The sequence below is a fragment of the Gorilla gorilla genome, chromosome 16 (genome assembly GCF_029281585.2).
Source record: "Gorilla gorilla gorilla isolate KB3781 chromosome 16, NHGRI_mGorGor1-v2.1_pri, whole genome shotgun sequence".
NCBI lineage: Eukaryota > Metazoa > Chordata > Mammalia > Primates > Hominidae > Gorilla > Gorilla gorilla.
Window position 1 is genome coordinate 45,749,772 of NC_073240.2, and position 72,089 is coordinate 45,821,860.

Here is a 72,089-nt window from a genome sequence, read left to right on the forward strand (position 1 = left end):
TTTTGAATCTTCTGAATTTTGCTTAAAGTCTGAAATTTCTAGGCCAGTGTTAGTCTATTTGCAACAAAATCACATAACACACTTGTTAAAATGCAGATTCCTATTGAATCAGATCATTGAGGAGGAGCTCTGGAATTTGCATTTCTAACAAACTCTCCAGATGATTCTAAAACACTTTGCTAATCATTGTTGTAGACTTTTCCTGCTAGAATATATCTATATCTATATTTGTATCTCTATATACATTAGATGTGTGTGTGTGTATATATATATATATCATTGAGGTATGTTCATCCACTCTTCTTTTATATCTATATTTGTATCTACATATACATTAGATATACATCAATATCTACATCTGTATCATTAGATATACATCAGATGTATATGTATACACATATGTAGATATACATCTACATATATAGATATATATCTCTATATATAATAATGCATATGTATCCATATAATGCATTAGATATATATTAGATGTATATCTAATGTCTATATAGCTATAGATATTGATACAGATACAGATATATAGATATAGATATAAAAAAGGGGTGGATGAACAATATGTCTAGTAAACATGGTATTACAGGAATTCTACAATGGTCAGTATGTCAAACAACAATGTCGTCATCCAAACTCAATGATCTCAAAAGTTTTCACAGTAGCCAAAAGGACAAAAAAGGTAGTATTACTCTAGACTTTTGCTGTCCAGTATGGCAGCCACTAGCTACATGTAGGTACTGAGCACTGGAAATATGTGGTTAGTCCAAATTGAGAGGTGCTGTAAGTATAAAATAAATACAGGATTTTGAAGACTTAGTATCAAAAAAAGTAGGGTATCTCAGTTTTTATAGATTATATATTGACATGACAATATTTTATATATATTAGGTTAAATAAAATATATTCCTAAAATTAATTCTACTCACTTAATTATTCAATTAATTTTTTTAGAGAAGGGGGTCTCAGCATGTTGCCCAGGCTGGAATGCAGTGGCTATTCACAGGGGAGACCATGGTGCACTGCAGCCTCAAATTCCTGGGCTCAAGGAATTTTAAAATTCGCATTTTAAAAATGTGAATAAATGGATTTATTATCATAACCAATCTTTAAATATCAGAAGAAAAAATTAGAAAAATAATGAAGGGATTCAAAACTAGCAAAGAATACATTTATTAAACACTTACCACATCAGATACCTTAATACATTATCTTATTTTAAAAAATAATTTGAAATTATTAAAATAAATAGAGACAGGGTCTCACCGTGTTACCCTGTTGCCCAGGCTAGTCTTGAATTCCTGGGCTCAAGTGATCCGCTCACCTCAGTTTCCCAAAGTGCTGGGATTACAGGCACGCCCTACCGCACCCGGCCTATTATCTCATTTTATCCTCAAAACAACTTCAGAAAGTAACTTGCTACAAGATCACAAAACTAGTAAGCATCAGATCATAGCCTGTGAAGTTAAGATCTGCGTCTGTCTTATTCTCGACTGAATCCCCAGCACCTACCCAGGTTGAAACCTGGCACACAGGAAGAGCTCAATGAATGTATGAATAAACAATACATAAACAAAGTCAGGATATACACCCAAGGCAATCTGATCCAAAGTCCATGCTTTTTCCACTTATGTTAAATAGATACAAAATTCAAAAATATGTGACTGAGAGTAAAATAAGTACAGTTGAATTTGGCTGTTTAACAGAGATTAGCCAGATTTGGCTGTCTGATAGGGATTGGCTGAATGATCTTTGCTAACCTTTTTGCAGGCACGCAGGAGGAAGAATGAAATGACCCAAAGCCACCGAGTTTTTTATTTCGGCATTAGCTACTGCAGAGAGATAGTAGGCATGAAAAACTGTAGCATTATCTTCTATGTAATCAAGGCTCTGATATATTCTAGGAGAAAGAAAGGAAATATTTTAGGTTATGAAAGAAACAAGAATGTATTCAATCTTTCAAAAGAATAAATAAATAACTGCAAGTAGGGAGACAATTACATTGAAGCATACATGTATGCTGTCCTTTTCTGGCAAGGAAGGAAAAACATATGGCATAAGATACTACTTTCTGGGGGCCTATATCTGGCACATTTCAGCTTTACAGGGTTGGTTAATGACCATATGAATTAGGAAACTTGATCTAAAACGGTCGTGTTCACTGGGCATCAACAGTGGATTGAGCTAACAGCCTATGGGGCTTATCCATGGTCATTGCGATAAAGAGGGATCAATTAATCCTGAGGTGAAGAGTGCGCATGCAATCAGAGAAACCTTCACATATAGAAAGCAACATATTTTCTATAGATGGAGATAAGAAAAGCATTACAAGAAAAAGGCATGCATGAAGGCACAATAATGGCAGTTCGGGTTGACTGGGCTACAGAAGGCATGAGAAAAACTGGGAAATAAACAAGGCAGGCACAGCCACGATCTAAATCTGTAGGAAATCGCGGGAGCAGGAGAAAGTGGGGAAAGGAGGGTGGTAGGGCCCTGATCTGATGTCTGGTTTGTAAACGAAATCTGACAGCCATGCGAAGGGGGATCTCAGGAAACAGATTCAAGGCACAGTAACGGCTTAGGAAGTTACTTTGATAGCCCCGGCCAAAAGGGAATTAATGTGCTACTAAGTTAGTGTCAGTGAGGATGAAGAACAATTACAGGGATCTAATTCATGGTATTCGGCCACTGACTGATTCATGGCGTAGGGTTGTTATTCAAAGTTTTGGAGAACACAGGCCCTGGCGCAGGTATGGCAGGGACTACAGGAACCCGCCACCACGCCCAGCTAATTTTTTGTATTTTTAGTAGAGACGGGGTTTCACCGTGTTAGCCAGGATGGTCTTGATCTCCTGACTTCGTGATCCGCCCGCCTCGGCCTCCCAAAGTGCTGGGGTTACAGGTGTGAGCCACCACGCCCGGCCGTGAAATGTTTTTAAATCTCCAAGTACATATGATTTTCTAGTTATCTAGTTGTTATTGATTTCTGGAGTTCGAGACCAGCCTGGCCAACATGGTGAAACCCTGTCTCTACTAAAAATATAAAAATTAGATGCGTGTGGTGGCACGCGCCTGTGGTCCCAGCTTCTTGGGAGGCTGAGGCAGGAGAATCACTTGATCCAGGAGGTGGAGGTTTCAGTGAGCCGAGATCGTGCCACTGCACTACTACAGCATAGGCAACAGAGCAAGACTCCATCTCAAAAAACAAAAAAGAAGGTGTTTTATGTGATCTTTTCTCTTGAAGACCAGGAAGCGTTCATCTTTAAATGTCCCATTTTACTTCATGTGCCCTTCACAATTGTAAATTATTCTTTACCTTTTATCCGAATACATGCATAGTTACATTGATATGTTTGTTTTTAGCCATAACAAGTTTTGATGTGCATTCTTGACAATATTGTTTGCTTCAAAATCTACAAAGGCTAATGATTTTTCTAGCTTATGACTTAAAGTCTACTGTTTCAGGAGAATTTTCCCAAATACTCAGTTGACTCAAGTTTATTTCAGCATAAATGTCTTGCAACATACTTTTAAATATTATCTCTTATTAGTTTATTCCATTGTTTTATTACTTTTTTGCCGGGACTCCAACTTCGTGAATAGTGTCTTTGCTTAACTTTGATTTCTACCACTTTTCTGTGACCTCTTTTTTCCTTATGTCATTTTCATTATCCAGGTGTTTTTCTACCTTTCTTCAATGCTAGTCATTATATTTTCATTTGAGTCTATTCTCTTTTGTGACCTTGTGGTTCCCTTTTTCTTTAGGAGATAACTTTGTCTTTCTTTCTTTCATTTATCTTCCGGCTTTAATTAACTATATTTTCATTTCCTTATGTTTTTGCCCATTTTTGTTTGTAGTTTTTAGATATCTGACTCCAGGGGCTTTTCATATCCACAAATGCTTATTTGAATAAATTTTATTCTATTTGAAGTGTCGGCTTAGAATTTTATTCTGAGTCATTGTTATTTTATTTGGGGAGATTTGAATTATTCAAAGTATATTGGATCTGAGTTTTTATTTATTTATTAATGATTTACATAAGCTACATGAACTTGAAAATTTCTTAGGCTGATTTAAATAATTTATGAACACTCTTAGACTGATTTAAATAATTTATGAATACTCCTGACCTCAGGTGATCTACCCGCCTTGGCCTCCCAAAGTGCTGGGATTACAGGCATGGGCCACCACGCCTGGCCTATCAGACCTTTCAAAAACAACATACAAAGCAAAACAATCATAAGGTGGGTAGCAAATTCAAAATACTCTATAATATACAGAGGGCTTTATATCCAGCCAACTAACCTTGTGTAGTACCAGGACTACATAAGAAAGTGTTAAAGATATAAGAACATATAAAATCATTTACCTACAAGCCTTTCTTGAAGAAACTACAGGATGAGCTTCATCCAAACAAATATTACTGGGAAGTTCTCATTAAAATGATGGGTGTGAGTATTTACACATATTGTAGCTCTAAGGCTAAAATGAAAATAGGACAAGGGTGAGTTACTAATATGGAAATCTTATATATTGTGTAAGTTAAAAATAATGAAACTAAAAATGGGAGGAGAAGAGAGAGGGAAAGAAGAAAGTAGAATAAGTTAAATTTTTTAAAATACAGAAGCAATTAATACAGGACTTGTAGAAAAGGAAACACAGCAATTATAATAAAAATAGTTATAAAATACTGTGATACAGTTGAGGCCATATCTATCAAAAGTCATAGTTATCAATACAAATGGCTTAACTACCAAAAAAAACCATCACTTTGAATTACAAAACACTGCCCACATATTTGCAGAATATAAGAGACACACCAAAACCAAAGTGATTAAGAAAGGATAAAAATTTACACACAAGGCCGGGCGCAGTGGCTCATGCCTGTAATCCTAGCACTTTGGGAGGGTGAGGTGGGCAAATCACCTGAGGTCAGCAGTTCAAGACCAGCCTGGCCAACATGGTGAAACCCCGTTTCTACTAAAAATAAAAAAATTAGCTAGGCGTGGTGGTGGGTGCCTGTAATTCCAGCTACTCAGGAGGCTGAGGCAGGAGAATCGCTTGAACAAGGCAGAGGTTTCAGTGACCTGAGATCGTGCCATTGCACTCCAGCCTGGGTGACAAGTGCAAGACTCTGTCTCAAAAAAAAAAAAATTATGCACAAAGGCATACTAGGCAAATGAAAACATTAAAAAAACAAGGTATAGCAATCCTTATGTAAGTAGTATTCAGGCCACAAAACATTAAGCATGACAAAGAAAGCAAGCTTTTAATGCTAAAACCCAATTCACGATGAAGATACAATACTTATGAATGTCAGAGCACAAAAATCACATTCTGCATAAATAGAAACCAGAGAGGCAGTAATGAGTAGTTAGGAAGGCTCTCATCATTGAGAACTTTAAAACACTACTCTCAATACAACACACATCAAGTGGACAAAATAACTGTGGATATAGAAGATCTAAACATCATACAATCAATAAGGAAAATCTTAAGAACAAATACAAACATTACACCCTTGGAGAATATACTTTTTTTGGAGACACAGTTTCACTGTGTTGCCCAGGCTGGAGTGCAGTGGAACGATCTCAGCTTACTGCAACCTCCAACCCCCTGGTTCAAGCAGCTCTCCTGCCTCAGCCTCCAAAGTAGCTGGGACAACAGTCGTGTGCCACTGCGCCCGGCTAATTTTTGTATTTTTAGTAGAGATGGGGTTTCACCACGTTGGCCAGGCTGGTCATGAACTCCTGACCTCGTGATCTGCCCACATTGGCCTCCCCAAGTACTGAGATTACAGGCATGAGCCACCACGCCCAGCCTAGAGTATATACTTCGTCAAGAACACATAGAATAGTCACAAGAAATTATCATATAATAGATCACAAAGACATATCTGCAAGTTCCGTAAGTACAAATATTATAAACAACACTTGCTAGTTACAATGCAATGATGCTAGAAATTATTAGCAAAGTCATAAACACAAAGACTTTCCCATGGAAATTTTTAAAAATTGTTAACTATGGAGTAAAAGGGGAGATAGAAAAATTCTAAAACAATGATAATTAAATTATTACAGATTAGCATCTATGGGTCCATTTAATGTAGAAATCAGAGGAAAATTCTTAGCATCGAGCACTGTATTAGAACATTTTCACATTGCTGATAAAGACATACCCGAGACTGGGAAGAAAAAGAGGTTTAGGTGGACTTATATTTCCACGTGGCTGGGGAGGTCTCAGAATCACGGCAGGAGGTGAAAGACACTTCTTACACCGTGAGGGCAAGAGAAAATGAGGAGGAAGCAAAAGCGGAAACCCCTGATAAACCCGTCAGATCTCGTGAGACTTACTCAATATCAGGAGACGAGCACAGGAAAGATCGGCCGCTCTGATTCAATTACCTCCCCTTAGGCGGCTCCAACAACACCTGGGAATTCTGGTAGATACAATTCAAGTTGAGATTTGAATGGGGACACGGCCAAACCATGTCAAGCACATTTACTAGAAATGAAAGAATTCAATATATGATTTAATTTCACAGATGGAAAATTTAGAAAATAATACAATAAAAAATTAATACAAAACAAACAAAAAAATACAAGAAAAATATAATAAATATAAAAGGTGAAGTAAATGAGATAGGGAATAGAAAAACAAGAGTGAAATGCAGGCCTCAATAGAACCATATTAATAGTGCATTAAATGTAAATAGGTATATCACCACAACCAAAAAGCACAGAAGACCAGACAGAATATAAAAGCAAGAAACAACTGAATTCTTGTCTATTAGGTACAACATTCAGATATGATGACACAGATAGATGAAATTGACCAAATGGGAAATGAAATACCATGCACATTATAAGCAAAAAATTCTATGTAAATATCAAACATCAAGACAAAAGGGACAAAGGACAGTTAATAATGTTAAAAGTGTCAATTTATCAGTAATACATAAAAATTATCGTTATACATGTGCCCAAAAACAGAAGTAGAATATAAAATATTTAACAACTAACGGGTGAAAAGAAACTCCAAAATCGTAGTTGGAGATTTTAACACTAATCTTGCAGCAATTAATAGAAGAGGTGACCAAAAAAAACCATTTCAAAATAAATGATCTGATGAAAGCCATCAACTACTTTAATCAAAGTAAAATGTATTTATAAAAATCCTAAAAGTTGAGAATAAATATCCTTTCAGGTCCAAATGCAATATGTTTACCAAGATTTTGCACATACTGGGCCATAAAACAAGGCTCAATAAGCTTTAAAACTTAAAATTTTAAAGAATATGTTATCTGACCAAAATTATACTAAATTACAAATTAACAGAAATAAAACATCTAGATATTCCCCAATATCTGGAAGCTAAACAACTCACTTTTAAACAACAGATTGCTCAAAGAACACATCACAACTAAAAACAGAAAATATTTCGAAATGGATGAAAATTAAAACACAACGTATCGATTTTTTTCTGAGAGGTATGGAAAACAGTGCAGATGTATAGATTTATGTATATGTTAGGAAATAAAGCAAAAGCTCTATATCAATGCTACATTTAAGTCTCAGGAAGCTAAGCAAAGCAAAAAGAGCAAATTTAGATAACAATAAGTAGGTAGAAAAAAACATAGGTGACAGAAGGAATTGATGAAAATGAAAGCTAATGAGCAATAGAGAGAAACAATGAAAACAAAAGGGTTTTTTTGGTAACGAGCTATAAAATCGGTAACACTTTAGTAAGTTACTAATATCTAGAATGAAAGGGAAGCTACTATTACAATTCCAACAAAGGAGTGGACAATTCCCAACGTATTTTAAGTGACCAGCATAACTCCAGAAACAAACAATATCCCTACGAACATACATGCTACATTTCTTAACAGATTTTTTTTTTTTTTGAGACGGAGTCTCACTCTGACGCCCGGGCTGGAGTGCAGTGGCACGATCTCAGCTCACTGCAAGCTCCGTTTCCCGGGTTCATGCCATTCTTCTGCCTCAGCCTCCTGAGTAGCTGGGACTGCAGGCGCCCGCCACCAAGCCCAGCTAATTTTTTGTATTTTTGGTAGAGACGGGGTTTCACCATGTTAGCCACTATGGTCTCCCCTTCCTGACCTCGTGATCAGCCCGCCTCGGCCTCCCAAAGTCCTGGGATTACAGGCGTGAGCCACGGCGCCCAGCCTGCAGCAATATTTTTTAAAGGTAATCCTAGTGACCAGGGTATCTGCTAATATTAGAACATTGATTGAGAAGAAATTGAACCCTGAAGATTGAAATGGGGAAACACAGGCAAGCCCCCAGTGAAAGAGTGGACCTCAAACTAAATTTACCGAGTTCTCTCCTCTCCACCCCCTAGTCAAAGCAGCCCTTCAGCACCCAGCTGAGGAGGGTACCTCCCTTTGCCTGAAGAACATATAATGCCCCCCTGTGAGGTAGTCAACTTGAAAGACACTGCTGAGTCTCACCAGAACCTATTTTAATAACATTATCCCGGCCGGGCGCGGTGGCTCACGCCTATAATCCCAGCACTTTGGGAGGCCGAGGAGGGTGGATCACGAGGTCAGGAGATCGAGACCATCCTGGCTAACATGGTGAAACCCCCGTCTCTACTAAAAAATACAAAAAATTAGCCGAGCCTGGTGGCGGGCACCTGTAGTTCCAGCTACTTGGGAGGCTGAGGCAGGAGAGTGGCATGAACCCGCGAGGCAGAGCTTGCAGTGAGCCGAGATCGCGCCACTGCACTCCAGCCTGGGCGACAAAGCAAGACTCCATCTCAAAAAAAACACACACAAAAAACAAAAAAAACCCATTATCCTAATTCATGTAGACATTAAGTGGGATCAAGGCAGAAGCAATATAAAGTTGGATCAGGCTAAATGTATTGACATGGGTCAACTAAGCAGAGATCCTGGATGCAGCATTCCTAGCTCCAGGAGTTAGGAAGGGCTTTGTTTGGTTGGTTGGCTAAAATGTGAGCCCAAAGGTAGGCTATACTAAGTGAAGTTGAAATGCCAGACTGTCTTGGTGTACTATGGAGAAAGATTGTTAAAGACTTAGAGGTATGGGAAGACAGAGTGGATTTATCATGTAAGGCCTGCTCACCCATGATCAGGGAATCCAGAGGACACACGCTTCACCACAGCTGTTAGAAATGGATTTATGAGGGGAACCCTAGCATCCTTAAGATCTCTGTGGTCATTCTTCTCTGTAGGTCAGAAATGACAGTGGGAACTGCAACCACCAAACTTAAGATCCCTAAATGCAATGAGGCGCCAAGTGGCAACACTTGATTGTCAAAGACAAGGTGGGTGTGGTCACCACAATGGACAGTGGAACGAAAGAAGTGATCAGAGTAGACTGACTCAGAGAGAGTCAACCTGGAGTTGACTGGTTATCAGGATGGTTCTAGGAAAGATATAGATGGCCTGAGTTTTAGTACCTTTTTTGTGTAGTTATGATAGAATACCTGAGACTGGATCATTTGTAAAGAAAAGAAGTTTATTTAGCTAGTTGTTCTGCAGGTTGGGAAGTGGGACAGGGCACTGGCATCTGCTCGACTTCTGGTGGGGGCCACATGCTATGTCAGAACATGGAAGAGAAGGTCAAAAGGGAAGAGAGAAAAACCAAGGGGCATCCTGGTTTCGTAACAACCTACACTTGAAGGAACTAATGCATTCCTGAAAGAATTAATCCCACCTCACCAGAGCAAGGACTCACACACTGCTGTGAGAACAGCATCAAACCATCTATGACCCAACACCTGCCACTAGGCCCCACCTCCCAACACCTCACCTTGAAGATCAAATTTCAACATGTATTTTGGTGGTGGCAAACAAACCATATCCAAACCACAGCAGCCAGTCTACTAAATTCTCATTAGCCTGTGCAGTCAGAAAGATCTAGGTCCAGTGAACAGAAGTCTGACTTAAATCATCAAAAGAGAGTTATGGCTCCACAATCAATTCACAAACTAGAATCAGTTTATAGAATTCTTTCCTTTGAATTAAGAGGAAAGGTTCCCTTGAGGAAGGAACACAATACAATGTCAGAAACTTGTAATGCTGATTTTCCTCCCAGCCATCCCCAAAGGCACCCACAGCCCTTTGTCACAATGAGTGCCTTGAGGAAAGGGAAGTAATAAGACTTTTAAGGGATTGCTGGCTCTAAACTGACCCTAATTCCTGAAGATGAATACTACCTGTGGCCCATCAGTCAGAATAGGTCTTTATGCAGGTCAGGTGATTGATGGACTTTTAGCTCAGACCTGTCTCATAGTTGACCGACTGTCTCCCTGAACCCAACCTGCACTCGTTTCCTTAATTCTGGAATTCATAATTGGAAGAGACAGTCTCAGCAACTGGCAGAATCCCCAAATCCACAGGTTTCCAACCCGTGGAGTAAGGGCTATTATGGTAGGCAAGGTCAAGGAGAAGCCCCTAGAAGTGCTGCTCTTTCTACAAAACTAATTAGCCACAAGCAATACTGCATTCTGGAAGGATTGCAGAAATCAGTGCTACGATCAGGATACAGGGGTGATGATTGCACCACATTCCTGTTCAATGCACCAATTTGGTCCATGGAGAAGACAGACCGATATTGGAGAATGATAGTGGATTATCATAAATTATTCAGATGGTGACCCCACTTCAGCTGCTCTTTTCCAGATGTGGTTTTGTTGCTTTAGCCAATCAACCATCCCCTGGTACTTGATTTGCAGCTACTGATCTGAAGAATGCCTTTTTTATTTTCTTTATACCTATTAGTGAAGACCACTAGAGGCACTTTGATTTCAGCTGGCTAAGCTAGAAATACATTTTTGCTATCCAACCACAGGTGTTTATCAACACTCCAGCCTATACTTGATCACCTTTCCTTTCCACAGCACCTCACAATGGTTTATTACTTTTTTTTTTTTTGCAACAGAGTCTCGCTCTGTCGCCCAGGCTGGAGTGCAGTGGTGAGATCTCTACTCACTGCAAGCTCCGCCTCCCGGGTTCGTGCCATTTCCTGCCTCAGCCTCCCGAGTTGTTGGGACTACAGGGCCGGCCACTACGTCCAGCTTATTTTTTTGTATTTTTGTTTTTTTTAGTAGAGACGGGGTTTCACCGTGTTAGCCAGGATGGTCTCAATCTCCTGACCTCGTGATCCGCCTGTCTCACTCCGTCCTCACGTGGCCTTGTCTCTCAGCACTGCATCCCTGGTGCCTCTCTCTTCTCATAAAGACACCTGTCCTATTGGATGAGGGCCCCACCTACATGAGCTCATTTACCTTTAGGAGCCCCCTAAAGTCCCCGTTTCCAACTACAGTCACATTGGGGGTTAGGACTTTAACATATGAATTTTAGGGGGACACATTCAGCCTGTAGCAGACATTTCAATTGTTTCTCGTGTCTTAATCTAATTCAAATTTAGCAGTGAGAGCTTCAGTAATCTCAGCCTCTGCCATCTCTCATAGCTGGGTAACTAGCCTTTCACAGGGTCTCACCTTGCTTGCTGAGGGTAAGCGTTAAATCACCCTTGTGAATGGCAGCTTTAAGCAAATGCCTCATGAGGTAATAACCTACATTGGTCACATTGATTTTTTATTTCCTTTTTCATTTTTAAATTGAGGCAGAGTCTCACTCTGCCACCCAGGCTGGAGTGCAGTGGTGCGATCTCGGCTCACTGCAACCTCCACTTTCCAAGTTCAAGGGATTCTCCCACCTCTGCCTCCTGAGTAGCTGAGATTACAGGTGCCTGCCACCATGCCCAGCTAATTTTTTTTTTTTTTGTATTATTAGTAGAGACAGGGTTTCCTCATGTTGGCCAGGCTGGTCTCGAACTCCTGACCTCAAGTGATCCACCCGCCTTGGCCTCCCAAACTTCTGGGATTACAGGCATGAGCCACCATGCTGACCTTATTTCTTTATTGAAAAATAAATAGATAACAATAAAAATTTTAAGATGTAAAATGATATTAAATGAAAAGCATCTTGTCTTCCCTTCCTATCCCACTATCTATCACATATCTCTTAATTTTCATAATTTCCATTATTTTCATAACTAAGGGCTGTTTCTTTTATGAATTACTGAAAACAATTCAAACTGGCTTGTAAAAAAGTGAAGATGAATGACCCCTGAAAAATGAACATTTTCAGATCTGTCTGGATTGGGTTTCAATTTTTTTTCTTTTCTCTTTTCTTTTTTTTTCTGAGACAAGGTCTTGCTCTGTCACCCAGGCTGGAGTACAGTGACACAATCTTGACTCACTGCAGCCTCAATCTCCTGGGCTCAAGCAATCCCCCCACCTTAGCCTCCCAAATAGCTGGAACTACAGGCATGCACCACCACGCCTGGCTAATTTTCATTATTTTTGTAGAGATGAGATTTTCCATGTTGCCCAGGCTCGTCTCAAACTGAGCTCAAGCGATCCACCCACCTCAGCCTCCCAAAGTGCTGGGGTTACAGGTGTAAGCCAGTGTGCCCAGCACTTTACTGTCTTTTACCATTTATCTCTTATATGGGATGAAGCACAGTGATTTACCAGGCCTGAGTTATGTGACTAATTTTATGGTGTGGACTGGGATGGATAATGTGTTTTCTGAAGAAAAAAAGAAAAGAAAAGAAAAGAAAGAAAGAAAAAAAGAGAAAGAAAGAAGGAAGGAAAGAAAGAAAAAAAGAGAAAGAAAGAAGGAAAGAAAGAAAGAAAAAATGCAAGATACTGTTAACAGAAAAGGAAACAGGTGACAGGTAAGTCAGTATTACAGATAGTCACATTTAATGACAATTTAAAATATAATGCATATATTTCTTTTTTTTCTTTTTTTTTTAACTGGCGCCCGGCTCATTTTTGTGTTTTTAGTAGAGATGGGGTTTCACCATATTGCCCAGGCTGGTCTCAAACTCCTGGCCCCAAGTGGTCCGCCCACCTTGGCTTCCTAAAGTGCTGGGATTACAGGCGTGAGCCACTGTGCCCAGCCTATACTTGTTTTTTTATTGTGGTAAAATGTTTGTAACATAAAACATACCATTTAATCACTTTTTAAGTGTACAGTTCAGTGCCACTAAAGTGCATTCACAATGCTGTACAACCATCACCATTATCCATTTCCAGAACTTTTCCATCATCCCAGACAAACTCTGTACCCACTAAACAGTGACTCCCCAGCCCCTAGTAACCATTATTCTGCTTTTTGTCTCTGTGAATTTGCTTATTCTAGGTACCTCGTGAAAGCGGTATCATACGGTTTTGTCTTTCTGTGTCTGCCTTATTCCACTTAGCATGTTTTCAAGGTTCATCCATGTTGTCGGCTGTATCAGAATTTTATTCCTCTTAAGGCAGAATCATGTCCCATTGTGTGTATTGTACAGATGCTCTCGATTTATGATGGAGTTACATCTCAATAAACCCACCATAGATGGAAAACATCGTGTTGCAAATGCATTTAATACACCCAACCTACTGAACATCATAGCTTAGCCTAACCTACCTTAAACATGCTCAGAACACTTAGATTAGCCTACAGCTGGGCAAAATCATCCAACACAAAGCTTCTTTTATAATCAAGTGTTGAATATTTCACGTAACTTACAGAATACTGAAAGTAGAAATCAGTATGGTTGTACGGGTACTTGAAGTACAGTTCCTATTGAATGGTTATCACTTTTGCACCATTGTGAAGTCAAAAAATATTAAGTCAAACCATCGTAAGCTGGGGACTATCTGTGTTTGTTTTTGAATAGATAGTACACGCACAGAGTACAACATTTAAAGATGCAAAGGACCTAGAGTGAAGAGTAAATCTCTCTCTTATCCCTTCCTCCTCCCAGCCCCAGGTCCCCTCCCAAGAGAAAACCAGTGTGACTGCATTCTTGTGTATCTTTTCTGAGAGTGTCTGCACACTCAGCATCTAGGTTTAAATAGTATTTAAAAATATATTTTCACACAAGTATTAGTACACCAGGCATATTGTTCGTGCATCTTGCTGGTATCTTCTTTCTTCACCGCCCCCTTCTTTTTTTTTTTTTTTTTTTTTTTTTTTTTTTTTTTTGAGACAGAGGCTTAGCTCAGTGTGCTAATCCAGAGGTTTTTTTGAGACGGTTTAGGGGAGGGGAAAAGGTTGATATAATAATGCAGGGTTGCTCCTCGGGGTATCGATCTAGAAACAATTTTACGGAACTTCAGTTGTAAACTAAATAACATTACTTGTATAATGGTGATGGCCATGTTGTTGTTTTAATCAGTTGCCTCGTTTTAAAAGAAATTTTTATGGAAAACACATTCAACTATCATTAAAAAAATGAAGTTAAGCTGTTGAGACCATTTCTTGTTAAATCTTTAAGATTTAACAAAAGTTCAGCCTTTTAGGTAGGTATTCAGCACATGTTGAGTTTTCTACACCAGGAATTTTCAATATGTATATTTCAATATGTATGTTGATGAAAACAAGCTCAATTCAAACTGGACAGTTTTAAGATAGTGTTAAAATCAGCACTTTTAGAGACAACGAAGGCCAAGAATCAGTACAGTAGTATTCCAAAATGATTTTCTCTAGAAATTTGAAAGTGGATCGAATAGAATGTTTTCAACCACCTACCAGTACAATCGTTTGTGGAAGATAGTTTGAAATCACTTTCTACTTTGATAGTAAAGTTCTCTCTCTTTCCAGAGCTGCAAGTTTTAAAGTGTTACTTATACAGACCAACAAAGAATAGTGCTGAATTAAGTGGCATTTAGTATCTAGAAGCCATTTTGATCCAAGAAGCTACTTAAGTGTCAAAGTCAGCATGCAGCACATGTAGCTTTTCTGTAAACAAGGGTGTGATATGAAAGCTGCTTTTTTAAGAAGAGTAAAAGCACATTCCATGTACGTAAGTGAATTTTAAAAATAAATTGAGGCAAACAGTTAAGAAGTTTTATTTTTAGAGCAACAAGTTAACTGTAAATATTTTAATGTTAGTTTGATCATCTACGATCTGAGATCATGCCGAAGTGAGAAAAATGTCCCCAAAATACAATTTAATGCATTGGGAAAAAAAATTTTAACAGTAATTTCAACCACAATCTTTAGATCACCCTTGTAATGTGTTACGGGTCCATTTTTCCTGGAATAGTTTAATCTGAAGCAGTTTCCCCTGTTTTGGAGATTTTGTAGTTAATTTTAATTTTGGCTATTGTTTGGAAAAGATGAGCTGTCTGTGTAGATATGAAGTATAGTTTTTCCATAAAACAGATGTTTATTTTGTATTAAAAATACCACTGTACTTGTTTTACACCGTTTGTATACATGTGGTGATATTAATGCTAAACTGTAAAATTCAGGAATTAAAATGTAACCCTGTAATTCCATACTTGATGTTTGTGTTTGGTTTGTTGTAAATATAAATTAACTCCATTTTGAGATATGTCAATTTTACAGTATCTTTTAAAAGCCAATAAAATTATCCATAAATATTTATTATAAACTGCTAGGTCATGCCCCAATTTTAATGAAATAATTCTGAACAAATGTGGGTCAACAGCACTTTATCACTGACTGCTTATAGAAGGTAAGCCTTGGGGAAATCACAGCATCACAGTATGGAGCTTTTCTCACCTCTTCAATTAAAGGTGTACATATAATAAGAAAGAAAGACCTTCCACCTCATAAGGCAGGTGACTCAGGATATTTTAAACCAAGATCAGTAAAGTTCCCATCCACTTTCTTTGAATCAGCAAGTTTTATTGAGACCCATCTCTCAGCTTTTAGTAAATTTCTTCTTATAATAAGCCCACATGTAAAACACTTTCCTAGTTACTTTTTGTTTGTTTGTTTGAGTCTCGCTCTGTTGCCCAGGCTGGAGTGCAGTTGCATGATTTCGGCTTATTGCAACCTCCACCACCTAGGTTCAAGCAATTCTCTGCCTCAGCCTCCTGAGTAGCTGGGATTACAGGTGCCCGTCACCATGCCAGGCTAATTTTTGTATTTTCAGTAGAGACGGGGTTTCACCATCTTGGCCAGGCTGGTCTTGAACTCCTGACCTCACGATCCACCCGCCTCAGCCTCCCTATCTTTGTATCTTATGAAGACCCTTTTTCTTTCTGAAGAGCTGCCATAAGTCTTAAACATTTAAATCATCAGAACCTTTTCTTGTAGCAGAAATGTGAATGTGAAGTACAGGTTACAGTTTTCATGGTACAAGTGCTTACCTATGACGATAAGAGAACAAGGCTTAAAATATCCCTTAAAAGAACAATTGTGAGAATTCCACGTTAGCGGCTGTCTTTAAATGACTACCCTCAGACAGATATGGGTTTTATATCTTTATCTTCATTCAGTGAAGCAAGCCAAGAGCCCATATTTGTATGCCTTAGGTCCTCTTAAAATGGTATCTGTAAACATGTGTCCAATATAAAAACTGCATGCTGACTTTGACACTTAAGTAGCTTCTTGGATCAAAATGGCTTCTAGATACTAAATGCCACTTAATTCAGCACTATTCTTTGTTGGTCTGTATAAGTAACACTTTAAAACTTGCAGCTCTGGAAAGAGAGAGAACTTTACTATCAAAGTAGAAAGTGATTTCAAACTATCTTCCACAAACGATTGTACTGGTAGGTGGTTGAAAACATTCTATTCGATCCACTTTCAAATTTCTAGAGAAAATCATTTTGGAATACTACTGTACTGATTCTTGGCCTTCGTTGTCTCTAAAAGTGCTGATTTTAACATTATCTTAAAACTGTCCAGTTTGAATTGAGCTTGTTTTCATCAATATACATATTGAAATATACATATTGAAAATTCCTGGTGTAGAAAACTCAACATGTGCTGAATACCTACCTAAAAGGCTGAACTTTTGTTAAATCTTAAAGATTTAACAAGAAATGGTCTCAACAGCTTAACTTCATTTTTTAATGATAGTTGAATGTGTTTTCCATAAAAATTTCTTTTAAAACGAGGCAACTGATTAAAACAACAACATGGCCATCACCATTATACAAGTAATGTTATTTAGTTTACAACTGAAGTTCCGTAAAATTGTTTCTAGATCGATACCCCGAGGAGCAACCCTGCATTATTATATCAACCTTTTCCCCTCCCCTAAACCGTCTCAAAAAAACCTCTGGATTAGCACACTGAGCTAAGCCTCTGTCTCAAAAAAAAAAAAAAAAAAAAAAAAAAAAAAAAAAAAGAAGGGGGCGGTGAAGAAAGAAGATACCAGCAAGATGCACGAACAATATGCCTGGTGTACTAATACTTGTGTGAAAATATATTTTTAAATACTATTTAAACCTAGATGCTGAGTGTGCAGACACTCTCAGAAAAGATACACAAGAATGCAGTCACACTGGTTTTCTCTTGGGAGGGGACCTGGGGCTGGGAGGAGGAAGGGATAAGAGAGAGATTTACTCTTCACTCTAGGTCCTTTGCATCTTTAAATGTTGTACTCTGTGCGTGTACTATCTATTCAAAAACAAACACAGATAGTCCCCAGCTTACGATGGTTTGACTTAATATTTTTTGACTTCACAATGGTGCAAAAGTGATAACCATTCAATAGGAACTGTACTTCAAGTACCCGTACAACCATACTGATTTCTACTTTCAGTATTCTGTAAGTTACGTGAAATATTCAACACTTGATTATAAAAGAAGCTTTGTGTTGGATGATTTTGCCCAGCTGTAGGCTAATCTAAGTGTTCTGAGCATGTTTAAGGTAGGTTAGGCTAAGCTATGATGTTCAGTAGGTTGGGTGTATTAAATGCATTTGCAACACGATGTTTTCCATCTATGGTGGGTTTATTGAGATGTAACTCCATCATAAATCGAGAGCATCTGTACAATACACACAATGGGACATGATTCTGCCTTAAGAGGAATAAAATTCTGATACAGCCGACAACATGGATGAACCTTGAAAACATGCTAAGTGGAATAAGGCAGACACAGAAAGACAAAACCGTATGATACCGCTTTCACGAGGTACCTAGAATAAGCAAATTCACAGAGACAAAAAGCAGAATAATGGTTACTAGGGGCTGGGGAGTCACTGTTTAGTGGGTACAGAGTTTGTCTGGGATGATGGAAAAGTTCTGGAAATGGATAATGGTGATGGTTGTACAGCATTGTGAATGCACTTTAGTGGCACTGAACTGTACACTTAAAAAGTGATTAAATGGTATGTTTTATGTTACAAACATTTTACCACAATAAAAAAACAAGTATAGGCTGGGCACAGTGGCTCACGCCTGTAATCCCAGCACTTTAGGAAGCCAAGGTGGGCGGACCACTTGGGGCCAGGAGTTTGAGACCAGCCTGGGCAATATGGTGAAACCCCATCTCTACTAAAAACACAAAAATGAGCCGGGCGCCAGTTAAAAAAAAAAGAAAAAAAAGAAATATATGCATTATATTTTAAATTGTCATTAAATGTGACTATCTGTAATACTGACTTACCTGTCACCTGTTTCCTTTTCTGTTAACAGTATCTTGCATTTTTTCTTTCTTTCTTTCCTTCTTTCTTTCTCTTTTTTTCTTTCTTTCCTTCCTTCTTTCTTTCTCTTTTTTTCTTTCTTTCTTTTCTTTTCTTTTCTTTTTTTCTTCAGAAAACACATTATCCATCCCAGTCCACACCATAAAATTAGTCACATAACTCAGGCCTGGTAAATCACTGTGCTTCATCCCATATAAGAGATAAATGGTAAAAGACAGTAAAGTGCTGGGCACACTGGCTTACACCTGTAACCCCAGCACTTTGGGAGGCTGAGGTGGGTGGATCGCTTGAGCTCAGTTTGAGACGAGCCTGGGCAACATGGAAAATCTCATCTCTACAAAAATAATGAAAATTAGCCAGGCGTGGTGGTGCATGCCTGTAGTTCCAGCTATTTGGGAGGCTAAGGTGGGGGGATTGCTTGAGCCCAGGAGATTGAGGCTGCAGTGAGTCAAGATTGTGTCACTGTACTCCAGCCTGGGTGACAGAGCAAGACCTTGTCTCAGAAAAAAAAAGAAAAGAGAAAAGAAAAAAAATTGAAACCCAATCCAGACAGATCTGAAAATGTTCATTTTTCAGGGGTCATTCATCTTCACTTTTTTACAAGCCAGTTTGAATTGTTTTCAGTAATTCATAAAAGAAACAGCCCTTAGTTATGAAAATAATGGAAATTATGAAAATTAAGAGATATGTGATAGATAGTGGGATAGGAAGGGAAGACAAGATGCTTTTCATTTAATATCATTTTACATCTTAAAATTTTTATTGTTATCTATTTATTTTTCAATAAAGAAATAAGGTCAGCATGGTGGCTCATGCCTGTAATCCCAGAAGTTTGGGAGGCCAAGGCGGGTGGATCACTTGAGGTCAGGAGTTCGAGACCAGCCTGGCCAACATGAGGAAACCCTGTCTCTACTAATAATACAAAAAAAAAAAAATTAGCTGGGCATGGTGGCAGGCACCTGTAATCTCAGCTACTCAGGAGGCAGAGGTGGGAGAATCCCTTGAACTTGGAAAGTGGAGGTTGCAGTGAGCCGAGATCGCACCACTGCACTCCAGCCTGGGTGGCAGAGTGAGACTCTGCCTCAATTTAAAAATGAAAAAGGAAATAAAAAATCAATGTGACCAATGTAGGTTATTACCTCATGAGGCATTTGCTTAAAGCTGCCATTCACAAGGGTGATTTAACGCTTACCCTCAGCAAGCAAGGTGAGACCCTGTGAAAGGCTAGTTACCCAGCTATGAGAGATGGCAGAGGCTGAGATTACTGAAGCTCTCACTGCTAAATTTGAATTAGATTAAGACACGAGAAACAATTGAAATGTCTGCTACAGGCTGAATGTGTCCCCCTAAAATTCATATGTTAAAGTCCTAACCCCCAATGTGACTGTAGTTGGAAACGGGGACTTTAGGGGGCTCCTAAAGGTAAATGAGCTCATGTAGGTGGGGCCCTCATCCAATAGGACAGGTGTCTTTATGAGAAGAGAGAGGCACCAGGGATGCAGTGCTGAGAGACAAGGCCACGTGAGGACGGAGTGAGACAGGCGGATCACGAGGTCAGGAGATTGAGACCATCCTGGCTAACACGGTGAAACCCCGTCTCTACTAAAAAAAACAAAAATACAAAAAAATAAGCTGGGCGTAGTGGCCGGCCCTGTAGTCCCAACAACTCGGGAGGCTGAGGCAGGAAATGGCACGAACCCGGGAGGCGGAGCTTGCAGTGAGTAGAGATCTCACCACTGCACTCCAGCCTGGGCGACAGAGCGAGACTCTGTTGCAAAAAAAAAAAAAAGTAATAAACCATTGTGAGGTGCTGTGGAAAGGAAAGGTGATCAAGTATAGGCTGGAGTGTTGATAAACACCTGTGGTTGGATAGCAAAAATGTATTTCTAGCTTAGCCAGCTGAAATCAAAGTGCCTCTAGTGGTCTTCACTAATAGGTATAAAGAAAATAAAAAAGGCATTCTTCAGATCAGTAGCTGCAAATCAAGTACCAGGGGATGGTTGATTGGCTAAAGCAACAAAACCACATCTGGAAAAGAGCAGCTGAAGTGGGGTCACCATCTGAATAATTTATGATAATCCACTATCATTCTCCAATATCGGTCTGTCTTCTCCATGGACCAAATTGGTGCATTGAACAGGAATGTGGTGCAATCATCACCCCTGTATCCTGATCGTAGCACTGATTTCTGCAATCCTTCCAGAATGCAGTATTGCTTGTGGCTAATTAGTTTTGTAGAAAGAGCAGCACTTCTAGGGGCTTCTCCTTGACCTTGCCTACCATAATAGCCCTTACTCCACGGGTTGGAAACCTGTGGATTTGGGGATTCTGCCAGTTGCTGAGACTGTCTCTTCCAATTATGAATTCCAGAATTAAGGAAACGAGTGCAGGTTGGGTTCAGGGAGACAGTCGGTCAACTATGAGACAGGTCTGAGCTAAAAGTCCATCAATCACCTGACCTGCATAAAGACCTATTCTGACTGATGGGCCACAGGTAGTATTCATCTTCAGGAATTAGGGTCAGTTTAGAGCCAGCAATCCCTTAAAAGTCTTATTACTTCCCTTTCCTCAAGGCACTCATTGTGACAAAGGGCTGTGGGTGCCTTTGGGGATGGCTGGGAGGAAAATCAGCATTACAAGTTTCTGACATTGTATTGTGTTCCTTCCTCAAGGGAACCTTTCCTCTTAATTCAAAGGAAAGAATTCTATAAACTGATTCTAGTTTGTGAATTGATTGTGGAGCCATAACTCTCTTTTGATGATTTAAGTCAGACTTCTGTTCACTGGACCTAGATCTTTCTGACTGCACAGGCTAATGAGAATTTAGTAGACTGGCTGCTGTGGTTTGGATATGGTTTGTTTGCCACCACCAAAATACATGTTGAAATTTGATCTTCAAGGTGAGGTGTTGGGAGGTGGGCCTAGTGGGAGGTGTTGGGTCATAGATGGTTTGATGCTGTTCTCACAGCAGCGATCTAACTTTATATGTAACTTATATCACAGCCTGATCTAACTTTATATTGCTTCTGCCTTGATCCCACTTAATGTCTACATAAATTGGGATAATGTTATTAAAATAGGTTCTTGTGAGACTCAGCAGTGTCTTTCAAGTTAACTACCTCACAGGGGGGCATTACACGTTCTTCAGGCAAAGGGAGGTACCCTCCTTAGCTGAGTGCTGAAGGGCTGCTTTGACTAGGGGGTGGAGAGGGGAGAACTTGGTAAATTTAGTTTGAGGGCCACTTTTTCACTGGGGCCTTGCCTGTGTTTCCCCATTTCAATCTTCAGGGTTCAATTTCTTCTCAATCAATGTTCTAATATTAGCAGATACCCTGGTCACTAGGATTACCTTTAAAAAATATTGCCGCAGGCCGGGTGCAGTGGCTCACGCCTGTAATCCCAGCACTTTGGGAGACCAAGGCGGGCTGATCACAAGGTCAGGAGATGGAGACCATCGTGGCTAACATGGTGTAACCCCGTCTCTACTAAAAATAAAAAAAAAATTAGCTGGGTGTGGTGGTGGGCTCCTGTACTCCCAGCTACTGGGGAGGCTGAGGCAAGAGAATGGCATGAACCCGGGAAACCGAGCTTGCAGTGAGCTGAGATCATGCCACTGTACTCCAGCCTGGGCATCAGAGCGAGACTCCGTCTCAAAAAAAACCAAAAAATTGCTGCATTTGATTTGCCAATATTTTGTTAAGAAATTTAGCATCTATGTTCGTGGGGATATTGTTTTTTTCTGGGGTTATGCTGGTCACTTAAAATACATTGGGAATTGTCCACTCCTTTGTTGGAATTGTAATAGTAGCTTCCCTTTCATTCTAGATATTAGTAACTTACTAAAGTGTTACCAATTTTATGGATCGTTACCAAAAAAAAAACGCTTTTGTTTTCATTGTTTCTCTCTATTGCTCATTAGCTTTCATTTTCATCAATTCCTTCTGTCACCTATGTTTTTTTCTACCTACTTATTGTCATCTAAATTTGCTCTTTTTGCTTTGCTTAGCTTCCTGAGATTTAAATGTAGCATTGATATAGAGCTTTTGCTTTATTTCCTAACATATACATAAATCTATACATCTGCACTGTTTTCCATACCTCTCAGAAATATCGATACGTTGTGTTTTAATTTTCATCCATTTCGAAATATTTTCTGTTTTTAGTTGTGATGTGTTCTTTGAGCAATCTGTTGTTTAAAAGTGAGTTGTTTAGCTTCCAGATATTGAGGAATATCTAGATGTTTTATTTCTGTTAATTTGTAATTTAGTATAATTTTGGTCAGAGAACATATTCTATAAAATTTTAAATTTTAAAGCTTATTGAGCCTTGTTTAAGACCCAGTATGTGCAAAATCTTGGTAAATATATTGCATTTGGACCTGAAAGGATATTTATTCTCAACTTTTAGGATTTTTATAAATACAATTTACTTTGATTAAAGTAGTTGATGGCATTCATCAGATCATTTATTTTGAAATGGTTTTTTGTGTGTGTGTCACCTCTTCTATTAATTGCTGCAAGATTAGTGTTAAAATCTCCAACTATGATTTTGGAGTTTCTTTTCTCCCTTTAGTTGTTAAATATTTTATATCTTACTCCTGTTTCTAGGCACATGTATGGCGATAATTTTTATGTATTATTGATATATTGACACTATTAACATTATTAACTGTCCTTGTTTGTCCCTTTTGTCTTGATGTTTGATATTTACATAGAATTTTTTGCTTATAATGTGCATGGTATTTCATTTCCCATTTGGTCAATTTCATCTATCTGTGTCATCATATCTAAATATTGTACCTAATAGACAAGAATTCAGTTGTTTCTTGCTTTCATATTCTGTCTGGTCTTCTGTGCTTTTTGGTTGTGGTGATATACCTATTTATGTTTAATGCATTATTAATATGGTTCTATTGAGGCCTGCATTTCACTCGTTTTTCTATTCCCTATCTCATTTACTTCTCCTTTCATCTTTATTATATTTTTCTTGTGTTTTTTGTCTTTTTTGTATTACTTTGTTATTGTATTACTTTTCTATATTTTCCATCTGTGAAATTAAATCATATATTGAATTCTTTCATTTCTAATAAATGTGCTTGACATGGTTTGGCTGTGTCCCCATTCAAATCTCAACTTGAATTATATTTACCAGAATTCCCACGTGTTGTTGGAGCCGCCTAAGGGGAGGTAACTGAATCATAGGGGCCGATCTTTCCTGTGCTCCTCTCCTGATAGTGAGTAAGTCTCACGAGATCTGACGGGTTTATCAGGGGTTTCCGCTTTTGCTTCCTCCTCATTTTCTCTTGCCCTCACTATGTAAGAAATGCCTTTCACCTCCCCATGATTCTGAGGCCTCCCCAGCCACATGGAAATATAAGTCCACCTAAACCTCTTTTTCTTCCCAGTCTCGGGTATGTCTTTATCAGCAATGTGAAAATGTTCTAATACAGTGCTCAGTGCTAAGAATTTTCCTCTGATTTCTACATTAAATGGACCCGTAGATGCTGATCTGTAATATTTTAATTATCATTGTTTTTAGAATTTTTCCATCTCCCCTTTTACTCCATAGTTAACAATTTTTAAAATTTTTCCATGGGAAAGAGTCTTTGTGTTAATGACTTTGCTAATAATTTCTAGCATCATTGCATTGTAACTAGCAAGTGTTGTTTATAATATTTGTACTTACGGAACTTGCAGATATGTCTTTGTGATCTATTATATGATAATTTCTTGTGACTATTCTATGTGTTCTTGACGAAGTATATACTCTAGGCCGGGCATGGTGGCTCACGCCTGTAATCCCAGTACTTTGGGAGGCCAAGGTGGGTGGATCATAAGGTCAGGAGTTCATGACCAGCCTGGCCAACATGGTGATACCCCATCTCTACTAAAAATACAAAAATTAGCCAGGGTGGTGGCACACGTGTGTTGTCCCAGCTACTTGGGAGGCTGAAGCAGGAGAACTGCTTGAACCAGGGGGTTGGAGGTTGCAGTGAGCTGAGATCGTTCCACTGCACTCCAGCCTGGGCAACACAGTGAGACTGTGTCTCCAAAAGAAAGTGTATTTTCTAAGGGTGTAATGTTTGTATTTATTCTTAAGATTTTTCTTATTGATTTTATGATGTTTAGGTCTTCTATATCCTTAGTTATTTTGTCCACTTGATGTGTGTTGTATTGAGAGTAGTGTTTTAAAGTTCTCAATGATGAGAGCCTTCCTAACTACTCATTAGTGCCTCTCTGGTTTCTATTTATGGAGAATGTGATTTTTGTGTGCAGACATTCATAAGTATTGTATCTTTATCGTGAATTGGGTTCTAGCATTAAAAGCTTGCTTTCTTTGTCATGCTTAATGTTTTGTGGCCTCAATACTACTTACGTAAGGATGGCTATACCTTGTTTTTTTTAATGTTTTCATTTGCCTAGTATGCCTTTGTGCATATTTTTTTTTTTTTGAGACAGAGTCTTGCACTTGTCACCCAGGCTGGAGTGCAATGGCACGACCTCAGGTCACTGAAACCTCTGCCTTGTTCAAGCGATTCTCCTGCCTCAGCCTCCTGAGTAGCTGGAATTACAGGTGCCTGCCACCACACCTAGCTAATTTTTTTATTTTTAGTAGAAACGGGGTTTCACCATGTTGGCCAGGCTGGTCTTGAACTGCTGACCTCAGGTGATTTGCCCACCTCACCCTCCCAAAGTGCTAGGATTACAGGCATGAGCCACTGCGCCCGGCCTTGTGTGTAAATTTTTATCCTTTCTTAATCACTTTGGTTTTGGTGTGTCTCTTATATTCTGCAAATATTTGGGTTGTGTTTTGTGATTCAAAGTGATGTCTTGTTTTGGTAGTTAAGCCATTCGTATTGATAACTATGACTTTTGATAGATTTGGCCTCGTGTCACAATATTTTATAACTATTTTTATTATAATTGCTGTGTTTCCTTTTCTACAAGTCCTGTATTAATTGCTTCCGTATTTTAAAAAATTTAACTTATTCTACTTTCTTCTTTCCCTCTCTCTTCTCCTCCCATTTTTAGTTTCATTATTTTTAACTTACACAATATATAAGATTTCCATATTAGTAACTCACCCTTGTCCTATTTTCATTTTAGCCTTAGAGCTACAATATGTGTAAATACTCACACCCATCATTTTAATGAGAACTTCCCAGTAATATTTGTTTGGATGAAACTCATCCTGTAGTTTCTTCAAGAAAGGCTTGTAGGTAAATGATTTTATATGTTCTCATATCTTTAATACTTTCTTGTGTAGTCCTGGTACTACACAAGGTTAGTTGGCTGGATATAAAGCCCTCTGTATATTATAGAGTATTTTGAATTTGCTACCCACCTTATGATTGTTTTGCTTTGTATGTTGTTTTTGAAAGGTCTGATAGGCCAGGCGTGGTGGCCCATGCCTGTAATCCCAGCACTTTGGGAGGCCAAGGCGGGTAGATCACCTGAGGTCAGGAGTATTCATAAATTATTTAAATCAGTCTAAGAGTGTTCATAAATTATTTAAATCAGCCTAAGAAATTTTCAAGTTCATGTAACTTACGTAAATCATTAATAAACAAATAAAAACTCAGATCTAATATACTCTGACTAATTCAAATCTCCCCAAATAAAATAACTATGACTCAGAATAAAATTCTAAGCCGACACTTCAAATAGAATAAAATTTATTCAAATAAGCATTTGTGGATATGAAAAGCCCCTGGAGTCAGATATCTAAAAACTACAAACAAAAATGGGCAAAAACATAAGGAAATGAAAATATAGTTAATTAAAGCCGGAAGATAAATGAAAGAAAGACAAAGTTATCTCCTAAGGAAAAAGGGAACCACAACGTCACAAAAGAGAATAGACTCAAATGAAAATATAATGACTAGCATTGAAGAAAGGTAGAAAAACACCTGGATAATGAAAATGACATAAGGAAAAAAGAGGTCACAGAAAAGTGGTAGAAATCAAAGTTAAGCAAAGGCACTATTCACGAAGTTGGAGTCCCGGCAAAAAAGTAATAAAACAATGGAATAAACTAATAAGAGATAATATTTAAAAGTATGTTGCAAGACATTTATGCTGAAATAAACTTGAGTCAACTGAGTATTTGGGAAAATTCTTCTGAAACAGTAGACTTTAAGTCATAAGCTAGAAAAATCATTAGCCTTTGTAGATTTTGAAGCAAACAATATTGTCAAGAATGCACATCAAAACTTGTTATGGCTAAAAACAAACATATCAATGTAACTATGCATGTATTCGGATAAAAGGTAAAGAATAATTTACAATTGTGAAGGGCACATGAAGTAAAATGGGACATTTAAAGATGAACGCTTCCTGGTCTTCAAGAGAAAAGATCACATAAAACACCTTCTTTTTTGTTTTTTGAGATGGAGTCTTGCTCTGTTGCCTATGCTGTAGTAGTGCAGTGGCACGATCTCGGCTCACTGAAACCTCCACCTCCTGGATCAAGTGATTCTCCTGCCTCAGCCTCCCAAGAAGCTGGGACCACAGGCGCATGCCACCACACGCATCTAATTTTTATATTTTTAGTAGAGACAGGGTTTCACCATGTTGGCCAGGCTGGTCTCGAACTCCAGAAATCAATAACAACTAGATAACTAGAAAATCATATGTACTTGGAGATTTAAAAACATTTCACATAATCCACGAATCACAATACTCATATGGGAAATCTGAAAATACTTTGAATTGAATAATAGTAAAAAATGACCTCTTAAAAACATGTGACACACATTTCAAAGGAAATTTATAGCTTTATATGCACATATTAGAAAAATAAAGGATCAAAAACAATTATCTAGTTCAAGAAATTAGAAAAAGAACAGACTTTTTTTTTTTTTTTTTTTTTTTTTTTTTTTGAGATGGAGTGTTGCCCTGTCACCCAGGCTGGAGTGCAGTGGCGTGATCTCAACTCACTGCAACATCTGCCTCCCGGGCTCAAGCGATTCTCCTGTCTCAGCTTCCCTAGTAGCTGAGATTACAGGCATGCGCCACCACACCCGGATATTTTTTGTATTTTTAGTAGAGATGGGGTTTCACCATGCTGGCCAGGCTGGTCTCGAACTCCTGACCTCAAGTGATCCCCCCACCTAGGCCTCCGAAAGTGCTGGGATTACAGGCATGAGCCACTGCGCCCAGCCTAAGAACAGCAATTTTAAAGAAAGAAAAGTGGAAGGAAATTATAAAGAGCTAAAATTAATGATATAGAAAAGAAATACATGAAGAGAATATCAATAAAACCAGAAGTATATTCTTTGAAAAGGCCAAAAATTGGCGAAGTTCTAATCAGACTAGGAAATAAAAAAAGGGAAGGAACAAATCACCAGTATCAGGAATGAAAAAAAGATTGTCAGAGAGGTGACTAAAGTAGGAGGAAAAATTTAAAAACAAGGACAAAAAAATGAAAACAAGAACCATGACTAGAGATCCCACAGATATTAAAAAAGTAAAAGACTTTATGGACAACTTTATATAAAAAATGTTTTAATGTTTAAAGGAACACAACACCAGAAAAATATAACTACTTATCACAACTGATGTAAGAGGTGGGAAACTGTAAAAGGAAAACAATTTTGAGTAAAACAGAAATTTGAACACTGGTGCTATTTGACTACATTAAAGAACTATCTTTTAAGTGCGAGAATGGTGTCGCGGTTGTGTGTATGTTTTTTAAGTCCTCACTTTTCAGGGATTCAAAGTGAAACATTTATAGATGAAATGAAATGAATTTTGCTTCAAAAATAATACTTGATGCTGATGCCTGTAAACATAAAGCATGGTAACTTTATTAATATTTAGGGTTTAAAACTCCCCACCTCAAAATTTAAAACAAAATCAACCAACCAAACAAAAAACCCTCACCAACTCGAGTCGCCGCCCTCCTCTTATCAGGGGAAGGCTGAGAGGCCCCTAAGTGATCCCGAGAACCAGTCAGCTCAGTCTGGTAGTGACTGTCCCTCATCTGAGGGCCTCAGGCCTTTCCCGGCCATTCCTCTTGAGAACCAATCATCGAGCTTGGCTTTGGACCTGGAACCAATCAGGGATCTCAGCTCTGCGGCCTCCTCTCTCACATCTCCGCAGGCTTGGCGACGCCATGTTTCAAGGGCAGCGCGGTTGGTTTTGCGGCAGCGTTAGCCAGGATCTGAGGCAATTCTGGGGTAGGAAGCTGAGTGGAAGCAGCGGGTTAGGTGGTGAGGGGAGCATCCTCCTCTCTCTGATGCTTTGGGTCCAGGGTGCTTGATAGGTTCACCCTGTGCTCTTACCTCCACAGTGGCTGAAGGGGGAACGATCAGTGACCCGCGAGCCGCCGACTTCTTGTTCAGCTGTGATGCCTCGCACCCAGACACGCTGAGGTACTGAGGGCGACCTGGCAGTGCCTCTTATGTTAGGATGAGCCGGGAGTTAGGGATGGAAGTTGCAGTCCACTAATAAATATTGATGAGGCTGGGCGCGATGGCGGACACCTATAATCCCAGCTACTGGGAAGACTGAAGCAGGAGAATCGCTTGAACTCGGGAGGCGGAGGTTGCAGTGAGCCAAGATCGCACCACTGCACTCCAGCCTGGGTGACAGAGCAAGATTCCATCTCAAAAAAATAAATAAATAAATAAAATAATAAAATACAATAAAATAAAAAATAAATAAATAATATTGACGATAGGGTGAGACTGGAAACGGGCAAGTTTTCAGTCCTAGATCTGAGGGAAAGAAATAGACAACCTCCTTTCCTTTCTGCTGCAGTGTCACAGGCTTCTCCCTGGTCCTCGGGCCTCTTCCTGAATTCCAAGTGTGTGTTTCCAGCTGCCTCTTCTACACCCGCATGTAGCGCCTTGAAGGCCCCTCATACTCAATGTCTAAATCAAATCTTGTCATTTCCCCTCACACCTGCGCCAGGGCCTGTGTTCTCCAAGACTTTGAATAACAACCCTACGCCATGAATCAGTCAGTGGCCGAATACCATGAATTAGATCCCTGTAACTGTTCTTCATCCTCACTGACACTAACTTAGTAGCGCCTTAACTCCGTTTTTGCCGGGACTATCAGAGTAACTTCCTAAGCCATTACTGTGTCTCGAATCTGTTCCCTGAGATCCCCCTTCGCATGGCTGTCAGATTTCGTTTACAAACCAGACATCAGATCAGGGCCCTACCACCCTCCTTTCCCCCACTCCCGCACCCCCCCCCCCCCCCACTGATTTCCTACAGATTTAGATCGTGGCTGTGCCTGCCTTGTTTATTTCCCAGTTTTTCTCATGCCTTCTGTAGCCCAGTCAACCCGAACTGCCATTATTGTTCATGCATGCCTTTTTCTTGTAATGCTCTTCTTATCTCCACCTATAGAAAAGATGTTGCTTTCTATATGTGAAGCTTTCTCTGATTGCATGCACACTCCTCACCTCAGGATTAATTGATCCCTCTTTATAGCAACGACCATGCATAAGCCCCATAGGCTGTTAGCTCAATCTACTGTTGGTGCCCAGTGAACACGACCGTTTTAGATCAAGTTTCCTAATTCATATGATGATTAACCAACCCTGTAAAGCTGAAATGTGCCAGATATAGGCCCCCAGAAAGTAGTATCTTATGCCATATGTTTTTCCTTCCTTGCCAGTAAAGGACAGCATACATGTATGCTTCAATGTAATCGTCTCCCTACTTCCAGTTATTTATTTATTCTTTTGAAAGGTTAAATACATTCTTGTTTCTTTCATAACCTAAAATATTTCCTTTCTTTCTCTTAGAATATATCAGAGCCTTGATTACATAGAAGATAATGCTACAGTTTTTCATGCCTACTATCTCTCTGCAGTAGCTAATGCCGAAATAAAAAACTCGGTGGCTTTGGGTCATTTCATTCTTCCTCCTGCGTGCCTGCAAAAAGGTTAGCAAAGATCATTCAGCCAATCCCTGTCAGACAGCCAAATCTGGCTAATCTCTGTTAAACAGCCAAATTCAACTGTACTTATTTTACTCTCAGTCACATATTTTTGAATTTTGTATCTATTTAACATAAGTGGAAAAAGCATGGACTTTGGATCAGATTGCCTTGGGTGTATATCCTGACTTTGTTTATGTATTGTTTATTCATACATTCATTGAGCTCTTCCTGTGTGCCAGGTTTCAACCTGGGTAGGTGCTGGGGATTCAGTGGAGAATAAAACAGATGCAGATCTTGCCTTCACAGGCTATGATCTAATGCTTACTAGTTTTGTGATCATTTAGCAAGTTACTTTCTGAAGTTGTTTTGAGGATAAAATGAGATAATAGGCCGGGTGCGGTAGGGCGTGCCTGTAATCCCAGCACTTTGGGAAACTGAGGCGGGCGGATCACTTGAGCCCAGGAGTTCAAGACTAGACTGGGCAACAGGGTAACATGGTGAGACCCTGTCTCTATTTATTTTAATAATTTCAAATTATTTCTAAAAATAAGATAATGTATTAAGGTGTCTGATGTGAGCATTTAATAAATGTGTTCTTTGCTACTTTTGAATCTCTTCATTATTTTTCTAATTTTTTCTTCTGATATTTAAAGATTGGTTTTGATAATAAACCCATGTATCTGTATTTTTTAAAATACATTTGAAAGCACTTTCACATCAACTTTTTCAGCAGCCCTAGGAAATAGGATGGGGAAGTAAATAAACTGCTTCTGAGATTGGTTCTTTTAGTTTTCCCTGCTTGGAACACCCTTTCTTATACCGTTCTTCTACCCAAATCCTGCCTATTTTTTCTGGGCTAACTTTATTATTATTATTATTATTTTGAGATGGAGTCTTACTCTGTCGTCCAGGCTGGAGTGCAATGGTGTGATCTCAGCTCACTGCAACCTCCACCTCCTGGGTTCAAGCGATTCTCCTGCCTCAGCCTCCTAAGTAGCTGGGACTACAGGCGCCCACCACCACACCCGGCTAATTTTTATATTTTTAATAGACATGGGGTTTCACCAAGTTGGCCAGGCTGGTCTTGAATTCCTGACCTCAAGTGATCCACCCGCCTCAGCCCCCCAAAGTGCTGGGAATACAGGCGTGAGCCACTGCGCCTGGCCTGGGCTAACTTTAACTACCCCATGGGTAGGTTTCTTATTATTACTCAATTCTTGATATGTAGGTGGCAAGCATATCAATTCTTGATATGTAGCTTGCCTACATATCAAGATACGTGTTATCATACATATTGTAGATACGTGTTCATCTCCAGAAAGACAGATTGAAGCTGAGTACATATTCCCAGTGAGGAGAGTATTAAAAAGAAAAGAAAACAAACAACTTAAAAATTATTTCTACAAAAGAGCCATTAGAAACCCCAGAGATTTGGTTCCTTCCTTAGTCAATGTCCTGGTCAAACCTACTTATAAGTAATAACACTAAATTGTTCTAAGTAGTTACATAAATCAATTAATGACTGGATGGGGGAATTGATTTTAAAAACTACTTGTGCCAATCAGTGAATACCCACCTTCAAGGAACTTATATTGTAGAATGGCTGTGATTTAATTTATCACTCCTATTTACTTATATGATTTTAAATTATCACTCCTATTCTGTCTTTGAGTTTAGCATCTTATGTTAACATGTATTTAAATTTTCAAAAATCTGTTTTAAGTGAAAACATGCTTCTTTTAAAAAATTAAAAGTATACCTTTTTAATCTGCCTATTGTCTAGTAGAAGTGTGAGGTGCAAATGTGAGCCACATATGAATTTTACATTTTCTAGTAGCCACATTACTAAGAATAAAAATAACTGGGTGAGGTGGCATGCACCTGTAATCCCAGCTACTCTAGAGGCTGAGATGGGAGGATCCCTTGAACCCAGGAATTTCAGGCTGCAGTGCACCATGATCACCCCTGTAAATAGCCACTGCATTCCAGCCTGGGCAACATAGTGAGACCCCCTTCTCTAAAAAAATTAATTACATAATTAAGTGAGTAGAATTAATTTTAGAAATATATTTTATTTAACCTAATATATTTAAAATATTATTTCAATATATAATCTATAAAAATTGAGATACCCTACATTCTGTTTTTGATACTAAGTCTTCAAAATCCTGTATTTATTTTGTACTTACAGCACCTCTCAATTTGGATTAACCACATATTTCCAGTGCTCAGTACCTACAGGTAGCTAGTGGCTGCCATACTGGACAGCAAAAGTCTAGAGTAATATTACCTTTTTTGTCTTTTGACTACTGTGAAAACTTTTGAGATCATTGAGTTTGGATGATGACATTGTCCTTTGACATACTGACCATTGTAGAATTCCTGTACTACCATGTTTACTAGACATATTGTTAATCCATCCTTCATTTATATCTATATCTATATATGTGTATCTGTATCAATATCTATAGCTATATAGACATTAGATATGCATCTAATATATATCTAATGCATTATATAGATACATATGCATTATTATATAGAGAGATATATATCTATAAATGCAGAGGTATGTCTGTACATACATATATACATATACATCTAATGTATATCTAATGATACAGATATAGATATTGATGTATATTTAATATATATGTAGATACAAATATAGATATAAAAGAAGAGTGGATGAACGTACCTCAATGATATATATATATATACACACACACACATCTAATGTATATAGAGATACAAATATAGATATAGATATATTCTAGCAGGAAAAGTCTACAACAATGATTAGCAAAGTGTTTTAGAATCATCTGGAGAGTTTGTTAGAAATGCAAATTCCAGAGCTCCTCCTCAATGATCTGATTCAATAGGAATCTGCATTTTAACAAGTGTGTTATGTGATTTTGTTGCAAATAGACTAACACTGGCCTAGAAATTTCAGACTTTAAGCAAAATTCAGAAGATTCTTAAAAAAAAAAACCAAAACAGTATTGGATTTGTTTTTCTCACCACAGAAATAAGAAGAAAAATTGGTAGTTTTATTTGGGAACAAGACCAACATTTTCTGACAGAAAAGGTAAGAGTAAATTAAGGTACTTGATTAGCATCTAGAGCTTCAACATTTTCTGAAAGCAAGGTTATCTTTAAAATGTTTACTTGTGACATGTTAGCACCAATGAGTCAGATTAAGAGATTTATTTATTTATTTTGAGACGGAATCTCACTCTGTCTCCCAGGCTGGAGTGTAGCAACGCGATCTCGGCTCACTGCAACCTTTGCCTTCTGGGTTCAAACGATTCTCCTGCCTCAGCCTCCCAAGTAGCTGGGATTATGGGCGTGTGCCACCACGCCCGGCTAATTTTTGTATTTTTAGTAGAGATGGGGTTTCACCATGTTGGCCAGGCTGTTCTCGAACTCTGGGCCTCAAGTGATCCCCCCACCTTGACCTCCCAAAGTGCTGGGATTACAGGCGTGAGCCACTGTGCCCAGCACAGATTAAGAAATTTAAAGGGCATGCTGTTATTGAATATTACGTGGTTCGACATTGTTTTACAGTAGTACATTAGTAAAATTGAGGTTATTTTGTATAAATAAAATTATTCCCATAAGAAACTTGAAAATTTGCTTCTGTTACTAATAAGAAGAGAATAATAGGTGCATAGTATTTACCAGTTCTTTTTTTTTTTTTGGAGACAGAGTCTCCCTCTGTCGCCTAGACTGGAGTGCAGTGGTGCGATCTCGGCTCACTGCAAGCTCCGCCTCCCGGGTTCACGCCATTCTCCTGCCTCAGCCTCCAGAGTAGCCGGGACCACAGGCGCCAGCCACCACGCCTGGCTAATTTTTTTTTTTTTTTGTATTTTTAGTAGAGACAGGGTTTCACCGTGTTAGCCAGGATGGTCTCAATCTCCTGACGTCGTGATCCGCCCGCCTCGGCCTCCCAAAGTGCTGGGATTATAGGCGTGAGCCACCGCGCCCTACCATTTACCAGTTCTTTACTGCCAGTGTAGACTCTGATTGGTGAATTCCTATGATTTGCTGTTTGTTCAATGTTTTGAGTAACACCTCTCAATAAATGTGTACAAGAGTCTGTCTGAACCTATTCTGGTTCGGGGGCTGCCTGATTAACCAAAACAAGAAGAAAAAAAGTGTACAATACTGGAAAAATAGCTGTTTTGTAGCTTTTGCCATCCTGCCTCAGATTTACATATGCTTTTGACTTACTTCAAAATCTTTAAGTAATAGCCAAATTTGGGAACAACTGAGCATTAAAACTAATAATGACAATAATGGATTATAATATGTTAGGTAAAAAGAATCCATGTGCTTGCTTCGGCAGCACACATACTAAAATTGGAACAATACAGAGATTAGCATGGCCCCTGTGCAAAGATGACACGCAAATTCGTGAAGCATTCCATACGTGTATATGATACTCCAAAAGCAGACGTAAAGAAAAAAGGAAGGACAGAAGGAAGAAAGGAAAGAAGGAAGAAAATAAGGAAGGTAAGGGTGGGATAAGGAAAATTTTCTTTTACAAAAATAGCAGCTGGTAAATATAGAAAGAAAGATAAAATAGAAAAATCACCATTTTTAAAACCCTCAATTTAATAATTGATTTAGATAAGGTCATTAATGGATTCTAAACCTATGATCTCAAATTATCACCCACAGATTGATTATTAGTTACAAAGTTAAACAGTGTACCTTTACCATGGAGCAATCTGGCAGGCACCATTTAACTAACTTAGCAAACAGCATCACCAATATTGGAGCAACATTTCATTGTGTTCAGTCTGATATGATATAATAAATACACAATATCCTGTGTAGTATTCTTGTTCAAAACATTTAACCCGAATTTAATTATGAGTTAACATTCAGACAAATCCAGAATATGGACCATACCACAAGACAATTAACTGACCTGGACTCTAACATCAGTTAATGTCATAAAATACAAAAAAAGCAATAGGAGCATAGTAGATGAAGAGACATAAAAAAGAGGTATAAAAGACATTTGGAGAGCAATTGGGAAAATTTAACAATGAACTGTATAATGGGTGATACTGTATTACATTTTATTTTCTTAAGTGTGATAGTGGTGTTGTAAAGATAAAACAATGTATATTTTTAGAAAACACATGCCAGGTATTAGAGAGTGGAAATGTCACATCTGCAAATGTTTTCAAGTGGTTCCACAAAAATAAAAAGAGAGAGGAGGCACTCAAGGTGTCGGAAATGTTAACACTTTGTGAATCTAGGTGAAAGGTGTGTGGTATTTATTTTACTATTCTTTTTTTTTTGAGATGGAGCCTCGTTCTGTCGCCAGGGTGGAGTGAAGTGGCGGGATCTCAGCTTACTGCGACCTCCACCTCCTGGGTTGAAGCGATTCTCCTGCCTCAGCCTCCCGAGTAGCTGGGATTACAGGCACCCGCCACCACACCCAGCTACTTTTTGTATTTTTAGTAGAGACGGGGTTTCACCATGTTGGCCAGGATGGTCTCAATCTCCTGACCTCGTGATCCTCCCGCCTTGGCCTCCCAAAGTGCTGGGATTACAGGCGTGAGCCACTGCGCCTGGCCTGTTGTACTATTCTTTTAACTTTTTGGTAAGTTTGAAATTTTTCACAATAAAGAGTTAGGGAGAAAATCTTTCATTTTTATTTTTTATTTTTTAAAACTTCAAACCCACAGCCATATCATATAGAAAACCTTTACATTATGTCCAAAATCAGGCTATCAACTTACATATTTTAGATTTCTGTCATTAATTTTTTTTTCTTCCCAAGGCATCATCATCTGAAAATAATAGTTCTTTCAGTTTTTTTGTCTAGGAGGTAATAATATGTTGTACTAAGGACTGAAATATCTAATCCTTGACTTTTCACAGTGTTTCCAGGAACGTGAGCAGTAATGCAATGGTTATTATTTGGTGGTAATTATTGACTCTAGCAGAACTTTAGAGTTTAAAGATGATTAATTTCATCATTTAGCTTTATATATGAGAAAACTAAGGTAAAGAAAATATAATGACCCATTTTAGTACACATTGGCAAAGTGGAGCCAAATTTTCTCAGCTCTAACCCAATCCAATGTTTTTTCTACTAAAAAATTACTAAAACATGCTTGTATGGACGTTGACTCTAGAAGTTATATTATTACATGATAAAAGAGTTTGTCAATTCTTTCAAAATATTGGTTGATATGAGTATTAGCCAATTATAATAATGTAACCATAGCATATATACGTGGAAGGTATTCATTGAATGGCAATAACTAGGGTAAATCTGGGGAGCATTACTATTGTTTGGAGTGGATTTAAGTTTTTATTTAAATATAGAAACTTCTTAATGGTGGCTGGGCGCAGTGGGTCGCGCCTGTAATCCTGGCACTTTGGGAGGCTGAGGCGGGCCGATTGCCTGAGCTTGGGAGTTCGAAACCAGCCTGGGCAACATGGCAAAACCCCATCTCTACTAAAAATACAAAAAATTAGCCAGATGTGGTGGCTGGCGCCTGTAATCTCAACTACTCGAGAGGCTGAGGCAGGAGAATTGCTTGAACTTGGGAGGCGGAGGTTGCAGTGAGCCAAGATTGTGCCACTGTACTCCAGCCTGGCTGACAGAGCAAGACTCTGTCTCAAAAAAAAAAAAAAAAAAGAAAAGAAAAGGAAAAAAAAAGAAACTTCTTATTGGTATATAAAATAAATAGATTATATGATAGGTACCAGTATCTAAGTTGCTTTCACAGAATATTTAGAAAAAGCTTAACATACGTTTAGTTATTTTATATCTTTACGTATATATCTTTACATACATAGTGAAGCAAATACTTCACTGTCCTTTTGAAGGAGAAATATAATTTGTTCAGCTTACTTTATATTTTTGATTTGTAGCTCACAGGAATCCTTAAGTCAAGGATTTTAAGAAAGTTTAAATCAGTAGCAAGATTTTTTGTTTCCTTATTTTTGTGACTAAAAAGTAATATAACCACATTAGAGGAAATTTCAATAATTGAAAGGAGAATAAAATCAGTTAAAGTTTTACTTATCTGACATAACCACAGCTGGTATATTTAAAATTCTGGTCTTCTTTATGTGTCTCCAAAAATATATAGTATAATTATATGTGTGTGTGGAAAAATTTTGTAAATTTTCTCCACTCAGCTAGATTGAGTGGACTTAAATGTGTAAATATTTTTATGGCTTTTGAGATATATATTTCCAGTTTATTTTTCCTTTTTAAAAACATTACTGATTGGATCACTGGTATGACGATTTTTTAAAATGTGATTTATTTTTCTATCCACAGCATGATGAAGTAACACCAAATGAAATAAAGACCCTTAGGGAAAACAGTGAACTAGCAACGGAGCACAAAAAAGAATTATCTGAAAGGTACTGAATTCATAAACTTCATTAATATTCAATTCAATGTAGAAATCTGTGAGCACTGATTGTGTGCTTATCTCATTTAATTTTCAGTTTTCCTATGAGATAGATAGCATTATAATCATTCCTATTATACAAAAAAAGAGATCTATGATTAGAAAGATAAGCAATTTCCCCAAAGTCATACAAATTTTATTAAGTACAGGAGAAGCAGGATTTGCACTGAGTCAGAGCCCATTATTTAAATGGTAGTCATTAAATACTATACCAGGTATTTACTATGTAGAATACTACACTATCTCATAGTATAGCACACTATACTGTCTCTGCAGAAAGGAGACAAGGATTTTATGTATGTTATGATAGCAGTTAATAAATCATTTAAAAATTATACGTATCTGTGTGTGAAAACCCCATCATCATTCTTATGAACTACAAAAGAATCTTAAAATATATTTTTTACTTGGAAGGAAATACACTACATATTAGCAGTAATTTTATTAGGATGAAAAGTGGTGAGTGATTTCCCCTCTTCTTTCCAAATTGCTTGTAATATATTACGTTGGTTTAAGAAATTAAATTTGGGCATTGTGGCGCATGCTTGTAATCTCAGCACTTAGGGAGGCTGAAGCCGGATGACTGCTTGAGCCCAGGAATTTGAGACCAGTCTGGGCAGCATAGGGATACCCCATCTCTATAAAAAATTTAAAATACTAGCTGGGCATAGTGGCACATACCTGTAGTCCCAGCTATTTGGAGGCTGAGGTGGGAGGATCACTTGAGCCCAGGAGGTTGAGACCGCAGTGAGCCGTGATCACGCCACTGCACTCTAGCCTGGGTGACAGAACAATACTCTGTCTCAAAGAAAAACAAGAAATTAACTTAAAAAGACAAACAAACATGGCCTTGCCATTGTATTAGGACCAGTTTATGAGAGGCCTTCTCATTGCAGGTCCTAGTTATACATGATCTAGTCCTAGTTCCATATTTTCCAATTCAGTTGGTTTTCAAATATTCATAGGGAACATTGGTTCTTCAGAAGTCTATTTTATCCCTCCAAACCTGTGGCCGGAGTCAACCTAAAAGTGGAGGCAGGAGAATCCCCACAACGGAGTGCCCCAAACTGTCCCAAGTTGGGGTCAGTTGGGATTCTAAAGAAAGAACCACTAGCTAGAGTAATCAGTCTAAAGCATTTATTGAGGGAACTTGAAGAGTATTGCACCAATCCTTGCAATGGACAAGATATAAGGGGTGTTCTACCTAGGTATATCCACAGTGAGGGGGTCTGGGTATGGAGTTTATATGAGGGTTTAAGGAATCTGGCTCAGGGCTGAGGCCAGTTTCTTTCAGTGTTTTGAGCAGCAACCTAGATACCTTTATCAGTGCCTGGAAATGTTTAAGGTCCTGGTTTGAGTTCAAGCCTGATGGGAAAACCCTGCACTGGGCTGTCTCACAGAGCAGTCAAAGCCCTCTGTGATTTTTGGTCAGAACACAGAAAGAAAGCCAGGAGTGGAATCGGGGGAGGGGAGGATGGGACTGGGGTACCCTACAGTCTGGTATTTAGCTGCTGTAATATAAATGATCAAATAGTAGTTATCTTTCTTCAAAATAAAAAGTAATGATGTAATTTATATAATTGTTTCAAGTTTTTCTCCCATAAGGGCTAATTTCCTTAATATACAAAGAGGTATTAGAAATCTGGGAAAAATATGTCCAATCCAAAAACAACAGAAATGGACAAAGGATATGAATAAACCCTAGGTAGGTGTCTACTTAGAGCCTTTTCTCTGTGGAAACACCAGAGGGTGCAGTGTGAACATAGATAAAATATACCCTCAATTTACCTGCTGAAGCATTTGTTAGCATAGTACTAGGGACATTGATTTTTTTTACATCATACAAACTTGATGTATGAAAAATCAGGCAGTACAGAATTAGTATAAAATCCTAATTTCTCCCAAATCCTCTCCCAGTAATAACCTTTCCTGTAATAACTTTTTTTTTGTTTTTAATTGAGACAGAATCTTACTCTGTTGCCCGGGCTGGAGTGCAGTGGCGTGATCTCGGCTCACTGCAACCTCTGCCTCCTGGGTTCAAGCAATTCTTATGCCTTGGCCTCCCAAGCAGCTGGAACTACAGGCACATGCCACCCCACCACACCAGCTAATTGTCTGTATTTTTAGTAGAGACGGGGTTTGGCCATGTTGCCCAGGCTGGTCTCAAATTCCTGGCCTCAAGTGATCCACCTGCTTCAGCCTCCCAAAGTTCTGGGATTGCAGGCATAAACCACCCGTGCCTGGCCGAAAAATCTTATTTGATATTATGATGTGTAATGGCAGCATATGGTATTTCATTTTGTTTAACTTTTTTTTTTTTTTTTTTTTTTTTTGAGACAAAAGCTCACTCTGACCCCCAGGGGTGGAGTGCAGTGGCATGATTTCAGTTCACTGCAGCCTCAACCTCCCAGGCTGAAGTGAGAGATCCTCCCTCCTCAGCCACCCAGAATGCCGCTAGGATTACAGGCATGAGCCACCACACCTGGCCTAGAATTTGTTACTTTTATGACACTTCCATGAACATCTTTTTAAAAATAAATCTTGCTCTACTTTTTTGATAGTTTTCTTCATGTAAATTATCGGATGTGGAAATTATGGTATAAAGAGGAGGTTTTTTTCTTTCTTAAACACCTTATTTATTTACTTAATTTGTGTGTGTGAGAGAGAGAGAGAGACAGGATCTTGCTGTGTCACCCAAGCTGCAGTGAGGTAGCATGATCATAGCTCACTGCAACCTGGAACTCCCAGGAGTTCAGGCAATCCTCCCACCTCAGCCTCCTGAGTAGCTAGGACCGCAGATGTGTGCCACCACGCCTGGCTAATTAAAAAAATTAATTAGACAGGGTCTCGCTCTGTCACCCAGGCTGGAGTACAGTGGCACAAACTTGGCTCACTATATCCTCTGCAACCTCCACCTCCTGGGTTCAAGCGACTTTCGTGCCTCAGCCTCCTGAGTAGCTCGGACTACAGCTGTGTACCACCACGTCTAGCCAATTTTTTTTGGTATTTTTAATAGAAACTTGTTTTTGCCATGTTGGCCAGGCTGGTCTCAAACTCCTGGCCTCAAGCAATCCACCCTCCTAGGCCTCCCAAAGTGCTGGGATTATAGGTGTGCACCAACTCGCCCAGCCTAATTAAATTTTTTTTTTTGTCAAGATGGCATCTCACTATGTTGCTGAGGCTGGTCTTGAACTTCTGGGCCCAAGGTATTTATTAATTAGTATAGTAGCAGGCCAGGCACGGTGGCTCACACCTGTAATCCCAGCACTTTGGAAGGCTGAGCCATGAGGATAGCTTGAGGCCAGGAGTTCAAGACCAGTCTGAGCAACATAGAGAGAGCCAGTCACTACAAAAGATAAAAAAAAAAAATTAACTGGGTGTAGTGGTGTACTCCTGTAGTCCTAGCTACTTGGGAGGCTGGGGCAGGAGGATTGCTTAAGCCCAGGAGTTGAGGTTTGCAGTGAGCTATCTATGGTCATTCCACTGTGCTTCAACCAAGGTGAAAGAGTGAGGCCATGTATCAAAAAAAAAAAAAAAAATTAGTAGCATATATCTGTTTCTTAGAATATGGAGCTGGAGGGTATTCTTTCATACTGGAAATAAACTACATAATATCATACAGTATGTTCAAATGCATATACTATAGAACTCTACAAAATTTTAATCAAAATCTACGTTTAGTTTGTTAAGTAATTTCTTGAGAGAACCACTGAGAGACAGTGTCCTTGTGATCAAACGATGAGTCTCTTCAGAGTTAAGTCTTATAAAGGAAATTTTTATTATGTTGATCCAAGTAATGCAGTAGTGGCACATTGGTTAGAAGGCAAAATTTTACTTTAATTTCCCTAAATGCTGTCTCACTTGAGTCAGGAGGGATTGGGAATACTCAAAATGATCTTCCAGAGAATTTCTGCCATAAGAGTGTGTGCCCTCATTAGGAATGGCTCTCTCATTATCTTTCCATGATTGGAGGACTACTTTCTCTGATAAAAACTTTATATCTCCTGGTAAAGGGGAAGATGTAGTATAAAAAAGAACTTTGCCATTTGGTGAGAGAAGGGGATGTCTTGTGTATGTTGCAGTAAAATTCATCATGTGCAGTTTTGTGCTGTCTTTCCAAGGGTCTTCAATGCATCCTACTGAGGTGCAGGCTTTCTTGATTGCAGTTGGGGTTTCCAGTTTTCTTAATAGTTCAGCTAGCACTTGAGTCACCAGATATAAATTAGACATTTATCTCTTCAATTGTCAGTATACATTCTGTGTATTATCACTTGAAGTTCTTACTCTTCAGAGATCTCTGCTCTTCAAGATTGTCTTCCTGATACAGATAGGTTTCTCTGGTTTTTGAGTATTTCTATTTTGAGATCATTACCTTCTTTCCTCATCAACTCTTGTTTCAAACTGTGGATCTTCAGGTCACAGCTTAACTTTTCCACCTCCCAGTTTGATGAAGGTGGATTGAAATTCCTCATCACAAGCTGAGTTTCCACCTCTGTCCTTAGCTAGAGTTCTACTTCTTTAGATTGCATCTGTTTATTCAATACTTTTAAAGATTCAGAGTTGTGTTTACTCATTTTATCCAATTTGCTCTTTAAATCATCTCTCAATGCAAATCTTTCAATATACATAATAGGCCTTATTTACTTGTTGGTATTCCACAAAACTTGTTTCTTCATCTAATTGAGCTCCTATAAGCTTTTCTTCCAAAAATCTAATTCTTTTCTTTAACATAAGATTTCTCTTTCTCTGAATCCTTAAGTCCTTTTTTGATGTCTTCATATGGGCAAATTGGAAAGCAACAGAAGCATCTCCTCAATATGTTGAAACTGGAGTTGCTGGGGTTTTCTCATAATTTAGCATACAGGTATCACTTTTTATCAGTGCATCCAAGAGAGCCTGAAACCAGGCTACTTAGGGCCGCCATGGAGTTTCCATTCCCTAATGTTTAGAAACAGCCAAAAACAGATCGGGTTGCCAGGGATCACCACGAGTTCAGATTTCCCTGAAGATACCTCCACTTAACCAGCGAAAGCAGCCACTCTGAGTTATTGAAATGAGGATATTGGTCTTATATCTACCCATTTGGAATTCCTTAAGATTCTAAGGATATTTTAATTGATTCTAAGGATATTTTAATCTATTCTCTCTTGGCTCTTCAGGGTGCATAGTCATATCATTTGTTAATAATGAAAGTATTCCAGCTGGGTGCGGTGGCTCACGCCTGTAATCCCAGCACTTTGGGAGGCCCAGGCAGGCGGATCACGAGGTCAGGAGATCAAGACCATCCTGGCAAACACAGTTAAACCCCGCGTCTACTAAAAATAGATAAAATTAGCCAGGTGTGGTGGCGGGCGCCTGTAGTCCCAGCTACTTGGGAGGCTGAGGCAGGAAAATGGCCTGAACCTGGGAGGCCTGAGCTTGCAGTAAGCCGAGACCGTGCCACTGCACTCCAGCCTGGGTGACAGAGCAAGACTCTGTCCTCCGAAAAAAAAAATAGTAAAATAAAATAATGAAAGTATTCCTTCTTTCACAATATCTCTTCCTTTTCATCCCCCCCCTCCCCCGCCTTTTTCCCTTTATCTCTTATTGTTTGGCCAGAATTAAATAGTGGGTGGTCCCTGACTTTTCTGGGAACACAATTTTGCTTTATTTGTAGGACCTCATCCTGATGAGTAGAGTTTCTTTTGGGAGAGTTTAAATGAAATAGAAGCTTTTTTTTTTTTTTTTTGAGACAGAGTTTCGCTCTTGTTGCCCAGGCTGGAGTGCAATGGCGCGATCTCGGCTCACTGCAACCTCCACCTCCGAGGTTCAAGTGATTCTCCTGCTTCAGCCTCCTGAGTAGCTGGGATTACAGGCATGTGCCACCACGCCTGGCTAATTTTTTGTATTTTTATTAGAGACAGGGTTTCACCATGTTGGCCAGGCCAGTTGTGAACTCCTGACCTCAGGTGATCCACCCACCTCGGCCTCCCGAAGTGCTGGGATTACAGGCGTGAGCTACTGCACCAGGCCTTTAAAATGGAAAATAAAGCCTTTGCTATTACTCAGAGTACTTCTAGATTTTTAGGAAAATAATAAATTTAAGGATGACTCCAATTTTTAATTATTGAGGTTTTTATTTTTATACAATTATATTGTTAGTTATATGTGGTCTAAGTATAGTAAACATTGTCATTTTTGAATAGTGACTGTTCAAAACGACATGAATGAAAATAGGATCTTTTAGTTGAGATCCTTTTAGCTTTTTTTTTTTTTTGAGACAGAGTCTGGCTCTGTCACCTAGGCTGGAGTTCAGTAGCGCCATCTCAGTTCACTGCAACCTCCACCTCCAGGTTCAAGCAATTCTCTTGCCTCAGCCTCCCGAATAGCTGGGATTACAGCTGCCCGCCACCACACCTGGCTAATTTTTGTATTTTTAGTAGAGACAGTGTTTCACCATGTTGGCCAGGGTGGTCTCAAACTCCTGACCTTAAGTGATCCGCCCACCTCTGTCTCCCAAAATGCTGGGATTATAGGCGTGAACCACTGTTCCTGGCCACCTTTTAGCTTTTAAAAATAAGAATATAATTTTTTTTAGATTTTATAATTGTATAATTAGAATATCAATTGTTTTTTTTTTGAGGTGGAGTCTCGCTCTGTTGCCCAAGCTGGAGTGCAGTGGTACGATCTTGGCTCACTGCAACCTCTGCCTCCTGGGTTCAAGCAATTCTCCTGCCTCAACCTTCCGAGTAGCTGGGATTACAGGTGTGTGCCACCACACCCAGCTGATTTGTATTTTTAGTAGAGATGAGCTTTCACCATGTTGGCCAGGCTGGTCTCGAACTCCTGACCTCAGGTGATCCACCTGCCTCGGCCTCCCAAAGTGCTGGATTTACAGGTGTGAGCCACTGCGCCTCGCCTAGACATCAGTTTTTATTTGTTATAGTAAACTATGGAAATACTAGTTAATAGAGGCCCAATTATTTGAATACTAACAAAAATGTTGTGATCATTTAAAATAGAATCTACTAAGCTTTTCTTTTGGCAGATTTAATATTGTATATGTATATGTGTATTTTGTCTAAATATATAGTATTGTATTATTGTACTTTCAGGGATATTGAGAAAAAGACCCAGGACTTTATAGACTCAAATACTTGTTTTGTGAAGTGGCTAAGAACACTAGAATATCTATGTGGGTCTTTATATTACTTAAAAGCACAAAAGAAGTTCATAATTAACATTTTCACCCATTAAGACTGAAGTCTGATCAAAGAGCAATTAAATTACTATATATGTGCTCACTTTGACAGCACATATACCAAAACTGGAACTATTCAGAGGTTAGCATGGCCCCTGCGCAAGGATGACATGCAAATTTGTGAAGCATTCTATATATTTTTAAAAAATCACTATATATATTGCCTGGAATAAGTTCTCACTTGTAAAACAAATCCAAATATATACATATGTGGTGTAATATACTATAGTAAATGTAAATATGTATTATAAATATTTATTTATAAATATACTTTAATATAAATGTAATACATATAGACATATATATACTATGTATGTGTGACTTTCTGTATGCTTTATTTTACAGCCCAGAAAAGCATCTTATAAGAACTCCAGTTGTAGAAAAGCAGATGTACTTCCCTCTACAGAATTACCCAGTTAACAACATGGTAACAGGTAGTTTAAAATAAAATTTAGAGTAAACTCAGGTAGGAAAGAAACAAGGGAATATTGTGTTGAATAAAGCTGTTGTACTTCAGATACCTAGAGAGTAGAGCCTTCTCTAGTAAGCCTGGTAATGGAGGACACATCACTTAAATATTGAATAAATTACCTGCAGAATTGACCCAGGAATATGCTTTTAAATTTTCTGTGCTAAAACAATGGTATCAAGGTAGGGTGACCACATGTCCCTATTTACATGAGACAGTCCCAGTTTATGCTGTTGTTTTGGCATTAGTTTTTAATTCTCAAGTGTCCCAGTTTGGAAGATAAATTATATGAACAGCTCCAATCAGAGTTTCTTTTGAGAATCTGATGAAACACAGGCCCCTTTCCTTAGCATACACACATAGAAACATAACACACACACTGCCATTCCATTCAATATCAAATATATAAATATTTTAAAAACCAAACAAAAACATAACACACAAAATTTACATATAATTGTAAAAGGCTCACAGATGCCCAGAAGCCTATACATGGATTACCCAGATGTCCATGGACTCCTTATTTGGGTTTCCTATCCTAGTGCTGTACATAAAGAGAAGACAACTAACCATGGCTGACATTGAGAGGGTAGAACCAAGGGAACCAACTGAAAAGTGGCCATTGGGATTTCAATTGTGTTGAGTGAGATGGATATTTAGATACTTTGATCTGAGTAGTATTCAGTGGAGTCATTGATAACAATTTTAAAAATAGAGATTTTTTTAAAAATTGCTTTTAAAAGAGCAATTTTTAAAGTATGGGTTTTTGAAAGCTTATTTAAAAAATAATTTGTGTATTTATCATTTTCTCTTTATTTAGCAATGTTAAAACTACCTCTTGCAGCTAGTCCACAGTTTCCTAGATCCTAGATGTCTTGCCATATTACTATCCCTGTTCATTTGGACTTACCAAACACTTATTAATATACTTAAGAGAGCAGTGATAAATATCAAAATCAGCCATACATAAGGACATATACCTACATTTGGACATGTAATAGTGCTGCTTTTTGTATTATTGCTGGATAAAGAAACAGTCTGATTGTTCAAAAAGACATAACAGTGTAACACAAAAACAAATTTTAAAAAACTATTAAAAAATTAGTCAGAATTTTAAAAGTATAATTTCAACCTGTGGTAATACTCTGTTGTGAATTTTATTGGTAGAACTAAAGTAAAAATTTTTAATCTTTTTATTTGCTCAATTGAATAAATTTCCTTTTTTGTATTTCTGCATTAAATAATAGCAATTTCTTGGAAGAAATCTTCATTTTTAGAGATAATGTATTTGTTTTTAATTTTGATGTGAAATGACAAGTACTTCTCTTTTTTTATCATGCCCATCTGCTTGCACAGGAAGGAATAAATTCTTGTTGGAAGAAATCAGCTTGTGTTAATTAAACATTTAGTGACTAAGAGTTCTAATTTAGGCTGTGGTATCAATTTTTGTGACTAAAACTTCACTATCTCTTCTTTGGAATGGGTTGGGTTCAACACATTGACTATTAAATTTCTGAAAATAGAATTAATTGTGGTCTTTAGTTATAGAAAATACAAGTTGGGGCAATAGCCTAGAACAGAGTTTCTCAGTTTTGGCGCTAGTGGCATTTTAGGCCAGATAATTCTTTGTTTGGGCGAGGGTAGGTGAGTGTCAGTCCTGTGCATTATAGTATATTTACCTTGGCCTCTGCCCACTAGATACCAATAGCATCACCCATCTCTCCCCCCGAGTTGTGACAACCAAAAATGTCCCTAGACATTGCCAAATATCCCCTAAATCATCAAAAGAGTTTTTGTTTTGTTTTCAGCTTATGACTGGAATTAAATTTTCTCAGACTAATATCACTTATTATCACCCATGATAAGAAGTTCTGATTGACATTTACATATGTGATTAATAAGAGTAAGAAAGCAATTACTAATAATTGTAAATACTTCGCTGGCAACAATTTTCAAATCAAAAGGTTCTGATAATTAAAAGTTTGGAAATCTATAGTAGATGCTGTATTAGTTATTTATTGATGTAAATCAAAGTGCTCCGAAACTTAGCAGCTTAAAACAATGAACATTTATTTATTTATTTATTATAGAGATGAGGTCTCACTGTGTTGCCCAGGCTGGTCTCGAACTCCTGGGCTCAAGCAATCCTCCTGCCTTGGCCTCCCAAAGTGCTGGGATTCCAGGTACGAGCCACCGCACCTGACCCAGTGAACATTTATTATTTCAGTTTCTAAGGTCAGAAATCCAGGAGTATCCTAGCTGGATGCTTCTGTCTCACAGCTTTTTGTAAGGTTGCAGTCAAGTTGTCAGCTGGAGTGCAGTCATTCCAAGGCACAACTGGGACTGGAAAATCCACTTCAAACCTCATTCAAGTGGTTATTGGCAGGTGTTGGGTCCTTGCTGGATTTTGGCCAAAGGCTTCAACTCTTCACCAAATGGGCCTCTCCATAAGGACCATCCACAGCATGGTAGGTAGTTTGCTTCCCTCAGAGTGAAAAATCCAAGAATAAGAAAGAGCATGCCCAAGAAAAAAAGCCATAGTCTTTTTTACATCCGACTCTCAGAAGTGACATTGCATCACTTCTGTCATATGCCATTGGTTATACAGATCAAACCAAGTACAAAATCGTAGTGGACTGTGAATATCAGGAGGTGGGGATCAGTTGGGGCCACTGGGTGGCTGGCTATCACAGATGCATGTGGGATTGTCCACCAGGAGTGCCTTTCTTAGGAATTCCCTTCTCCCTCCCAATTTATCTGGATAACACAGGAACAGACATTTTTTTAAACATGAGCTTGCTCCCCACCCTCAACATTTGCTTTGAGAGTGAATGCCTGATTTGAACCGGGCTAATTGCAGATCTTCTTCTGGATTTTTAGATGTGGAACATAGCAAATCAAGTCATTCTCATTTAGGTGATCAAAACTCTAAGATGTAAAACTTAGGAGCTGTCATTGGCCGTATTTTCTACCATGAAAAGAAAGCCAACTTGCCTCCAAAAAGGAAAATGAGGCTAATACATAGAGAAAAACTTGAGACCAAGGCTGCAGTGAGGTGTGATAGTGCCACTGCACTCCAGCATGGGCAACAAAATAAGACCCTGTCAAAACACACACACACACACACCCCAGAAAAAAAAAACCCTAAAAACTTCAGACTGGTGAGAGCGATCATAGCTGGTTCTAATTAACTCTGAGTCCCAGCAATATGCCTGCCTTCCTCACAGCTCGCATGATATGGCAATGTCCTTCCAGTAAACTCCCCTTTTGTTTAAGTTAGTTTAAATTAGGTTTCTCTCCATTTCATCCTAAAGTCCTTAACTATTCAAAAATGCTACAATAATCTATTTCTGATGCCATAAATGTCCTATCCTTCTTATACTTACAGGAATGTTTTTTACTAATGTAGTAATTTTTAAATTCCTATCCTCACACATCTTCAGAGGTTTCACATAGTGTATATGTGCAATTAACTAAACACTAATAGTGATATTTTTCTGCACTGGTTTATTTTACACAGATACATAGCCATTAGGCAAAGATTATGAACTCATAGAGTATAGTAGTAGTGCTTCAAGAGCTCCTAAAGTAAATGATCATGATTAAAATATCTTTAAAGATACTAGTCAATTTTATGTGCTTGGATTGATAGTTAATTTATTAACTCTGAATTTATTATTTTTATTAAAAATGATTAAACAATATGCATGGATATCCTGTTGATCTTGATGGTATGGTGTTCTAAATTCAGTCATCCTTGAGCTCTACCAGAATTTTTTTCACACAATATTTATTTTTAAATTAGATTTCAATTTTAGTAAAAGCCACAAACACTTGTATTACACATAAAATGTAATCATTTAAATAGTAAGCAATTGATATCAAGTTAATATTGCTTAGTCACAGAGTCCTTAAGCTGTCTCCATTCTAGGCAGTGTTTTTTTTATATGACTCATATCTGTTTTGGATAACTAACTGACATCAAAATTACTCTCACCCACTATCTTTGTTGACTGAGCACTAACATCGATTTTTCATTAATTTTTTTTGTTAAAAGAATCCTATTCCAGTGTTAGCAGTGCAGGAAAATGTTGCCTGCTGGAACAGGGAAGATGAACTGTTTATACTGTTAGTAGCTAGTTGGATGGATAGTTCTAAGTGATTACAGTCTAAGCTAGAAACACTTCCCAGTTATTTTGATCTAGGTTCTTTTATGACCTAGCCCCAACCTAGACATCACAATCTCAATAGTCAAAGCGGCTTTAATCCACCTTTTAATCTTTTAAAAGGTGGCAGAAAGTTGTGGGAGGGGAAGAGGAGGTGTTCCCGGATAATTATAAGGTTTCATGGAGAATCTTCTCACTGGTATTATTTCTTCTTTTTACTTATTTTCTAAAAACATTCTTTAGAAGTCTTAACTCTAATAAATCAAAGACACTGAAAAGCAAATAGTATGAGCGGGTTTGAAGTATATATCTTTTTTTAAATTTTATTTTGTAGGTTATATATCAATTGATGCCATGAAGAAATTCCTTGGGGAGCTACATGACTTCATTCCTGGAACCTCAGGATATTTGGCATATCATGTTCAAAATGAAATTAATATGTCTGCTATAAAAAACAAATTGAAGAGGAAATAGTAAATTAAATTGTAAATATCTTGGCATTTTCTATAAAATATTATACAGATGTGCATAGCATAAAATGCTTCCTTTTGGTACTGGGGGATAGTGAAATGGGAAATAATTTTTCTGTTTCTCAAAGTATATCTTTAGGAAATACAGAATCATTTTGGTTCTGTGTTTTGACATTTTTTCCCCTAGCTTTTAACAATATGTTCAAATATTCTCAATGCACAGCTGTTAATGAGTAATTGCCGTTAAAATATATTTCATAAGAAGTCTCAATCTCAAACTCTCCATCTCTCAATCCTCCTCCTCCTCCTCTTTCTCTCTTTCTCTTTCTTGCTTTCTCTTTTCTCTCTCTCTTTCTCTCCTCCCCTTCTCTCTCTCTTTCTGTCTTTCAAGTGTTCTTTTGGCTTTAACATTCTATTAATTATATTTTTTCCAGATTTAATACTGTGAATGCTAAGTTTTATTAATCTGGTCATCTTATTTTGATTTTAAAAATTAGGATGCTAGTTGAATTCTGAATTACTCTTTCTGGTTTGAAACATGGAGAAAAACATTTTAATAATTCATATTTCATGTTGGATGGTTTCTGATAATAAATATCTCAAAAGTGACTTAACATAAACAGACTATGAGTGTTATGTCTTGTTAGATGAACCTGCAAGTCACCTTAGAATCACAGTTCTAGAAAGGAACTTAAAGAACGAGTCCAGTTCACTTACTGTTTTTAATGAGGAAATAAGGACCTTGAGAAAATGTCTTACTTAGGGGGACTAACTGAGGGCCAAAACAGAATTGGAACACAACCCTCTTGATTTTCTAGGCAAGTGCTTCCCCACTCTCCCAAATAGCATATGCTGTAGCTTCTGTGCCAGGTACAATACAACTGCAGATCCGCAAAGCAGACCCAGAAACAAGCCAACATGCTTGTCTTTTAAATAAGCTGAAATAGTGAGGGAGAAGAAAAGGAAAAATCAGTTAGGCAGACCACTAAGGCTAGTCCTCTGAGAAACAGCCTGAAAAAATCACAGCTACAGGCATAAATAGAGCAGCCCGGGGAAAAACCCAACTGCAGCTGCACTGATAAGAAGGCAAGGCCCAGCATAGAGCCTTTGTTCTTTGTGTGATTAGCAGGCTCTCAGGAAAAATATTCCTCCCCTTTTCAGGCATTTACATGGTGGGCTCCGTGGGAACTTGCACAGGGAGGTGAGGGGCTTGCCTAAAACAGACCCACAGTTACACAAACAAGAGAAGCTGCACTTTGTGCTTACCCAAGACATACACAGATAAGGAGAGTTACATACACAGCTTCATAGATAAGGGAAGTTACACAAACAGCTACAGAGTTGAGGGGAGTTTCTCATAAAAGCTTTTGGATTCAACTGTAAAAACAACAGCCCACTCGGGTCCCTTCTCCACTGTGGAGAGCTTTCTTTCTTTTGCTTATAAAAGTTTTGCTCCAACCTCACCCTTGTGTCCAGGCTCCTTAATTTTCTTGGTTGTGAAACAATGAGCTAAGATAACACCTCAGATTACAAGACCATTGTCCCTAGACAGTTTCATTAGTATTGAGTTGTAGTGATTTCAAGAAGGCAGTTTGTTATCTTTATTCATATGGCCATGTTATATAGAGTCTGATTGGTTTATTACATTTTTGTGACTTATAAATGACAGTGTTATTTGTGAAGCTATCATCTTAGAACTGTACTTCTTCCAAGCAAGTGAATACCAGCTGTAGAATTATCTAAAGAAAATGCACACTTTTTTTTAGTGCTTGGACCATTTGGGTATATGTGGGCCCTGGCCCTGGCCCTTCTCCCCTGACTCAAATTTCATAAGACAAAATTTTAACACTACTTTTGGCATCAGCATTTGAGAATTATATTTTTCTATATGATAACTTTTCCTTATTTATATTCACATCTGTGGTTAAGCCCTTCAGATCTTGTAAATTACACAAAAAACAGAAAAGACAAAAACCTTAAATGTTAATTATCTTTCCCTGAAACACATTTCTCCTGAATACTTTATCGTAGTTACATACCATTGATTGTTTCTTGTATAGAAACCAAGCCTGTCTGTAAATCTTAAATTAATGAGTAAGAGGATTAAGTAAATATACACCAAGTTGTGTATGTTGGAATTTCTTGAAAGAGAGTATCCAGTATTTTTCTGATATATTATGCATGTGTAAATTAAAAATTATAATGAAACAGTTTTTTAGGTTTGTTTCCCAAAGTGATTATATCTTTAGATGTATATAATAAAGCAAAATGTAACCTATATCCTTGAAATATTGTCAGGCACAATCAAATCAGTGATAACATAAGCCTTCCAGGAATTAGAAGCATATGAAAAAATAAAATAAGCAAAGTTGAACTAGTTTTAAGTTTATTGTCTTAATGGGAAGTGAAAAGCACTATGATCTTAGTTACTGCTCATGTAACCTTTTTTAAAAAATTGCTTTAATGTAGCTGATGGATATTGCCTCTGAATATCCTTATAAAAAATGTTCCCTGGCTGGGCGCGGTGGCTTAGGCCTGTAATCCCAGCACTTTGGGAGGCCAAGGTGGGCAGATCATGAGGTCAGGAGATTGAGACCATCCTGGCCAACAAGGTGAAATCCAGTCTCTACTAAAAATACAAAAATTAGCTGGGCATGGCGGCACGTGCCTGTAATCCCAGCTACTCGGGAGGCTGAGGCAGGAGAATCCCTTGAACCTGGGAGATGGAGGTTGCAGGAAATAATATGGAATTGTAGTAGAGATAAAAGAAATTAATAAAATAGGAAACAAACAATAGAAATGATCAACAAATCAAGAAGTTGAGTTTTGAAGACTAAAAGAAATTTATAAATTTCTGACTGGATTGGCCAAGAGAAAGAAAGAAGGCACAGATAATATCAAAAATGAAGAGAGGAATACTTCTCAGATTCTAGAGACATTTAAAAAAATTAGAGGAAATTATGACCAAATTAATGTCAATAAATTTGAACATTTACATGAACTATTTAAATTTCTAGGAAATATATCTTACTAAAACTGCCATGAAAAAGAGGAAATCTGAGCAGTCCTATAACTGTGAAAAATAACAATTTTATAATATTAAAAATTTTCCTACAGCCCCACTAATTACTAGTTTTTGTCATCTTAGTGAGCTATGTAACTTGTTTCTGCATTGAGAAATGAAGATAGTAACAATGCCATAGTAATATTGGAGGAGTAAATGAGAAAATGCCTGTAAAAGTGCATTGCACAGGGCCTAGCATTTGCCACATGATCAATGCATGCTTGCCTGTGTTAGTTTCCTTTACAGCTATGGTGTATCACTGAGTGCAGAATGTGTGTGTTCTTCAGGCTCCCTTGTGTGCAGGCTCTGAAAGGTAAGGGGCCTGCTCTTTGTTCTGAAGTAAAACTGCTCAGGGCATTAGGTGGATCTGAAATTTAAAAATAAAATTGAAAGTAAATCAATCTTTTCCTTAAATCAGATTGTCTCTGCTTTTGTTTTGCACACCTGCCTCAGTATCAGTCTTGGAATTTCTTTCCCGCTGTTGTGGGTGCAATTTTTGTGATATGTACAGAACCACCTACCCTACTCCAGGCCTTGGATCCTGACCTTAGTGGCTTGGAAAAGGCTATCACTTAGAATTTACACTCCAGTCCTCACTATCACTGTCTCCATTCTTCCATCTCCCCACCCTGGGGTGATTTCCCAGCCTGCTATTTGATTTCCCATTCGTATGGTTCCCCTAATCTCCAGAGCATGTAGTACTCACTAGCCAGAGTATTGCCCATGTCTTCTGTGTTACATAATTTCCAGCGTATCTGATTTCTTCTCATCCTTTCTCTGTCACTCGGGGGCTTTGCTCAATCTGGTTGTGTCACAATCTTTTTTTTGTTGTTGTTTTTTCTTTTGAGATGGGGTCTCGCTCTGTCGCCCAGGTTGGAGTGCAGTGGCGCGATCTTGGCTCACTGCAACCTCCGCCTCCTGGGTTCAAGCCTTTTCCTGCCTCAGCCTCTGGAGTAGTTGGGACTACAAGCGCCTGCCACCACGCCCAGCTAATTTGTGTGTGTCTGTATGTGTGTGTATTTTTAGTAGAGACGGGGTTTCACCGTGTTAGACAGGATGGTCTCGATCTCCTGACCTCGTGATCCACCCACCTCGACCGCCCAAAGTGCTGGGATTATAGGCATGAGCCAATGCGCCAGGCCGGTTGTGTCACAATATTTAGGAGATTCCCCCTTTCTTGATCAGAGAGCCCTTCACTCCATTCCTTGCCTCTGCAATCATAAGGGTGTGACACAGATGAAGGTGTGACACAGATCTCATCTCTTCCTGGAATTCCCAATCTCAAGAGCTTTTCTTCATGGTGTTGCTGACTTAAACGAGGGTGCCTGCCAACTGTGGGGCCCTCACCCCATTTAAAGAGGTTCGTTTCCTTGTCACAGTGTTGTGATTTATTTCACTTTGCTCTTATCTTTAAAATCGGGTTCATTTCCTTGTCCTAGTCAGGCTCCTCACCATACCTACTCTGTATTGTGTTTCTTCCTCATTTGTCAGATTTTTTTTTTTTTTTTTTTTGAGACAGAGTCTTGCTCTATGGCCAGGCTGAAGTGCAGTGGTGCGATCTCAGCTCACCGCAACCTCTGCCTCCTGGGGTTCAAGCGATTCTCCTGCCTCAGGCTCCTGAGTAGCTGGGACTACAGGCATGCGCCACCAAGCCTGGATAATTTTGGTATTTTTAGTAGAGATGGGGTTTCACCATGCTGGCCAGGATGGTCTGTGTCTCTTGACCTCATGATCCTCCCGCCTCGGCCTCCCAAAGTGCTGGGATTACAGGCGCGAGACACCACACCCAGTCCATCTGTCAGATTTTTAAAAGCTGTTCCCTCTCCCTCTCCCTCTCTTTCCACGGTCTCCCTCTGATGCCGAGCCGAAGCTGGACGGTACTGCTGCCATCTCAGCTCACTGCAACCTCCCTGCCTGATTCTCCTGCCTCAGCCTGCCGAGTGCTTGCGATTGCAGGCGCGCGCCGCCACGCCTGACTGGTTTTCGTATTTTTTTGGTGGAGACGGGGTTTCGCTGTGTTGGCCGCACTGGTCTCCAGCTCCTAACCGCGAGTGACCTGCCAGCCTCGGCCTCCCGAGGTGCCGGGATCGCAGACGGAGTCTCGTTCACTCAGTGCTCAATGGTGCCCAGGCTGGAGTGTAGTGGTGTGATCTCGGCTTGCTACAACCTCCACCTCCCAGCCGCCTGCCTTGGCCTCCCAAAGTGCCGAGATTGCAGCCTCTGCCCGGCCGCCACCCCGTCTGGGAAGTGAGGAGCGTCTCCGCCTGGCCGCCCATCGTCTGGGATGTGAGGAGCCCCTCTGCCTGGCTGCCCAGTCTGGAAAGTGAGGAGGGTCTCTGCCCGGCCGCCATCCCATCTAGGAAGTGAGGAGCGCCTCTTCCCAGCCGCCATCACATCCGGGAAGTGAGGAGCGTCTCTGCCTGGCCGCCCCATCTGAGAAGTGAGGAGACCCTCTGCCTGGCAACCGCCCCATCTGAGAAGTGAGGAGCCCCTCCGCCCAGCAGCCACCCCGTCTGGGAAGTGAGGAGCGTCTCCGCCCGGCAGCCACCTCGTCTGGGAGGGAAGTGGGGGGGGTCAGCCCCCCGCCCGGCCAGCCGCCCCCTCCGGGAGGGAGGTGGGGGGGTCAACCCCCCACCCGGCCAGCTGCCCCGTCCGGGAGGGAGGTGGGGGGATCAGCCCCCCGCCCGGCCAGCTGCCCTGTCCGGGAGCTGAGGGGCGCCTCTGCCCCGCCGCCCCTACTGGAAAGTGAGGAGCCCCTCTGCCCGGCCAGCTGCCCCGTCCGGGAGGGAGGTGGGGGGGTTAGCCCCCCGCCTGGCCAGCCGCCCCGTCCGGGAGGTGAGGGGCGCCTCTGCCCGGCCGCCCCTACTGGGAAGTGAGGAGCCCCTCTGCCCGGCCACCACCCCGTCTGGGAGGTGTACCCAACAGCTCATTGAGAACGGGCCATGATGACAATGGCGGTTTTGTGGAATAGAAAGGGGGGAAAGGTGGGGAAAGGATTGAGAAATCGGATGGTTGCCATGTCTGTGTAGAAAGAGGTAGACAGGGGAGACTTTTCATTTTGTTCTGTACTAAGAAAAATTCTTCTGCCTTGGGATCCTGTTGATCTGTGACCTTACCCCCAACCCTGTGCTCTCTGAAACATGTGCTGTATCCACTCAGGGTTGAATGGATTAAGGGTGGTGCAAGATGTGCTTTGTTAAACAGATGCTTGAAGGCAGCATGCTCCTTAAGAGTCATCACCACTCCCTAATCTCAAGTACCCAGGGACACAAACACTGCGGAAGGCGGCAGGGTCCTCTGCCTAGGAAAACCAGAGAACTTTGTTCACTTGTTTATCTGCTGACCTTCCCTCCACTATTGTCCTTTGACCCTGCCAAATCCCCCTCTGCGAGAAACACCCAAGAATGATCAATAAAAAATAAAAAAATAAAATTAAATTAAAAAAGGAAGAAAAAAAAAAAAAAGCTGTTTCTTTCCCTCTCTCCATTCCCACCTGTCCAAATCCTGTCCTTCTTTCAGGCATCATCTCAAAGGATATCTCTGAATGAAACTTCTTTGGCAACCTCCTCTTCTTGGCCCCTCTCCCCACAGGACTCCAGTCCACTTAGAGCACTTAGGTTACTCAACCTAAAGTTATAATTATTTGTGTACACCTGCCAAAGGCCCCTACAACATTGTTAGGTACTTGAAGGCAAGGATTATTTCTTACTAATCTTTGCAGCTCCCACAGCACCCAGCACAGTGCCTGGAATATGGGAGTTACTCAGGAACTATTTGATGAATTGAATTCATACATGTAAGGATCCAGAAGATAAAGGAAAGTATTTCCTTCAGTTTCCAGACTGGGACCCAACAGTGCCCTGTTTCACTGTTTATTAGGAAGCAGGTTGTATGGACCTGGAGGTGCCAGATAAAACGAAGGCTTCCATAATACACATTCATCAACCCTGCTAGGGTTGTCTCATTCATTCGTTTATGCATTCATTCAGCAAACATTTGTTGATGACACAGTGCTAAACTCACAGCTTTTTTTTCTTTTCCTGTAAAGTGAGAGAACAGGGAGTGGGACCCTTCCATTAAGGCATTTATAATCTGGTTGGAGAGTTGGAAATATAAACAACTGACTGTAAGGCAAAGTGAAGTAGGTGCTAGAATAACATATAGGTCAAATTCTCTGAGAGCACTAGTCATCGGTTTCTGCAGGGCAGAAAAGAGGGATATTGGAAAAAATCAGGATGGTTCAGAAGAACGGTAACTTTGTTTTTCCTGGTGGACTCATAGCATCACCATGATAACAACAACTAGGCCCCGAAAGGGGGAAATCCTGTCATTTCCAGCAACAACATGGATGAGTCTGGAGGTCATTATGCTAAGTGAAATAAGCCAGGCACAGAAACATAAATACCACATGATCTCACTTAATGTGGAATCTAATAAAGTTGAACTCATAGAAGTAGAAAGTAGAGCAAAGGTTAACAGAAGCTTGGGGGAAGGTGGGGAGGGACAGAATGGGGAATTGTTGATTAAAGGGTACAAAATTTCAGATAGACAGGAGGAACAGGTTTTGAGATCTACTGCACATCAGGGTGACTATAGTCAATGATAATATATATTTCAAAATAGCTAAGAGTAAATTTCAAATGTCTCACTATAAAAAATAATAGGTAAGTGAAATGATGGATGTGTTAATCAGCTTGATTTAATCATGCCAATTGTATACATATATGAAAACATCACATTGTACCCCATAAATACATGCAACAATGATATGTTAAAAAAAGAAAAAAGTGGCCAGGCATGGTGGCTCACACCTTTACAGGTTCCCAGCACTTTGGGTGGCCCAGGCAGGAGGATTGCTTGAGGCCAGCCTGGGCAACATATTTTATTGCGTTATATAAAAAAAAAAAGTCCCCCTGAGCTTTTCTGGCCCACCTCTCATCAAATCCCTGGCACTGTCTCCGCATTTGATGAGAGTGCGAGGTAGAGTGGGTAGGAGCAGGCAAGTCAAGTTGCTGTACACCTGTGCTGTCTAATATTGCAAGATGTAGCTAGTGGGCACTTGAAATGTGGCTAGTCTGAACTGAGATGTATTAAGTGTGAAATACACCTTGGATTGTGAAGACTTAGTGCAAAAACAGAATAGTTTTTATTTTTATTTTTTGAGACAGGGTCTCCCTCTGTCACCCAGGCTGGAGTGCAGTGGCGCCATCTCTGCTCACTGCAACCTTATGCCTCTCAGGTTCAAGTGATTCTCGGGCCTCAGCCTCCCGAGCAGCTGAGATTACAGGCGTCTGCCACCATGCCTGACTAATTTTTGAATTGTATGTGTGTTTATTTAATTTATTTTTATTTTTTGTTTTAATTTTTGTATTTTTAGTAGAGGTGGTATTTCACCATGTTGGCCAGGCTGGTCTCAAACTCCTGACCCCAAGTGATCTGCCCGCCTCGGCCTCCCAAAGTGCTGGGATTACAGGCATGAGCCACTGTGCCCAGGCAAAAACAGAATAACTTTCATGTTGATTACATGTTAAAATCATGTTTAGGATATATTGGTTTAAATAAAATATATTGTTGAAATTAATTTCAACTGTTTCTTTTTTTTTTACTTTTTTAATGTGGCTACTTGACCATTTAAAGTTAGATACACCATAGGCAATACAGGGTGTAGACCCTCATCTCTACAAAAAAAATAAATAGTTGAGCATGGTGGTGCATCCTTGTTGTCTCAGCTGCATGGGAGGCTGAGAGAAGAGGATCACTTGAGCCCATGGGTTCAAAGTTCCAATGAGCTATGATTGTGCCACTGCATTCCAGCTTGGGTGACAGAGCGAGACTCTGTCTCTAAAAAAATAAATAAATAAAACTGTACATGGCCCACATTATACAGTTGGCCCTTCATATCTGTGGGTACTGCATCTGTGGATTCAACCAACTGTGGATCAAATATATCTGGGAAAAAATAACGATAGAACAATAAAAATAACAAATTTTAAAAATATGACAACTATTTACATAGCATTTACATTGTCTTAGGTATTATAAGTAACCTAGAGATGATTTAAAGTATACAGTAGGATGTGTGTAGGTTATAAGCACAAACTACACCATTTGATATAAGGGACTTGAGCATCGTGGATTTTGGTAGCTGTGTTGGAGGTGTCCTGAAACCAATCCTCTGCATATCCCAAGAGACCACTGTACTTCTATTGGACAGTGCTGTTCTAAAGGCTGTTCCCCAGACTCAGGTACCCTAGGAAATTTGGAAAACCCTTGGGGGAAACAGATAGATCTTGATACTGAGCCAGGACCCAGTCCCACTGGTAACCAGTCCTGGCCTGGATCCAAACTCCCAGGGACTTTGGAAGTGCTATAGGCATCACTTGGGTCTAGGCTATGGTGGAGTCAGGTCGCAGATAGGAAACTTGGTTCTCTCTGTTCTGTGTTTCCCTGTGACTCAGGCCACAAGAACAAATGTTGGTTTCTTTTTTTGTGTTTCTTTCAAGCAGCTTCCTTGAAGACACAAATAGCTTCTGAATGGCAACGATAAGGAGCCAGTCTGGTAGAATCTTCCATAATAGCAACTAAGCTTTTGATCATTAATCATTTAGCATACTGCTTGCCTAGGTGACTTCTTATATACAGAAAAAGGTGGCAAGGTGATGAATGAAACAAGATGCTATGCTGCCAGCTTTCAAGATGGAGGAAGGTCCCCAAGAATTCAGCTCTAGATACTGGAAAAGAGAAATAAACAGAATCTCCCCTAGAGCCTCTGGAGGGAGCTCGACTTTGCAGACACTTGGATTTTGGCTCAGTGACACTGATTTCAGACTTCTGACCTCCAGAACTGTGAGAGAATAATGTGTATTGTTTTTAGCCACCAAGTTTGTGGTAATTTATAACAGCAGCCGTAGGAAATGAATACAGCCAGGCACTATTCTAAAGAACTCCCTTGTATTGGTTCATCCAACTCTCACCTCTTCCCATCTCCTCATTGATGGTGGGGAGGTGTATCCAGGGATCATACTTACCAATCTACCATCGTCACTAGGCTTCATCACACACCTGTACTCACATGTGCAGAACCTTCCTGACCCACTTTATTCTAGGCCAGGGAGAGACCTGAAGAGCCTCAAGCCACAGCTTTCTCCCAAACCACTCCTCACCAATCCCATAACCCCATAACCCAGGTTCCAGAGTGAAAGAAGTTGCAACAAGGAAAAAATAATTATCTTTTCACTGACTTGTTTTGTAAATCTGGATTTTTATATTAGGTTAGGATGAAGGTGGCACCTTCCTCCATCTCAAGGGCCAGCAGCGTAGCATCTGGTTTCCATCATCACATTGCTGCCTTCCTCAGTAAAACCCTTCCTAGATTTTACTCCCTCTATCTCCCTCTTACAAGGACACTTTGTGATTACATTTAGGGTCCACCCAGGTAACCCAAGATAATTTCCCCATCGCAAGATACTTAATAACATCTGCAAAGACCCCTTTTCCATTAAGGGAACATTCACAGATTCCAGGGATTAGCGCCTAGATATCTTTGGGGGCCATTATTTAGCTGCCACAGTTGTATAAAGTAAATGCTTAAGAAACTAGCTATTATTATTACTATGCTAAGCACTTTTTATGTGCTAATTAATCCTCACTACAACACTATGAAGCAGAGACTATGGGTATCCCATCTTACAGAGAAGAAAGAGGCTTAGAGAGCTTAAGCAGTTGCCTAAAATCAGATGGCAAGTGTCAGAGCCCATGCTCTTAACCTCCATACAGGCTGATTTGGGGAGCACACCTATGACTGCACTTGTGGTAAGGATGACACTCACCCTACTTTTCCATTTGAATCATTTGAGTGGTTGTATGTGTTCTTGGAGTAGGGGTGGTCTTTCCCCATAGAGTGTCATCTCTTTCAGGACAAGGAGTCTGTCTGTCATGCACTTTCTCTTGTGGTTTGGTGCTCTGCACATACTGAAAACAAAATTAATATTGTTGATTTAACTGCCAAAGCTGGAGCACAAAAGGATCATTAAGTGCAAAGAATACTGATCAAACAGAACAAGCTCTACCTCCTTATTGGCCAACCCCTAGAGGTTGACATGGTGACAGGGGTGAGTTGAAAAGGAAGAAGTTTAGTTTTACCTTCTAAAGGTCAGCCTGTCTGTTGTCTGGTACAGGTAGAGATTACAACAATAACCCTTCAGGAAAACATTACATTTTGTCCCATGAAAAATAAACAGTGTTTTGTCCATGCATCACATACTAGTCTTTCTGGCATGATGGACTGTGGTTAAACTCAGCATATCCTGGAAATGGGTAGGAGATGGACATCACTGAGTAGGAGAAAGTGAAACTGGGAAATGAACTGTGGAGAAAGAGATCTCCACAGGGTCAGTAACAAGTATTCAGAATGATCATGGGAAAAAGCGTAGTGTGGAGGAAAAGGGGGGCCGTGGAAGTGACTGAAGTTCAGACTGCATTCTGGGAGATGAAAGAAGCAAACAAGGGCACAACACTAAGGAAGGAGAGGAGAAGGAGTTTGAGTTGTACAAGATTTTCTCTGAAAAATGAAAGATACCAGAAGTGGCCATATTAAAAACCATCTCATAATGGACCTGCTTTACTTCAGAAGGGATAAGTGCTAGTATTTGCTAAGTCTGAGAAATCATCATTGCAGTCTTGTCATGATGAATCATGTAGTGGCCACCCCAGAAACCTGAATCACCAAAGCTTCCTTTTCTCACCTCATTGCCATATAAACTGACTAGACTGGGATGGGAGAAAAAGATGGAGGCTTACAAATATCCTCTCCAGCATCACCCAGGCACTAAGGGCAGTGAGGTGGCCAAGGTCCGAGTCCTAGGGCTTTTAGATTTCCACTGATACCGCTCTAGGGGATTTGATGGATGTGCTTGTTGGCTCATCATGTCATCCCCTTTCCGTAGGCACATCTGTAAAAATGTCACCAGAAGGTGGCCCAGTGAGCAGGAAACCCCACGGGTGGGGTACGGGAGGCTCCATGGTTCTAATGGCTGATGCCACCCTGCTTCAGTGGCCTGATGCCTCCATGTCTGTTATTAGGGTGTCCCTACTGTGGGGATTGGCACATTGTTTTCATTCTATGTTATTATGCAACTGATTAGGTTGAGACTTAACCTAATCCGGTGCAGTCCAGTTCCTATTTTCCAGAGATGACAGTATACCCAGGCCACTTAAATTTGATCTGGGTGTTGGTGAGACTATTACACACCCACAAATAATCCAATAATCTCTTTGGCTGTGTCATTTCTACTGGTGTCTAACCTCATCCTTTTTATTTGGGTCCCATTGATTTTATTCTAAGTTTTAGGGATACTTTGGGGTGTCATCCCAACATATTGCCTGTATAAATACTGTCTCCTTAATTCCACAATTGAACATTACAGAGAGTTAGTGTTATTCTTATTTTACATCTGAAAAAAATGGACACTAACAGGTTTGGTAACTTGTCCAAAATCACGTAGCTAGTAAATGCTAACAATTGTGATTCCAGGCGGGCGCGGTGGCTCATGCCTGTAATCCCAGCACTTTGGGAGGCTGAGGCGGGCAGATCACGAGGTCAGGAGATCGAGACCATCGTGGCTAACACGGCGAAACCCCGTCTTTACTAAAAATACAACAAAAAAAAAATTAGCCAGGTGTGGTGGCAGGCATCTGTATTCCCAGCTACTCAGGAGGCTGAGGCAGGAGAATGGCGTGAACCCAAGCAATGGAGCGTGCCATGAGCTGAGACTGTGCCACTGCACTCCAGCCTGGGCGACAGAGCAAGACTCTGTCAAAAAACAACAACAACAAAAAAGAATTGTGATTCCATCTCTGATCACTCTGGTTTTAAAGTTCAGTCTTTTCCTACATAATGCTGAAGTGACCGGGAAAAGTCAAGCTTCTAAACTGGCAATTCAATTGGGAATTTACTATTATGGTCTGTGATGGTGACATCTTATATCATGTACAACAGTGGATCAAACCTGACTGCACATCAGATCATGTTCTTGAGCTTTTAAAAACTATACATGCTTGGCGAGGTGTGGTGGCTCATACCTGTAATCCCAGCACTTCGGGAGGCCGGGCATATCACCTGAGGTTGGGAGTTCAAGACCAGCCTGACCAACATGGAGAAACCCCGTCTCTACTAAAAATTACAAAAAATTAGCTAGGCATGATGGCACATGCCTGTAATCCCAGCTACTCGGGAGGCTGAGGCAGGAGAATAGCTTCAACCTGGGAGGCAGAGCTTGGGATGAGCCAAGATCGTGCCATTGCACTTCAGCCTGGGCAACAAGAGCAAAACTCCATCTCAAAAACAAACAAACAAACAAAAAAACAAAAAACTATACATGCTTTGAATGTATTAATACAATTAGATTTGCTAATATTTTGTTCAGAATTTTCACATGTATGTTGATGAGAGAGATCATCCTGTAATTTTCCTTTCTTGTAATGTCCTTGTCTGTTTTGAATATCAAGGTTATGCTGGCCTCATAAAACAAGTTATAAAGCATTCTCTCTCTCTTTTTTTTTTTTTTTTTTTTTTGGCAGTGACAGGGTTGCACCTTGTTGCGCAGGCTGGTCTCAAACTCCTTGGCTCAAGGGATCTACCAGACTTGGCCTCTCAAACTGCTGGGATTATAGGCATGAGCTACTGCACCTGGTTCTTCTCTTCTTTTTTAATGCCTTGTATTTAGACAATGTTATCTGTACTATTTCTATAGTTTATACCTCACAAATATTTTCATTTTGGCCTAATACATGGTCAATTTTTGTGAATTATCCACAGATACTTTAAAAAAAAGGTGTATTCTCTTTTTTGAGTACCAAGTTTTATCTGTGTTATTAATTATGCTATTTAATCCTTCTCTGTCATTTCGGCTTCTACTACAATGTTTCCATTTTTTCTTGTATATCCTGTGATTTTATGTTTTAATTAATATTCATGGTGGTGCTAAGTTATTTGATGCTTAGGTATTCATAACATTGTAACTGGTGAACTGCATTTTTTTATCATTATAGATTATTTATTTGTACCCCTTAACATTTGTTTGTCCCAATGTTAGCCTTGCCTGATGGGGAGAAACCAGAGCAGAAAAGAAGAAATTCCAAAAATCAGAGCACCTTTTCTCCTCCAAAGGATTGCAGCTCCTCACCAGCAATGGAACAAAACTGGACAGAGAATAAGTTTGACGAGTTGACAGAAGTAGGCTTCAGAAGGTCGATAATAACAAACTTCTCCAAGCTAAAGGAGGATGGTTGAACCCATCATGAGGAAGCTAAAAACCTTGAAAAAAGGTTAGATAAATGGCTAACTAGAATAAATATGTAGAGAAGACCTTAAATGACCTGATGGAGCTGAAAACCACAGCACAAGAACTGCATGACACATGCACAAGATTCAATAGCTGATTCGATCAAGTGGAAGAAAGGGTATCAGTGATTGAAGATCAAATTAATGAAATATAGTGAGAAGACAAGATTAGAGAAAAAAGAGTGAAAAGAAATGAACAAAGCCTCCAAGAAATATGGGACTTGTGAAAAGACCAAATCTACATTTGATTTGTGTACCTGAAAGTGATAGGGAGAATGGAAACAAGTTGGAAAATACTCTGCAGGATATTATCCAGGAGAACTTCCACAACCTAGCAAGGTAGGCCAACATTCAAATTAAGGAAATACAGAGAACGCCACAAAGATACTCCTTGAGGAGAGCAACCCCAAGACACACAATTATCAGACTTACCAAGGTTGAAATGAAGGAAAAAATGTTAAGGGCAGCTAGAGAGAAAGATCAGGTTACCCACAAAGGGAAGCCCATCAGACTAACAGCAGATCTCTCGGCAGAAACTCTACAAGCCAGAAGAGAGGGGGGGCTGATATTCAACATTCTTCAAGAAAAGAATTTTCAACCCAGAATTTCATATTCAGCCAAACTAAGCTTCATAAGTGAAGGAGAAATAAAATCCTTTACAGACAAGTAAATGCTGAGAGGTTTTGTCACCACCAGGCCTCCCTTTATAAGAGCTCCTGAAGGAAATACTAAACATGGAAAGCAACAACCAGTACCAGCCACTGCAAAAACATGCCAAATTTTAAAAACCATCAATGCTAGGAAGAAACTGCATCAATTAACGGGCAAAATAACCAGCTAACATCATAATGACAGGATCATATTCACACATAACAATATTAACCTTAAATGTAAATGGGATAAATGCCCCAATTAAAAGACACAGACTGACAAATTGGATAAAGAGTCAAGACTCATCAGTGTGCTGTATTCAGGAGACCCATCTCACATGCAGAAATGCACATCGGCTCAAAATAAAGGGATGGAGGAAGATCTACCAAGTAAATAGAAAGCAAAAAAAAAAAAAGCAGGGGTTGCAATCCTAGTCTCTGATAAAACAGACTTTAAATCAACAAAGATCAAAAGAGACAAAGAAGGCCATTACATAATGGTAAAGGGATCAATTCAAAAAGAAGAGCTAACTATCCTAAATATATATGCACCCAATACAGGAGCACCCAGATTAATAAAGCAAGTTGTTAGAGACCTACAAAGAGACTTAGACTCCCACACAATAATGGGAGACATTAACACCCCACTGTCAATGTTAGACAGATCAACGAGACAGAAGGCTAACAAGGATATCCAGGACTTGAACTCAGCTCTGCACCAAGTGGACCTAATAGACATCTACAGAACTCTCCACCCCAAATCAACAGAATATACGTTCTTCTCACCATCACATCACACTTATTCCACAATTGACCACATAATTAGAAGTAAAGCCCTCCTCAGAAAATGTAAAAGAACAGAAATCACAACAAACTGTCTCTCAGACCACAGTGCAAACAAATTAGAACTCAGGATTAAGAAACTCACTCAAAACTGGAAAACTACACGGAAACTGAACAACCTGCTCCTGAATTACTGGGTAAATAACGAAATGAAGGTAGAAATAAAGATGTTCTTTGAAACCAATAAGAACAAAGAGACAATGTACCAGAATCTCTGGGATACATTTAAAGCAGTGTGTGAGGGAAATTTATAGCATGAAATGCCCACAACAGAAAGCAGGAAAGATCTAAATTCAATACCCTATCATCACAATGGAAAGAACTAGAGAAGCAAGAGTAAACAGATTCAAAAGCTAACAGAAGGCAAGAAATAACTAAGATCAGAGCAGAACTGAAGGAGATAGAGACACAAAAACCCTTCAAAAAAATCAATGAATCCAAGAGCTGGTTTTTTGAAAAGATCAACAAAATAGATAGACCACTAGCAAGACTAATAAGAAATGAGAGAAGAATCAAATAGCCACAATAAAAAATGATTTGCATTCCTCTGATGACCAGTGATGATGAGCATTTTTTCATGTGTCTGTTGGCTGCATAAATGTCTTCTTTTGAGAAGTGTCTGTTCATATCCTTTGCCCACTTTTTGATGGGGTTGTTTGTTTTTTTTCTTGTACATTTGTGTAAGTTCTTTGTAGACCCTGGATATTAGCCCTTTGTCAGACGGGTAGATTGCAAAAATTTTCTCCCATTCTGTAGGTTGCCTATTCACTCTGATGACAGTTTCTTTTGCTGTGCAGAAGCTCTTTAGTTTAAAATCCCATAGAAATACAAACTACCATCAGCAAATACTATAAACACCTCTATGCAAATAAACTAGAAAATCTAGAAGAAATGAATAAGTTCCTGGACACATACACCTTCCCAAGACTAAACCAGGAAGAAATCGAATCTCTGAATAGACCAATAACCGGTTCTGAAATTGAGGCAATAATTAATAGCCTACCAACCAAAAAATAGTCCAGGACCAGACGGATTCACAGCCAAATTCTACCACAGGTACAAAGAGGAGCTGGTGCCATTCCTTCTGAAACTAATCCATACAATACAAAAAGAGGAAATCCTCCCTAACTCATTTTATGAGGCCAGCATCATCCTGATACCAAAGCCTGGCAGAGACACAACAAAAAAAGAGAAATTTAGACCAATACACCTGATGAACATCGATGCAAAAATCCTCAATAAAATACTGGCAAACTGAATCCAGCAGCACATCAAAAAGCTTATCCACCACGATCAAGTAAGCTTCATCCCTGGGATGCAAGGCTGGTTCAACATATGCAAATCAATAAATATAATCCATCACATAAACAGAACCAATGATAAAAACCACATGATTATCTCAATAGATGCAGAAAAGGCTTTTGACAAAATTCAACAGCACTTCATGCTAAAAACTCTCAATAAACTAGGTATTGATGGAATGTATCTCAAAATAATAAGAGCTAGTTATGACAAACCCACAGCCAATATCATACTAAATAGGCAACAAATGGAAGCATTCCCTTTGAAAACCGGCACAAGACAAGGATGCCCTCTCTCACCACTCCTATTCAACATAGTGTTGGAAGTTCTAGCCAGGGCAATCAGGCAAGAGAAAGAAATAAAGGTTATTCAATTAGGAAAAGAGGAAGTCAAATTGTCCCTGTTTGCAGATGACATGATTGTATATTTAAAAAAACTCCATTGTCTCAGCCCAAAATCTCCTTAAGCTGATAAGCAACTTCAGCAAAGTCTCAGGATACAAAATCAATGTGCAAAAATCACAAGCATTCCTATACACCAATAGCAGACAAGCAGACAGCCAAATCATGAGTGAACTCCCATTCCCGATTGCTACAAAGAGAATAAAATACCTAGGAATCCAACTTACAAGGGATGTGAAGGACCTCTTCAAGGAGAACCACAAACCACTGCTCAATGAAATAAAAGAGGACACAAACAAATGGAAGAACATTCCATGCTCATGGGTAGGAAGAATCAATATCGTGAAAATGGCCCTACTGCCCAAGGTAATTTATAGATTCAGTGCCATCCCCATCAAGCTACCAATGACTTTCTTCACAGAATTGCAAAAAACTACTTTAAAGTTCATATGGAACCAAAAAAGGGCCTGCATAGCCAAGATAATCCTAAGCAAAAAGAACAAAGCATGACACATCATGCTACCTGACTTCAAACTATACTACAAGGCTACAGTAACCAAAACAACATGGTACTGGTACCAAAACAAATATATAGACCAATGGAACAGAACAGTGGCCTTAGAAATAACACTACACATCTACAACCATCTGATATTTGAGAAACCTGACAAAAACAAGCAATGGGGAAAGGATTCCCTATTAATAAATGGTGCTGGGAAAACTGGCTAGCCAAATGTAGACGGCTGAAATTGGATCCCTTCCTTACACCTTATTCAAAAATTAACTCAAAATGGATTAAAGACTTAAATGTAAGACCTAAAACCATAAAAACTGTAGAAGAAAACCTAGGCAATACCATTCAGGACATAGGCATGGGCAACAACTTCATGACTAAAACAACAAAAGCAATGTTAACAAAAGTCAAAATAGACAAATAGGGTCTAATTAAACTAAAGAGCTTCTGCACAGCAAAAGAAACTGTCATCAGAGTGAACATGCAACCTACAGAATGGGAGAAAATTTTTGCAATCTACCCATCTGACAAAGGGCTAATATCCAGAATCTACAAAGAACTTAAACAAATGTACAAGAAAAAAAACAAACAACCCCATCAAAAAGCGGGCAAAAGATATGAACAGACACTTCTCAAAAGAAGACATTTATGTAGCCAACAGACACATGAAAAAATGCTCATCATCACTGGTCATCAGAGAAATGCAAATCAAAACCACAATGAGATACCATCTCCAACAGTTAGAATGGTGATCATTTAAAAGTCAGGAAACAACAGATACTGGAGAGGATATGGAGAAACAGGAACGCTTTTACACTGTTGGTGGGAGTGTAAATTAGTTCAGCCATTGTGGAAGACAGTGTGGCGATTCCATGGAATACAATGCAGCCATAAAAAGAGTGAGTTCATGTCCTTTGGAGGGACATGGATGAAGCTAGAAACCATCATTCTCAGCAAACTATCAGAAGGACAGAAAACCAAACACCTCATGTTCTCACTCATAGGTGGGAGTTGAACAATGAGAACACATGGACACAGGGCAGGGAACATCACACACCAGGGCCTGTCAGGGCTTGGGAGGCTGGGGGAGGGATAGCATTAGGAGAAATACCTAATGTAAATGACAAGTTTTTGGGTGCAGCACACCAACATGGCACATGTATACCTGTGTAACAAACCTGCACATTGTGCACATGTACCCTAGAATTTAAAGTGTAATAGAAAATAAAAAGGAAGAAAGAGAAACAAAATGAAGCAAAAAAAACTTATAACCATTGCTTTCTTCTAATTTACAATTGTAAAGATTTCTGATTTATTTTGTTTTGGATCCCTTGTGTATAGCATAGAGTTGAATTTTGCTTTATGATTTAATCCAAATTTACTTTATTTTATTTTACTTTCAATTTTTATTATTTTTTAAATAAAAAATAGAGATGGGGTCTCACTGTGTTGCCCAGGCTGGTCATGAACTCCTGGGCTCAAACGATCCTCCTGCCTAAGCCTCCCAAAGTGCTAGGATTACAGGTGTGGATCACCAAGACTGGCTGAAATTTATTTTATTTTAATACATTAGTTTAGCACATTTAGATTTACCAAATTGAAATACTTGGTATTAATTATTAATATAATATATATAACTTTATATGATGCCTTCTATCATTTAATAGATCCTTTAAAAATTCTGATGTTACGGTATGTATTTGGTTTTATTTTTTCTGAAAATCTGAAAAGGTTATATTTTTATTTTAGTGATGGTCTTTATAATGTATATACTTAATCTTCCTCTCTTAGGCACTATCTATCAATCCCCTGATATGAATAAATAATGAAATTAGAATATTTTCTCATCTTCTCCCTATCCTGCTCTTGATGACCTCTCTTTTTGCCATAGTTTTCCCATTTATTTCTTGGTTGAAGTTCATCTTCTAGTAGTTTATTCAAGGAAAGCTCATGGAAACAATATTTCTTGAGATCCTGCCATGTTTAGAAATGTCTCGCTGTGCCTTTTTATATAAACAGACAGAGACAAACACAACAGAATATGTCGAGAATTGACTCAGAAGTATGCCATGTGATGCTACCTTGAAGTCAGAATAACCTGCATTATAGCTGAAATAAACTTTAAATTACTATTCCTTTTTACCTTCTTCCCTTCCTCTCTCTCTCTCTCTCTCTCTCTCTCTCTCTCCTTCTCCACTCACTGCAGCCTCCACCTCCTGGGTTTGAGTGATTCTCCTGCCTCAGCCACCCAAGTAGCTGGGATTACGGGCATGTGCCACCACACCTGACTAATTTTTGTATTTTTGTGTTTATTTTTTATTTTTATTTTTTGTAGAGACAGGGTTTCACCATGTTGCCCAGGGTGGTCTTGAACTCCTGAGCTCAAGTGATCTGCCTGCCTTGGCCTCCCAAAGTGCTGGGATTCTAGGTGTGAGCCACCGTGCCCAGCCGCTTTTTTAGTTTCTAATCCAGCTGCTCCCATATCAGATCTCATCTTTTTAAATTTTATTTTTTGTTTACCTCCCTCCATTCATTCACATGCTCATTTGAGAAGACTTAAGTTCTCCCAGCTTTGGACAATAACTGCTTTTAAAAACTGTAAGGTTTCAAGAGAATGGTTGCCCAAGACTGAGAATTGTTTTACAAATGGAGCATGTGTATTATGTGGCCAGTGTCTTCACTCTAACTTGGTTATAAGACTGAAACCATTCTTCACTGCTCTAACATGCTGAATAAATCAACTGAGGGGGAGGAGGTGTTTATCCCTGTCTGTTTATATATGTTATATGCGTTGTCATGAGGCTGTGTGACTTATCTAAGTGGAATATTGAATATCCATTGAAATGGATTTGTTAAGTCATTTATATTATTAATGAGCATTTAAATGCAACAGATATCATTTCAGGTGACTTCACATGAATGAATAAAACTCAGTGCTATTCCATTATTTTTTGCTTGAAAAAAATAGACTTTGTACATCAGAGTGAACTCCTCACCCTAGAGAAGTATAATTTTCTAGCTTTTGCCCTAAGGTCTTCAGCCATAGGCCTTCTCACTACCTTTCTTCTTGCACCCTGGCATTTCCTACAATGTAAAACACTGGAGGATCTATGTGAACCCCTGGGTTGGGTCACTTGCTAGGCTCTAGTTGCTGTTGTTGTTTTTGTTGTTTTGTGCCACTCTCTCGTTCACTGTGATTCTGCCACACTGCTGACTTTTCATGATGGTCTCGCCCTCTTGGACTCCACGTTTGTGGTTCCTTCTGCCTGGAACACACAATCTCCCTCTCTAGCCTCACTGCTGTCACAACTCAAGTCTCTCAAGTACAGCTTTATCTATCACTCCCTCAGGGCAAACTTCCCTTGCTTTCAAGCTAGACCAGGTTCCTCTGCTACACACTTTCATGGTTTCCTTTTCTTTTCCTTCATAGCCCTTACCATAATTGTGTTTGAGTCATTACTTCTATGATTATCTGCTTAATGGCTTCTCCTCCCCTAAGTGGGGATTGTGTCTGTCAGATTCATTGTATCCCCAGCACCTTGTACCAGCATGTCACAGACACTTATTACATAGTTGCTGAATAAATGGATGAATGATCCCATCCCAATATGGCTCCCACTCCCATCTTTTCACCAAAACTCCGTTTGCATGATTACCAATTACCTCCTTGTTGCTGAATCCACTAGATATTCTTTGGTTTCCATCTTGACTTCTTATCAGTATTAAACACTTGACCACTTTTTTCTTAAAACACTGCTTTTTGTGCCTTCACTTATTCTCAGGATCCTTTGCTGTTTCCTCTTC

General features: G+C 39.3%; 1 protein-coding gene, 2 long non-coding RNA genes, 2 other non-coding genes and 1 pseudogene across 5 annotated transcripts in view; 3 read left to right on the forward strand and 3 right to left on the reverse strand.

The window, feature by feature from the left end:
* The window catches only part of LOC134757329 (uncharacterized), a 5,957-nt gene extending 4,057 nt beyond the window's left edge, over positions 1 to 1,900 (reverse strand). The window contains exon 1 of the long non-coding RNA XR_010131194.1: positions 1,770 to 1,900. This is a non-coding gene — a long non-coding RNA (uncharacterized lncRNA). The remainder of the gene's footprint in view (positions 1 to 1,769) is intronic.
* Positions 1,901 to 28,253: 26,353 nt separating this feature from the next.
* On the reverse strand, positions 28,254 to 28,904 carry LOC134757330 (uncharacterized). Its single transcript, XR_010131195.1, has 2 exons — positions 28,757 to 28,904; positions 28,254 to 28,659 (listed from the first exon to the last, which is right to left on the reverse strand). It is a non-coding gene; the product is annotated as an uncharacterized lncRNA (long non-coding RNA).
* Positions 28,538 to 51,108, forward strand: TERB2 (telomere repeat binding bouquet formation protein 2). Its single transcript, XM_031002342.3, has 7 exons — positions 28,538 to 28,651; positions 28,765 to 28,846; positions 30,235 to 30,374; positions 33,398 to 33,459; positions 37,690 to 37,775; positions 45,411 to 45,499; positions 50,035 to 51,108. The coding sequence occupies exons 1-7, from the start codon at positions 28,588 to 28,590 to the stop codon at positions 50,172 to 50,174; spliced, it is 663 nt and encodes a 220-aa protein (XP_030858202.2). The 5' UTR covers positions 28,538 to 28,587; the 3' UTR covers positions 50,175 to 51,108.
* On the forward strand, positions 34,704 to 34,807 carry LOC115931010 (U6 spliceosomal RNA). Its single transcript, XR_004067585.2, has one exon. It is a non-coding gene; the product is annotated as a U6 spliceosomal RNA (small nuclear RNA).
* LOC115930827 (5-azacytidine-induced protein 2-like) lies at positions 38,583 to 42,907 on the reverse strand (annotated as a pseudogene).
* LOC115931006 (U6 spliceosomal RNA) lies at positions 45,102 to 45,205 on the forward strand. The gene has a single exon (XR_004067581.1). It is a non-coding gene; the product is annotated as a U6 spliceosomal RNA (small nuclear RNA).
* Positions 51,109 to 72,089: the final 20,981 nt, after the last annotated feature.

What these genes read in the sequence shown, in the direction of transcription:
- TERB2 (XM_031002342.3), top strand. Translation starts at nt 28,588, where the DNA reads ATGTTTCAAGGGCAGCGCGGTTGGTTTTGCGGCAGCGTTAGCCAGGAT. An exon ending in GGATCTGAGGCAATTCTGGG is followed by an intron (nt 28,652 to 28,764) that starts GTAGGAAGCTGA and finishes TTACCTCCACAG; the next exon opens with TGGCTGAAGGGGGAACGATC. An exon ending in TCCTGCGTGCCTGCAAAAAG is followed by an intron (nt 30,375 to 33,397) that starts GTTAGCAAAGAT and finishes TTCTCACCACAG; the next exon opens with AAATAAGAAGAAAAATTGGT.